The sequence below is a fragment of the Oncorhynchus keta genome, unplaced genomic scaffold (genome assembly GCF_023373465.1).
Source record: "Oncorhynchus keta strain PuntledgeMale-10-30-2019 unplaced genomic scaffold, Oket_V2 Un_contig_23839_pilon_pilon, whole genome shotgun sequence".
Classification (NCBI taxonomy): Eukaryota; Metazoa; Chordata; class Actinopteri; order Salmoniformes; family Salmonidae; genus Oncorhynchus; species Oncorhynchus keta.
The window spans coordinates 1-57,784 of NW_026283597.1; the positions used below are offsets into that span (position 1 = coordinate 1).

General features: G+C 47.7%; 1 protein-coding gene and 1 long non-coding RNA gene across 3 annotated transcripts; one reads left to right on the top strand and one right to left on the bottom strand.

Annotated features, from left to right (window-relative positions):
- Positions 1-4,637: 4,637 nt before the first annotated feature.
- On the bottom strand, positions 4,638-56,258 carry LOC127921842 (serine/threonine-protein kinase TBK1-like; the record flags this gene model as incomplete). The annotated part of the gene is made up of 13 exons (XM_052505429.1): positions 4,638-4,754; positions 8,723-8,824; positions 13,134-13,250; positions 24,701-24,819; positions 26,447-26,528; positions 34,588-34,689; positions 34,856-34,947; positions 37,276-37,334; positions 41,430-41,626; positions 51,404-51,583; positions 52,585-52,695; positions 54,864-55,024; positions 56,004-56,258. Coding segments are annotated over 13 exons (1,680 nt in total), but the record flags the coding sequence as incomplete, so codon positions are not given.
- Positions 15,714-20,215, top strand: LOC127921841 (uncharacterized). Of its 2 annotated transcripts, none has more exons than XR_008109728.1 (3): positions 15,714-16,075; positions 18,932-19,045; positions 20,129-20,215. It is a non-coding gene; the product is annotated as an uncharacterized LOC127921841 (long non-coding RNA). The 2 variants fall into 2 exon arrangements; XR_008109727.1 differs by lacking the exon at positions 20,129-20,215 and adding an exon at positions 19,559-19,855.
- Positions 56,259-57,784: the final 1,526 nt, after the last annotated feature.

Here is a 57,784-nt window from a genome sequence, read left to right on the forward strand (position 1 = left end):
ACTAAACGGTAGCTGTTGGTCCTGGTTTATAACTCTGAAACCATGTTAGCATGGTCAGAAATGCTGCTAAATGGTAGCTGTTGGTCCTGGTTTTATAACTCTGAAACCATGTTAGCATGGTCAGAAATGCTACTAAACGGTAGCTGTTGGTCCCAGATGTGTGGCATTTTACTAAACGGTAGCTGTTGGTCCTGTTTATAACAAGATCCATGTTAGCATGGTCAGTACTACTAAACGGTATGCTACTAATGCTACTAAGCAGTAGCTGTTGGTCCTAGTTTGATAACTCTGAAACCATGTTAGCATGGTCAGAAATGCTACTACGGTAAGTCCCGGTAGCTGTCAGAAATGGCTCGGTAGCTGTTGGTTTTATAACTCTGAAACCATGTTAGCATGGTCAGAAATGCTACTAAACGGTAGCTGGTCCCTGAATCCCATGTTTATGAAATGCTATAAGCAGTAGCTGTTGGTCTAGTTTGATAACTCTGAAACCATGGTCAGAAATGCTGCTAAACTGTAGCTGTTGGTCCTGGTTTATAACTCTGAAACCATGTTAGCATGGTCAGAAATGCTACTAAGCGGTAGCTGTTGGTCCTGGTTTATAACTCTGAATCCATGTTAGCATGGTCAGAAATGCTACTAAACGGTAGCTGTTGGTCCTGGTTTTATAACATGTTAGCATGGTGAGATTAGTCTGTTTATAACTCTGAGATTAGTCTACCATGTTCAGAAATGCTACTAAGCGGTAGCTGTTGGTCCTGGTTTTATAACTCTGAAACCATGTTAGCATGGTCAGAAATGCTGCTAAATGGTAGCTGTTGGTCCTGGTTTTATAACTCTGAAACCATGTTAGCATGGTCAGAAATGCTACTAAACGGTAGCTGTTGGTCCTGGTTTTATAACTCTGAAACCATGTTAGCATGGTCAGAAATGCTACTAAACGGTAGCTGTTGGTCCTGGTTTTATAACTCTGAAACCATGTTAGCATGGTCAGACATGCTACTAAACGGTAGCTGTTGGTCCTGGTTTTATAACTCTGAAACCATGTTAGCATGGTCAGAAATGCTACTAAACGGTAGCACATCAGTGGTTCTTAACAGACAGAAAGCCATTAATTAGAAATGTAATCAAAACTGCCCCTATTCAGTCCAAAGGGTGGAAGGCCTAACGGTCACATTATGGAGGCTGTAGTCTTGTTCTTATCCCACTCCTAGATATTGAGCTAGGTCAGGGTCTGGGTCTCTGTTATCCCACTCCTAGATATAGAGCTAGGTCAGGGTCTGGGTCTCTGTTATCCCACTCCTAGATATTGAGCTTGGTCAGGGTCTGATCCAACTCCTAGATATTGAGCTAGGTCAGGGTCTGGGTCTCTGTTATCCCACTCCTAGATATAGAGCTAGGTCAGGGTCTGGGTCTCTGTTATCCCACTCCTAGATATAGAGCTAGGTCAGGGTCTGGGTCTCTGTTATCCCACTCCTAGATATTGAGCTTGTCTCTGTCAGGGTCAGGGTCTCTGTTATCACTCCTAGATATTGAGCTAGGTCTGGGTCTCTGTTATCCCCACTCCTAGATATTGAGCTTGGTCAGGGTCTCTGTTATCCCACTCCCTAGATATTGAGCTAGGTCTGGGTCTCTGTTATCCCACTCCCTAGATATTGAGCTAGGTCAGGGTCTCTGTTATCCCACTCCTAGATATTGAGCTAGGTCAGGGTCTGGGTCTCTGTTATCCCACTCCTAGATATAGAGCTAGGTCAGGGTCTCTGTTATCCCACTCCTAGATATAGAGCTAGGTCAGGGTCTGGGTCTCTGTTATCCCACTCCTAGATATAGAGCTAGGTCAGGGTCTCTGTTATCCCACTCCTAGATATAGAGCTAGGTCTGGGTCTCTGTTATCCCACTCTAGATATTGAGCTAGGTCAGGGTCTGGGTCTTATCCCACTCCTAGATATAGAGCTAGGTCAGGGTCTCTGTTATCCCACTCCTAGATATTGAGCTAGGTCAGGGGTCTGAGTGTTATCCACTCCTAGATATAGAGCTAGGTCAGGGTCTCTGTTATCCCACTCCTAGATATTGAGCTAGGTCAGGGTCTGGGTCTGATCCCACTCCTAGATATTGAGCTAGGTCAGGGTCTCTGTTATCCCACTCCTAGATATAGAGCTAGGTCTGGGTCTCTGTTATCCACTCCTAGATATTGAGCTAGGTCAGGGTCTATGTTATCCCACTCCTAGATATTGAGCTAGGTCAGGGTCTGGGTCTGATCCCACTCCTAGATATTGAGCTAGGTCAGGGTCTGGGTCTGATCCCACTCCTAGATATTGAGCTAGGTCAGGGTCTGGGTCTGATCCCACTCCTAGATATTGAGCTAGGTCAGGGTCTGGGGTCTGATCCCACTCCTAGATATGAGCTAGGTCAGGGTCTGGGTCTAGATATCCCACTCCTAGATGTTGAGCTAGGTGGGGTCAGGGTCTGATCCACTCTAGATATTGAGCTAGGTCAGGGTCTGGGTCTCTGTTATCCCACTCCTAGATATTGAGCTAGGTCTGGGTCTCTGTTATCCCACTCCTAGATATTGAGCTAGGTCAGGGTCTCTGTTATCCCACTCCTAGATATTGAGCTAGGACTGGGTCTCTGTTATCCACTCCTAGATATTGAGCTAGGTCAGGGTCTCTGTTATCCCACTCCTAGATATTGAGCTAGGTCAGGGTCTCTGTTATCCCACTCCTAGATATTGAGCTAGGTCAGGGTCTGGGTCTCTGTTATCCCACTCCTAGATATTGAGCTAGGTCAGGGTCTGGGTCTGATCCAACTCCTAGATATTGAGCTAGGTCAGGGTCTCTGTTATCCCACTCCTAGATATAGAGCTAGGTCAGGGTCTGGGTCTGATCCCACTCCTAGATATTGAGCTAGGTCAGGGTCTCTGTTATCCCACTCCTAGATATAGAGCTAGGTCTGGGTCTCTGTTATCCCACTCCTAGATATTGAGCTAGGTCAGGGTCTCTGTTATCCCACTCCTAGATATTGAGCTAGGTCAGGGTCTGGGTCTGATCCCACTCCTAGATATTGAGCTAGGTCAGGGTCTGGGTCTGATCCCACTCCTAGATATTGAGCTAGGTCAGGGTCTGGGTCTGATCCTCCTAGATATTGAGCTAGGTCAGGGTCTGGGTCTGATCCCACTCTAGATAGTGAGCTAGGTCAGGGTCTGGGTCTGATCCCCACTCCTGAATTGAGCTAGGTCAGGGTCTGGGTCTGATCCCACTCCTAGATAGTGAGCTAGGTCAGGGTCGGGGTCTCTGTTATCCCCACTCCTAGATATAGAGCTAGGTCAGGGTCTCTGTTATCCCACTCTAGATATAGAGCTAGGTCAGGGTCTCTGTTATCCCACTCCTAGATATTGAGCTAGGTCAGGGTCTGATCCCACTCCTAGATATTGAGCTAGGTCAGGGTCTGGGTCTCTGTTATCCCACTCCTAGATATTGAGCTAGGTCAGGGTCTCTGTGATCCCACTCCTAGATATTGAGCTAGGTCAGGGTCTCTGTTATCCCACTCCTAGATATTGAGCTAGGTCAGGGTCTCTGTTATCCCACTCCTAGATATTGAGCTAGGTCAGGGTCTCTGTTATCCACTCCTAGATATTGAGCTAGGTCAGGGTCTCTGTTATCCCACTTAGACATGATGGTCAGGCTCTCTCTCTTATCCCCCTCATCCCCTCCTCTCTCTTCCCTCCCCTCATCTCTCTCTTCCCTCCCCCCTCATCCCCTCCTCTCTCTTCCCTCCCCTCATCCCCTCCTCTCTCTTCCCTCCCCTCATCCCCTCCTCTCTCTTCCCTCTCCCTCATCCCCTCCCTCTCTCTTCCCTCCCCCTCATCCCCTCCTCTCTCTTCCCTCCCCTTATCCCCTCCCTCTCTTCCCTCTCCCTCATCCCCTCCTCTCTCTTCCCTCTCCCTCATCCCCTCCTCTCTCTTCCCTCTCCCTCATCCCCTCCTCTCTCTTCCCTCCCTCATCCCTCCTCTCTCTTCCCTCCCCTCATCCCCTCCTCTCTCTTCCCTCCCCCTCATCCCCTCCTCTCTCTTCCCTCCCCCTCATCCCCTCTCTCTTCCCTCATCCCCTCCTCTCTCTTCCCTCTCCCTCCCATCCCCCTCCCTCTCTCTTCCCTCCCCCTCATCCCCTCCTCTCTCTTCCCTCTCCCCTCATCCCCCCTCCTCTCTCCCTTCCCTCTCCTCTTCATCCCCATCCCCTCCTCTCTCTTCCCTCCCCCTCATCCCCTCCTCTCTCTTCCCTCCCCCTCCTCCCCTCCTCTCTCTTCCCTCCCCCTCATCCCCTCCTCTCTCTTCCCTCTCCCTCATCCCCTCCTCTCTCTTCCCTCTCCCTCATCCCCTCCTCTCTCTTCCCTCCCCTCATCCCTCCTCTCTCTTCCCTCCCCTCATCCCTCCCCTCCTCTCCCTCATCCCCTCCTCTCTCTTCCCTCTCCCTCACCCCCTCCTCTCTCTTCCCTCTCTCTCATCCCCTCCTCTCTCTTCCCTCTCCCTCATCCCCTCCCTCTCTCTTCCTTCCCCCTCCACCATCCCTCAACTTAGTGGAGGAAACCTCCTGTTTACTTCAGTGTTTAGTGAGTGATTGTGTGTGTGTGTGTTTGTGTGTGTGTGTGTGTTTGTTCAGACCTTAATAACTCTCTCCATCACCATGGAAACTTCTTTCTCCACGCTGTTGAATTGGCTGGTTAGACCAATCAGCTGCTTCCTCACGTGATGCACCTTCCTGTACAGGAGATAAACACACTATTGATACACCGCGCGTACACACACACATACACACACACCTTCCATACATATATATACACACACACACACACACACACACACACACACACACACACACACACACACACACACACACACACACACACACACACACACACACACACACACACACACACACACACACACACACACAGGCAGGGAGTTAGATGTCAGACATACAGGGTTGCTTAGCAGCAGGGAGTTAGTTATCAGAACAGTCAGACATACACGGTTGCTTAGCAGCAGGGAGTTAGTTATCAGAACAGTCAGACATACAGGGTTGTAGCAGCAGGGAGTTAGTTATCAGAACAGTTAGACATACAGGGTTGCTTAGCAGCAGGGAGTTAGTTATCAGAACAGTCAGACATACAGGGTTGCTGAGCAGCAGGGTTAGTTATCAGAACAGTTAGACATACAGGGTTGAGCAGCAGGAGTTAGTCAGAACAGTCAGACATACAGGGTTGCTTAGCAGCAGGGAGTTAGTTATCAGAACAGTCAGACATACAGGGTTGCTTAGCAGCAGGGAGTTAGTTATCAGAACAGTTAGACATACAGGGTTGCTTAGCAGCAGGGAGGTAGTTATCAGAACAGTCAGACATACAGGGTTGCTTAGCAGCAGGGAGTTAGTTATCAGAACAGTCAGACATACAGGGTTGCTGAGCAGCAGGGAGTTAGTTATCAGAACAGTCAGACATACAGGGTTGCTTAGCAGCAGGGAGTTAGTTATCAGAACTCAGACATCAGGGTTGCTTAGCAGCAGTTAGTTATCAGAACAGTCAGACATACAGGGTTACCTTCCTTTACAAGACAGAGTTAGTCATCAGAACAGTCAGATACAGGGTTGCTTAGCAGCAGGAGGTAGTTATCAGAACAGTCAGACATCAGGGTTGCTGAGAAGCAGGGAGTTAGTTATCAGAACAGTCAGACATACAGGGTTGCTGATAGGGTGCTCTCCTTCATCTACAGAACACACTGACCTCATCTGATACCATCCTTCATCTACAGAACACACTGACCTCATCTGATATCATCCTTCATCTACAGAACACACTGACCTCATCTGATACCTTCCTTCATCTACAGAACACACTGACCTCATCTGATACCTTCCTTCATCTACAGAACACACTGACCTCATCTGATACCTTCCTTCATCTACAGAACACACTGACCTCATCTGATACCTTCCTTCATCTACAGAACACACTGACCTCATCTGATACCATCCTTCATCTACAGAACACACTGACCTCCTCTGATACCTTCCTTCATCTACAGAACACACTGACCTCATCTGATACCTTCCTTCATCTACAGAACACACTGACCTCATCTGATACCATCCTTCATCTACAGAACACACTGACCTCATCTGATACCATCCTTCATCTACAGAACACACTGACCTCATCTGATACCTTCCTTCATCTACAAAACACACTGACCTCATCTGATACCTTCCTTCATCTACAGAACACACTGACCTCATCTGATACCTTCCTTCATCTACTGACCTCATCTGATACCTTCCTTTACAAGACAGACAGACTGATCTCATCTGATACCTTCCTTTACAAGACAGACAGACTGATCTCATCTGATACCTTCCTTTACAAGACAGACTGACCTCATCTGATACCTTCCTTCATCTACAGAACACACTGACCTCATCTGATACCATCCTTCATCTACAGAACACACTGATCTCATCTGATACCTTCCTTTACAAGACAGACTGACCTCATCTGATATCATCCTTCATCTACAGAACACACTGATCTCATCTGATACCTTCCTTTACAAGACAGACTGACCTCATCTGATATCATCCTTCATCTACAGAACACACTGACCTCATCTGATACCTTCCTTCATCTACAGAACACACTGACCTCATCTGATACCATCCTTCATCTACAGAACACACTGACCTCATCTGATACCATCCTTCATCTACAGAACACACTGACCTCATCTGATACCTTCCTTCATCTACAGAACACACTGATCTCATCTGATACCTTCCTTCATCTACAGAACACACTGATCTAATCTGATACCTTCATCTACAGAACACACTGACCTCATCTGATACCTTCCTTCATCTACAGAACACACTGACCTCATCTGATACCATCCTTCATCTACAGAACACACTGACCTCATCTGATACCTTCCTTCATCTACAGAACACACTGACCTCATCTGATACCTTCCTTCATCTACAGAACACACTGACCTCATCTGATACCTTCCTTCATCTACAGAACACACTGACCTCATCTGATACCTTCCTTCATCTACAGAACACACTGACCTCATCTGATACCATCCTTCATCTACAGAACACACTGACCTCATCTGATACCTTCCTTTACAAGACAGACTGACCTCATCTGATACCTTCATCTACAGAACAGACTGACCTCATCTGATACCTTCCTTTACAAGACACACTGATCTCATCTGATACCTTCCTTCATCTACAGAACACACTGACCTCATCTGATACCTTCCTTCATCTACAGAACACACTGACCTCATCTGATACCATCCTTCATCTACAGAACACACTGACCTCATCTGATACCTTCCTTCATCTACAGAACACACTGACCTCATCTGATACCTTCCTTTACAAGACAGACTGACCTCATCTGATACCTTCCTTCATCTACAGAACACACTGACCTCATCTGATACCTTCCTTTACAAGACAGACTGATCTCATCTGATATCATCCTTCATCTACAGGACACACTGACCTCATCTGATACCTTCCCTTTACAAGACAGACTACAGAACACACTCTCATCTGATACCATCCTTCATCTACAGAACACACTGACCTCATCTGATACCTTCCTTCATCTACAGAACACACTGACCTCATCTGATACCTTCCTTCATCTACAGAACACACTGACCTCATCTGATATCATCCTTCATCTACAGAACACACTGACCTCATCTGATACCATCCTTCATCTACAGAACACACTGACCTCATCTGATACCATCCTTCATCTACAGAACACACTGACCTCATCTGATACCTTCCTTCATCTACAGAACACACTGACCTCATCTGATACCTTCCTTCATCTACAGAACACACTGACCTCATCTGATACCTTCCTTCATCTACAGAACACACTGACCTCATCTGATACCTTCCTTTACAAGACAGACTGACCTCATCTGATACCTTCCTTCATCTACAGAACACACTGACCTCATCTGATACCTTCCTTCATCTACAGAACACACTGACCTCATCTGATACCTTCCTTCATCTACAGAACACACTGACCTCATCTGATACCTTCCTTCATCTACAGAACACACTGACCTCATCTGATACCTTCCTTCATCTACAGAACACACTGACCTCATCTGATACCTTCATCTACAGAACACACTGACCTCATCTGATACCTTCCTTCATCTACAGAACACACTGACCTCATCTGATACCTTCCTTCATCTACAGAACACACTGACCTCATCTGATACCTTCCTTTACAAGACAGACTGATCTCATCTGATATCATCCTTCATCTACAGAACACACTGATCTCATCTGATACCTTCCTTCATCTACAGAACACACTGATCTCATCTGATACCTTCCTTCATCTACAGAACACACTGACCTCATCTGATATCATCCTTCATCTACAGAACACACTGACCTCATCTGATACCTTCCTTCATCTACAGAACACACTGACCTCATCTGATACCTTCCTTCATCTACAGAACACACTGACCTCATCTGATACCTTCCTTCATCTACAGAACACACTGATCTCATCTGATACCTTCCTTCATCTACAGAACACACTGACCTCATCTGATACCTTCCTTCACCTACAGAACACACTGACCTCATCTGATATCATCCTTCAATTACGGGACACTTACCTCATCCACTCCTCGCTCTTAGAGATGAAGAGGCGGTACTTCATGGCACACTCCTCTGTAAACAGAGACCTGGCCTTGGTGGCATGGAACACCAGCTTCTGTCTGTTAGAGGAGCATTATATTATTACTATACTGTAACCAGAGACCTGCCCTTGGTGGCATGGAACACCAGTCTGTTAGAGGAGCATTATATTATTACTATACTGTAACCAGAGACCTGCCCTTGGTGGCATGGAACACCAGTCTGTTAGAGGAGCATTATATTATTACTATACTGTAACCAGAGACCTGTCCTTGGTGGCTTGGAACACCAGCTTCTGTCTGTTAGAGGAGCATTATATTATTACTATACTGTAAACAGAGACCTGCCCTTGGTGGCCAGCTTCTGTTAGAGGAGCATTATATTATTACTATACTGTAACCAGAGACCTGGCCTTGGTGGCTTGGAACACCAGTCTGTTAGAGGAGCATTATATTATTACTATACTGTAACCAGAAGATACACACTGTCTGTGAAATTGGGGAATTGAGGATAGAGGAGGACTAATGTTGGGGTTGAGGAGCAGATCTGTCATCATGGATAGAGGAGGACTAATGTTGGGGTTGAGGAGCAGATCTGTCATCATGGATAGAGGAGGACTAATGTTGGGGTTGAGGAGCAGATCTGTCATCATGGATAGAGGAGGACTAATGTTGGGGTTGAGGAGCAGATCTGTCATCATGGCTAGAGGAGGACTAATGTTGGGGTTGAGGAGCAGATCTGTCATCATGGATAGAGGAGGACTAATGTTGGCGGTTGAGGAGCAGATCTGTCATCATGGATAGAGGAGGACTAATGTTGGGGTTGAGGAGCAGATCTGTCATCATGGATAGAGGAGGACTAATGTTGGGGTTGAGGAGCAGATCTGTCATCATGGATAGAGGAGGACTAATGTTGGGGTTGAGGAGCAGATCTGTCATCATGGATAGAGGAGGACTAATATTGGGGTTGAGGAGCAGATCTGTCATCATGGATAGAGGAGGACTAATGTTGGGGTTGAGGAGGAGATCTGTCATCATGGATAGAGGAGGACTAATGTTGGGGTTGAGGAGCAGATCTGTCATCATGGATAGAGGAGGACTAATGTTGGGGATGAGGAGCAGATCTGTCATCATGGATAGAGGAGGACTAATGTTGGGGATGAGGAGCAGATCTGTCATCATGGATAGAGGAGGACTAATGTTGGGGTTGAGGAGGAGATCTGTCATCATGGATAGAGGAGGACTAATGTTGGGGTTGAGGAGCAGATCTGTCATCATGGATAGAGGAGGACTAATGTTGGGGTTGAGGAGCAGATCTGTCATCATGGATAGAGGAGGACTAATGTTGGGGTTGAGGAGCAGATCTGTCATCATGGATAGAGGAGGACTAATGTTGGGGTTGAGGAGGAGATCTGTCATCATGGATAGAGGAGGACTAATGTTGGGGTTGAGGAGCAGATCTGTCATCATGGATAGAGGAGGACTAATGTTGGGGTTGAGGAGGAGATCTGTCATCATGGATAGAGGAGGACTAATGTTGGGGTTGAGGAGCAGATCTGTCATCATGGATAGAGGAGGACTAATGTTGGGGTTGAGGAGGAGATCTGTCATCATGGATAGAGGAGGACTAATGTTGGGGTTGAGGGAGGAGATCTGTCATCATGGATAGAGGAGGACTAATGTTGGGGTTGAGGAGGAGATCTGTCATCATGGATAGAGGAGGACTAATGTTGGGGTTGAGGAGCAGATCTGTCATCATGGATAGAGGAGGACTAATGTTGGGGTTGAGGAGCAGATCTGTCATCATGGATAGAGGAGGACTAATGTTGGGGTTGAGGAGCAGATCTGTCATCATGGATAGAGGAGGACTAATGTTGGGGTTGAGGAGCAGATCTGTCATCATGGATAGAGGAGGACTAATGTTGGGGTTGAGGAGCAGATCTGTCATCATGGATAGAGGAGGACTAATGTTGGGGTTGAGGAGCAGATCTGTCATCATGGATCATCAGGTCACCAGAATAAGTCCCTGGATATTTATTGAAATGAGCATCAACCTCATCACTGTGCATCTCCACCACCATTATTCCTATAGTATACCTGTCCTATAGTATACCTGTCCTACAGTATATCTGTCCTACAGTGTATCTGTCCTACAGTATATCTGTCCTACAGTATATCTGTCCTACAGTATATCTGTCCTACAGTATATCTGTCCTTCAGTATATCTGTCCTACAGTATATCTGTCCTTCAGTATATCTGTCCTACAGTATATCTGTCCTTCAGTATATCTGTCCTACAGTATATCTGTCCTACAGTATATCTGTCCTACAGTATATCTGTCCTACAGTGTATCTGTCCTACAGTGTATCTGTCCTACAGTATATCTGTCCTACAGTATATCTGTCCTACAGTGTATATGTAGCCTAATAAACTGCATGGTCGTGGGAAGACCACACGCCATTTAATCACGTGACTCCAAGTTGACTATCATTGCTATGCAGACGACACACAATTAATCTTCTCCTTTCCCCCTTCTGATGACCAGGTGGCGAATCGCATCTCTGCATGTCTGGCAGACATATCAGTGTGGATGACGGATCACCACCTCAAGCTGAACCTTGGCAAGACGGAGCTGCTCTTCCTCCCGGGGAAGGACTGCCCGTTCCATGATCTCGCCATCACGGTTGACAACTCCATTGTGTCCTCCTCCCAGAGCGCTAAGAACCTTGGCGTGATCCTGGACAACACCCTGACGTTCTCAACTAACATCAAGGCGGTGTCCCGTTCCTGTAGGTTCAGGCTCTACAACATCCGCAGAGTACGACCCTGCCTCACACAGGAAGCGGCGCAGGTCCTAATCCAGGCACTTGTCATCTCCCGTCTGGATTACTGCAACTCGCTGTTGGCTGGGCTCCCTGCCTGTGCCATTAAACCCTACAACTCATCCAGAACGCCGCAGCCCGTCTGGTGTTCAACCTTCCCAAGTTCTCTCACGTCACCCCGCTCCTCCGCTCTCTCCACTGGCTTCCAGTTGAAGCTCGCATCTGCTACAAGACCATGGTGCTTGCCTACGGAGCTGTGAGGGGAACGGCACCTCAGTACCTCCAGGCTCTGATCAGGCCCTACACCCAAACAAGGGCACTGCGTTCATCCACCTCTGGCCTGCTCGCCTCCCTACCACTGAGGAAGTACAGTTCCCGCTCAGCCCAGTCAAAACTGTTCGCTGCTCTGGCCCCCAATGGTGGAACAAACTCCCTCACGACGCCAGGACAGCGGAGTCAATCACCACCTTCCGGAGACACCTGAAACCCCACCTCTTTAAGGAATACCTAGGATAGGATAAGTAATCCTTCTCACCCCCCTTTAAGATTTAGATGCACTATTGTAAAGTGACTGTTCTACTGGATGTCATAAGGTGAATGCACCAATTTGTAAGTCGCTCTGCATAAGAGCGTCTGCTAAATGACTTAAATGTAAATGTAAATGTGATGGTTGTTATATCACTGTGCATCTCCACCACCCTGTCAGGACATGTCTCCATCAGGCCTGTCAGGACATGTCTCCATCAGGCCTGTCAGGACATGTCTCCATCAGGCCTGTCAGGACATGTCTCCATCAGGCCTGTCAGGACATGTCTCCATCAGGCCTGTCAGGACATGTCTCCATCAGGCCTGTCAGGACATGTCTCCATCAGGCCTGTCAGGACATGTCTCCATCAGGCCTGTCAGGACATGTCTCCATCAGGCCTGTCAGGACATGTCTCCATCAGGCCTGTAAGGACATGTCTCCATCAGGCCTGTAAGGACATGTCTCCATCAGGCCTGTCAGGACATGTCTCCATCAGGCCTGTCAGGACATGTCTCCATCAGGCCTGTCAGGACATGTCTCCATCAGGCCTGTCAGGACATGTCTCCACCAGGCCTGTCAGGACATGTCTCCATCAGGCCTGTCAGGACATGTCTCCATCAGGCCTGTCAGGACATGTCTCCATCAGGCCTGTCAGGACATGTCTCCATCAGGCCTGTCAGGACATGTCTCCATCAGGCCTGTCAGGACATGTCTCCATCAGGCCTGTCAGGACATGTCTCCATCAGGCCTGTCAGGACATGTCTCCATCAGGCCTGTCAGGACATGTCTCCATCAGGCCTGTCAGGACATGTCTCCATCAGGCCTGTCAGGACATGTCTCCATCAGGCCTGTCAGGACATGTCTCTATCAGGCCTGTCAGGACATGTCTCCATCAGGCCTGTCAGGACATGTCTCCATCAGGCCTGTCAGGACATGTCTCCATCAGGCCTGTCAGGACATGTCTCCATCAGGCCTGTCAGGACATGTCTCCATCAGGCCTGGATGTCAACCTGGTCAGTGGGACAGAAAAGACGGACCTACTTGTCAAATTTGTGTATTTGTTCCTCGTTGTACGGCAGACGTCTCTCAGCCTTGTCCTTCTTAAACTGGTGGTAGATGGCTGTAATGGAGTCCAGGAGAACCTTGATCCTCTCAACACTGAGACAGAGAGAGAAAACCATGTGAGTGTTAGACGGCTGAAAGGAGCTGTGGAACTCATGTGTGGCTTGAGGAGCAACATTAGTCCACAGATGTTGGATATTCCTCTCAGACTCTGTTTGTGTATAGAGATACAGGTATACTGTATCCTGGTAACATTTAGTATCTCTCTAGGTTACGGTGTGATCTCTGTAAGTACACTGTAACCTGGTAACCTGGTAACATTTAGTATCTCTCTAGGTTACGGTGTGATCTCTGAAGTACACCGTAACCTGGTAACATTTAGTATCTCTCTCGGTTACGGTGTGATCTCTGAAGTATACTGTAACCTGGTAACATTTAGTATCTCTCTAGGTTACGGTGTGATCTCTGAAGTACACTGTAACCTGGTAACATTTAGTATCTCTCTAGGTTACGGTGTGATCTCTGAAGTACACTGTAACCTGGTAACATTTAGTATCTCTAGGTTACGGTGTGATCTCTGAAGTATACTGTAACCTGGTAACATTTAGTATCTCTCTAGGTTACGGTGTGATCTCTGAAGTATACTGTAACCTGGTAACATTTAGTATCTCTCTAGGTTACGGTGTGATCTCTGAAGTATACTGTAACCTGGTAACATTTAGTATCTCTCTAGGTTACGGTGTGATCTCTGAAGTACACTGTAACCTGGTAACATTTAGTATCTCGGTGTGATCTCTAGGTTACATTAGTATCTCTAGGTTACGGTGTGATCTCTGAAGTACACTGTAACCTGGTAACATTTAGTATCTCTCTAGGTTACGGTGTGATCTCTGAAGTATACTGTAACCTGGTAACATTTAGTATCTCTCTAGGTTACGGTGTGATCTCTGAAGTATACAGTAACCTGGTAACATTTAGTATCTCTCTAGGTTACGGTGTGATCTCTGAAGTACACTGTAACCTGGTAACATTTAGTATCTCTAGGTTACGGTGTGATCTCTGAAGTATACTGTAACCTGGTAACATTTAGTATCTCTCTAGGTTACGGTGTGATCTCTGAAGTATACTGTAACCTGGTAACATTTAGTATCTCTAGGTTACGGTGTGATCTCTGAAGTATACTGTAACCTGGTAACATTTAGTATCTCTCTAGGTTACGGTGTGATCTCTGAAGTATACAGTAACCTGGTAACATTTAGTATCTCTCTCGGTTACGGTGTGATCTCTGAAGTACACTGTAACCTGGTAACATTTAGTATCTCTAGGTTACGGTGTGATCTCTGAAGTATACTGTAACCTGGTAACATTTAGTATCTCTCTAGGTTACGGTGTGATCTCTGAAGTATACTGTAACCTGGTAACATTTAGTATCTCTCTAGGTTACGGTGTGATCTCTGAAGTACACTGTAACCTGGTAACATTTAGTATCTCTCTAGGTTACGGTGTGATCTCTGAAGTATACTGTAACCTGGTAACATTTAGTATCTCTCTAGGTTACGGTGTGATCTCTGAAGTATACTGTAACCTGGTAACATTTAGTATCTCTCTAGGTTACGGTGTGATCTCAGAAGTATACTGTAACCTGGTAACATTTAGTATCTCTCTAGGTTACGGTGTGATCTCAGAAGTACACTGTAACCTGGTAACATTTAGTATCTCTCTAGGTTACGGTGTGATCTCTGAAGTACACTGTAACCTGGTAACATTTAGTATCTCTCTAGGTTACGGTCTGATCTCTGAAGTACACTGTAACCTGGTAACATTTAGTATCTCTCTAGGTTACGGTGTGATCTCTGAAGTATACTGTAACCTGGTAACATTTAGTATCTCTCTAGGTTACGGTGTGATCTCAGAAGTACACTGTAACCTGGTAACATTTAGTATCTCTCTAGGTTACGGTGTGATCTCTGAAGTACACCGTAACCTGGTAACATTTAGTATCTCTCTAGGTTACGGTGTGATCTCTGAAGTACACCGTAACCTGGTAACATTTAGTATCTCTCTAGGTTACGGTGTGATCTCTGAAGTACACTGTAACCTGGTAACATTTAGTATCTCTCTAGGTTACGGTGTGATCTCTGAAGTACACTGTAACCTGGTAACATTTAGTATCTCTCTAGGTTACGGTGTGATCTCTGAAGTACACTGTAACCTGGTAACATTTAGTATCTCTCTAGGTTACGGTGTGATCTCTGAAGTACACTGTAACCTGGTAACATTTAGTATCTCTCTAGGTTACGGTGTGATCTCTGAAGTACACTGTAACCTGGTAACATTTAGTATCTCTCTAGGTTACGGTCTGATCTCTGAAGTACACTGTAACCTGGTAACATTTAGTATCTCTCTAGGTTACGGTGTGATCTCTGAAGTATACTGTAACCTGGTAACATTTAGTATCTCTCTAGGTTACGGTGTGATCTCTGAAGTACACTGTAACCTGGTAACATTTAGTATCTCTCTAGGTTACGGTGTGATCTCTGAAGTACACTGTAACCTGGTAACATTTAGTATCTCTCTAGGTTACGGTGTGATCTCTGAAGTACACTGTAACCTGGTAACATTTAGTATCTCTCTAGGTTACGGTGTGATCTCTGAAGTATACTGTAACCTGGTAACATTTAGTATCTCTCTAGGTTACGGTGTGATCTCTGAAGTATACTGTAACCTGGTAACATTTAGTATCTCTCTAGGTTACGGTGTGATCTCTGAAGTACACTGTAACCTGGTAACATTTAGTATCTCTCTAGGTTACGGTGTGATCTCTGAAGTATACTGTAACCTGGTAACATTTAGTATCTCTCTAGGTTACGGTGTGATCTCTGAAGTATACTGTAACCTGGTAACATTTAGTATCTCTCTCGGTTACGGTGTGATCTCTGATGTACACTGTAACCTGGTAACATTTAGTATCTCTCTAGGTTACGGTGTGATCTCTGATGTACACTGTAACCTGGTAACATTTAGTATCTCTCTAGGTTACGGTGTGATCTCTGAAGTACACTGTAACCTGGTAACATTTAGTATCTCTCAAGTACACTGTAACCTGGTAACATTTAGTATCTCTCTAGGTTACGGTGTGATCTCTGAAGTACACTGTAACCTGGTAACATTTAGTATCTCTCTAGGTTACGGTGTGATCTCTGAAGTACACTGTAACCTGGTAACATTTAGTATCTCTCTAGGTTACGGTGTGATCTCTGAAGTACACCGTAACCTGGTAACATTTAGTATCTCTCTAGGTTACGGTGTGATCTCTGAAGTACCCTGTAACCTGGTAACATTTAGTATCTCTCTAGGTTACGGTGTGATCTCTGAAGTACACTGTAACCTGGTAACATTTAGTATCTCTCTAGGTTACGGTGTGATCTCTGAAGTATACTGTAACCTGGTAACATTTAGTATCTCTCTAGGTTACGGTGTGATCTCTGAAGTATACTGTAACCTGGTAACATTTAGTATCTCTCTAGGTTACGGTGTGATCTCTGAAGTACACTGTAACCTGGTAACATTTAGTATCTCTCTAGGTTACGGTGTGATCTCTGAAGTACACTGTAACCTGGTAACATTTAGTATCTCTCTAGGTTACGGTGTGATCTCTGAAGTACACTGTAACCTGGTAACATTTAGTATCTCTCAAGTACACTGTAACCTGGTAACATTTAGTATCTCTCTAGGTTACGGTGTGATCTCTGAAGTACACTGTAACCTGGTAACATTTAGTATCTCTAGGTTACGGTGTGATCTCTGAAGTATACTGTAACCTGGTAACATTTAGTATCTCTAGGTTACGGTGTGATCTCTGAAGTATACTGTAACCTGGTAACATTTAGTATCTCTAGGTTACGGTGTGATCTCTGAAGTATACTGTAACCTGGTAACATTTAGTATCTCTCTAGGTTACGGTGTGATCTCTGAAGTATACAGTAACCTGGTAACATTTAGTATCTCTCTAGGTTACGGTGTGATCTCTGAAGTACACTGTAACCTGGTAACATTAGTATCTCTCTAGGTTACGGTGTGATCTCTGAAGTATACTGTAACCTGGTAACATTTAGTATCTCTCTAGGTTACGGTGTGATCTCTGAAGTACACTGTAACCTGGTAACATTTAGTATCTCTCTAGGTTACGGTGTGATCTCTGAAGTACACTGTAACCTGGTAACATTTAGTATCTCTCTAGGTTACGGTGTGATCTCTGAAGTATACTGTAACCTGGTAACATTTAGTATCTCTCTAGGTTACGGTGTGATCTCTGAAGTACACTGTAACCTGGTAACATTTAGTATCTCTCTAGGTTACGGTGTGATCTCTGAAGTACACTGTAACCTGGTAACATTTAGTATCTCTAGGTTACGGTGTGATCTCTGAAGTACACTGTAACCTGGTAACATTTAGTATCTCTCTAGGTTACGGTCTGATCTCTGAAGTACACTGTAACCTGGTAACATTTAGTATCTCTCTAGGTTACGGTGTGATCTCTGAAGTATACTGTAACCTGGTAACATTTAGTATCTCTCTAGGTTACGGTGTGATCTCAGAAGTACACTGTAACCTGGTAACATTTAGTATCTCTCTAGGTTACGGTGTGATCTCTGAAGTACACTGTAACCTGGTAACATTTAGTATCTCTCTAGGTTACGGTCTGATCTCTGAAGTACACTGTAACCTGGTAACATTTAGTATCTCTCTAGGTTACGGTGTGATCTCTGAAGTATACTGTAACCTGGTAACATTTAGTATCTCTCTAGGTTACGGTGTGATCTCAGAAGTACACTGTAACCTGGTAACATTTAGTATCTCTCTAGGTTACGGTGTGATCTCTGAAGTACACCGTAACCTGGTAACATTTAGTATCTCTCTAGGTTACGGTGTGATCTCTGAAGTACACTGTAACCTGGTAACATTTAGTATCTCTCTAGGTTACGGTGTGATCTCTGAAGTACACTGTAACCTGGTAACATTTAGTATCTCTCTAGGTTACGGTGTGATCTCTGAAGTACACTGTAACCTGGTAACATTTAGTATCTCTCTAGGTTACGGTGTGATCTCTGAAGTATACTGTAACCTGGTAACATTTAGTATCTCTCTAGGTTACGGTGTGATCTCTGAAGTACACTGTAACCTGGTAACATTTAGTATCTCTCTAGGTTACGGTCTGATCTCTGAAGTACACTGTAACCTGGTAACATTTAGTATCTCTCTAGGTTACGGTGTGATCTCTGAAGTATACTGTAACCTGGTAACATTTAGTATCTCTCTAGGTTACGGTGTGATCTCTGAAGTACACTGTAACCTGGTAACATTTAGTATCTCTCTAGGTTACGGTGTGATCTCTGAAGTACACTGTAACCTGGTAACATTTAGTATCTCTCTAGGTTACGGTGTGATCTCTGAAGTACACTGTAACCTGGTAACATTTAGTATCTCTCTAGGTTACGGTGTGATCTCTGAAGTATACTGTAACCTGGTAACATTTAGTATCTCTCTAGGTTACGGTGTGATCTCTGAAGTATACTGTAACCTGGTAACATTTAGTATCTCTCTAGGTTACGGTGTGATCTCTGAAGTACACTGTAACCTGGTAACATTTAGTATCTCTCTAGGTCACGGTGTGATCTCTGAAGTATACTGTAACCTGGTAACATTTAGTATCTCTCTAGGTTACGGTGTGATCTCTGAAGTACACTGTAACCTGGTAACATTTAGTATCTCTCTAGGTTACGGTGTGATCTCTGAAGTATACTGTAACCTGGTAACATTTAGTATCTCTCTAGGTTACGGTGTGATCTCTGAAGTATACTGTAACCTGGTAACATTTAGTATCTCTCTCGGTTACGGTGTGATCTCTGATGTACACTGTAACCTGGTAACATTTAGTATCTCTCTAGGTTACGGTGTGATCTCTGATGTACACTGTAACCTGGTAACATTTAGTATCTCTCTAGGTTACGGTGTGATCTCTGAAGTACACTGTAACCTGGTAACATTTAGTATCTCTCTAGGTTACGGTGTGATCTCTGAAGTATACTGTAACCTGGTAACATTTAGTATCTCTCTAGGTTACGGTGTGATCTCAGAAGTACACTGTAACCTGGTAACATTTAGTATCTCTCTAGGTTACGGTGTGATCTCTGAAGTACACTGTAACCTGGTAACATTTAGTATCTCTCTAGGTTACGGTGTGATCTCTGAAGTACACCGTAACCTGGTAACATTTAGTATCTCTCTAGGTTACGGTGTGATCTCTGAAGTACCCTGTAACCTGGTAACATTTAGTATCTCTCTAGGTTACGGTGTGATCTCTGAAGTACACTGTAACCTGGTAACATTTAGTATCTCTCTAGGTTACGGTGTGATCTCTGAAGTATACTGTAACCTGGTAACATTTAGTATCTCTCTAGGTTACGGTGTGATCTCTGAAGTATACTGTAACCTGGTAACATTTAGTATCTCTCTAGGTTACGGTGTGATCTCTGAAGTACACTGTAACCTGGTAACATTTAGTATCTCTCTAGGTTACGGTGTGATCTCTGAAGTATACTGTAACCTGGTAACATTTAGTATCTCTCTAGGTTACGGTGTGATCTCTGAAGTACACTGTAACCTGGTAACATTTAGTATCTCTCTAGGTTACGGTGTGATCTCTGAAGTACACTGTAACCTGGTAACATTTAGTATCTCTCTAGGTTACGGTGTGATCTCTGAAGTACACTGTAACCTGGTAACATTTAGTATCTCTCTAGGTTACGGTGTGATCTCTGAAGTACACTGTAACCTGGTAACATTTAGTATCTCTCTAGGTTACGGTGTGATCTCTGAAGTATACTGTAACCTGGTAACATTTAGTATCTCTCTAGGTTACGGTGTGATCTCTGAAGTACACCGTAACCTGGTAACATTTAGTATCTCTCTAGGTTACGGTGTGATCTCTGAAGTATACTGTAACCTGGTAACATTTAGTATCTCTCTAGGTTACGGTGTGATCTCTGAAGTATACTGTAACCTGGTAACATTTAGTATCTCTCTAGGATACGAAAACATGTGTTACCCTTTGGGGCAGCGTTATCAGAAAAGCACAGCATTGATTTGCACTGCCACGCAAGACGATACATGTCGGTTTCACCACAGGATTTGAGCTCCACGGATAAATGATTGGGACTGTATTAGTGATTTAAATAGTTGGACGGCTCACAACTTCCTCCAGCTAAATGAAGAGGAGACCGACGTACTTATTGTTGGAGCCGAAGCACAGAGAATCTGGCTGTACATTTTAATTCACGGCCAATAAATCATTTTACATTCTGAACTCAATTTAAAAAAGCAGGCATTAGGAAGGTGAACAAAATAGCTTTTCACCACCTGAGGAACATTGCTAATGTGAGGCTGTTTTTCTCTCAGGCTGATACAGAGAGACTCATCCGTGCTTTGACTACAAACAGGCTTGACGACTGTGATGCTCTCCTGTCTGGTTACCCAAGGAAGACAACAGGCTTGATGACTGTGATTCCCTCCTGTCTGGTTACCCAAGGAAGACAACAGGCTTGACGACTGTGATGCTCTCCTGTCTGGTTACCCAAGGAAGACAACAGGCTTGACGACTGTGATGCCCTCCTGTCTGGTTACCCAAGGAAGACAACAGGCTTGATGACTGTGATGCTCTCCTGTCTGGTTAACCCAAGGAAGACAACAGGCTTGACGACTGTGATGCTCTCCTGTCTGGTTACCCAAGGAAGACAACAGGCTTGACGACTGTGATGCTCTCCTGTCTGGTCAACCCAAGGAAGACAACAGGCTTGACAACTGTGATGCCCTCCTGTCTGGTTACCCAAGGAAGACAACAGGCTTGACGACTGTGATGCTCTCCTGTCTGGTCTACCCAAGGAAGACATCAGGCTTGACGACTGTGATGCCCTCCTGTCTGGTTACCCAAGGAAGACAACAGGCTTGACGACTGTGATGCCCTCCTGTCTGGTTACCCAAGGAAGACAACAGGCTTGACGACTGTGATGCCCTCCTGTCTGGTTACCCAAGGAAGACAACAGGCTTGACAACTGTGATGCCCTCCTGTCTGGTTACCCAAGGAAGACAACAGGCTTGACGACTGTGATGCCCTCCTGTCTGGTTACCCAAGGAAGACAACAGGCTTGACGACTGTGATGCCCTCCTGTCTGGTCTACCCAAGGAAGACAACAGGCTTGACGACTGTGATGCTCTCCTGTCTGGTCTACCCAAGGAAGACAACAGGCTTGACGACTGTGATGCTCTCCTGTCTGGTCTACCCAAGGAAGACAACAGGCTTGACGACTGTGATGCCCTCCTGTCTGGTTACCCAAGGAAGACAACAGGCTTGATGACTGTGATGCTCTCCTGTCTGGTTACCCAAGGAAGACAACAGGCTTGACGACTGTGATGCTCTCCTGTCTGGTTACCCAAGGAAGACAACAGGCTTGACGACTGTGATGCTCTCCTGTCTGGTCAACCCAAGGAAGACAACAGGCTTGATGACTGTGATGCTCTCCTGTCTGGTTACCCAAGGAAGACAACAGGCTTGACGACTGTGATGCTCTCCTGTCTGGTTACCCAAGGAAGACAACAGGCTTGACTACTGTGATGCTCTCCTGTCTGGTCAACCCAAGGAAGACAACAGGCTTGACGACTGTGATGCTCTCCTGTCTGGTTACCCAAGGAAGACAACAGGCTTGACTACTGTGATGCTCTCCTGTCTGGTCAACCCAAGGAAGACAACAGGCTTGATGACTGTGATGCTCTCCTGTCTGGTTACCCAAGGAAGACAACAGGCTTGACGACTGTGATGCTCTCCTGTCTGGTTACCCAAGGAAGACAACAGGCTTTACGACTGTGATGCTCTCCTGTCTGGTCAACCCAAGGAAGACAACAGGCTTGACGACTGTGATGCTCTCCTGTCTGGTTACCCAAGGAAGACAACAGGCTTGATGACTGTGATGCTCTCCTGTCTGGTTACCCAAGGAAGACAACAGGCTTGACGACTGTGATGCTCTCCTGTCTGGTTACCCAAGGAAGACAACAGGCTTGACGACTGTGATGCTCTCCTGTCTGGTCAACCCAAGGAAGACATCAGGCTTTACGACTGTGATGCCCTCCTGTCTGGTTACCCAAGGAAGACAACAGGCTTGATGACTGTGATGCTCTCCTGTCTGGTCTACCCAAGGAAGACAACAGGCTTGACGACTGTGATGCTCTCCTGTCTGGTTACCCAAGGAAGACAACAGGCTTTACGACTGTGATGCTCTCCTGTCTGGTCAACCCAAGGAAGACAACAGGCTTGACGACTGTGATGCTCTCCTGTCTGGTTACCCAAGGAAGACAACAGGCTTGATGACTGTGATGCTCTCCTGTCTGGTTACCCAAGGAAGACAACAGGCTTGACGACTGTGATGCTCTCCTGTCTGGTTACCCAAGGAAGACAACAGGCTTGACGACTGTGATGCTCTCCTGTCTGGTTACCCAAGGAAGACAACAGGCTTTACGACTGTGATGCTCTCCTGTCTGGTTACCCAAGGAAGACAACAGGCTTGACGACTGTGATGCTCTCCTGTCTGGTCTACCCAAGGAAGACAACAGGCTTGACGACTGTGATGCCCTCCTGTCTGGTTACCCAAGGAAGACAACAGGCTTGACGACTGTGATGCTCTCCTGTCTGGTTACCCAAGGAAGACAACAGGCTTAACGACTGTGATGCTCTCCTGTCTGGTCTACCCAAGGAAGACAACAGGCTTGACGACTGTGATGCCCTCCTGTCTGGTTACCCAAGGAAGACAACAGGCTTGACGACTGTGATGCTCTCCTGTCTGGTTACCCAAGGAAGACAACAGGCTTAACGACTGTGATGCTCTCCTGTCTGGTTACCCAAGGAAGACAACAGGCTTAACGACTGTGATGCTCTCCTGTCTGGTCTACCCAAGGAAGACAACAGGCTTGACGACTGTGATGCCCTCCTGTCTGGTTACCCAAGGAAGACAACAGGCTTGACGACTGTGATGCTCTCCTGTCTGGTTACCCAAGGAAGACAACAGGCTTAACGACTGTGATGCTCTCCTGTCTGGTTACCCAAGGAAGACCACAGGCTTGACGACTGTGATGCTCTCCTGTCTGGTCTACCCAGATTGATTTGATGATCGATTTCGTGCGTTTCTGTCAGTGTAAAACTATCAAGCTCAACAACTAAAGCTTTTGCCGCTTTCGCCTCCGGCCACTAGCACGCAACTAGCACGCCACTAGCACCACCACTAGCACGCCACTAGCACGTCACTAGCACGCCACTAGCACCACCACTAGCATGCCACTAGCACCCCACTAGCACGCCACTAGCACGCCACTAGCACCACCACTAGCACGCCACTAGCACCACCACTAGCACGCCACTAGCACGCCACTAGCACGCCACTAGCACGCCACTAGCACACCACTAGCACGCCACTAGCACGTCACTAGCACGCCACTAGCACGCCACTAGCACGCCACTAGCACGCCACTAGCACGCCACTAGCACGTCACTAGCACGCCACTAGCACGTCACTAGCACGTCACTAGCACGCCACTAGCACGCCACTAGCACGCCACTAGCACGCCACTAGCACGCCACTAGCACGCCACTAGCACGCCACTAGCACGCCACTAGCACGCCACTAGCACGCCACTAGCACGCCACTAGCACGTCACTAGCACCACCACTAGCACGCTACTAGCACGCCACTAGCACCGCCACTAGCACCGCCACTAGCACGCAACTAGCACCGCCACTAGCACGCCACTAGCACGTCACTAGCACCACCACTAGCACCGCCACTAGCACGCCACTAGCACCGCCACTAGCACATCACTAGCACCACCACTAGCACGCCACTAGCACGCCACTAGCACGTCACTAGCACCACCACTTGCACGCCACTAGCACGCCACTAGCACCACCACTAGCACCCCCCTAACACCGCCACTAGCACCACCACTAGCACCACCACTAGCACGCCACTAGCCCCACCACTAGCACGCCACTAGCACGCCACTAGCACCGCCACTAGCACCGCCACTAGCACGCACCTAGCACTGCCACTAGCACCGCCACTAGCACCGCCACTAGCACCGCCACTAGCACGTCACTAGCACGTCACTAGCACGCTACGAGCACGCCACTAGCACGCCACTAGCACGCCACGCCACTAGCACGCACTAGCACGCTACTAGCACGCCACCAGCACGCCACCAGCACGCTACTAGCACGTCACTAGCACGTCACGAGCATGCCACTAGCACGCGCTAGCGTCGCGTGAATGTTCCCGGAAATAGATTGTAGCTAACTCGCGGCGATCCCAGTGACGTCCCAGAATAAGGCGACAATATTAAAATTACCAAAAGAGTTCGGTCGGCTTTGTGTTTTCATTTTGCCATGTTTTTTTATTTTTAGGATACTTGTATCGTCACAGCCCTAAAACACACTCGTTACTTACTTCCTGTCTTCAGGGTGTGTTCCAGCTTGAGTCCAGCTGTCCGTCAGAACACCACCTGACAGGAACTTACTCTTGATGTCCTGAACCGTCTGCTCCATGGGGACTAAGGAGTTAGAGATCTGCACAGAGAGACAACAAATCAATCACCGCCCTGGGGAGGCTGAGAGACAACCAATCAACAGCAGCCCTGGGGGAGGCTGAGAGACAACCAATCAACAGCAGCCCTGGGGAGGCTGAGAGACAACCAATCAACAGCAGCCCTGGGGAGGCTGAGAGACAACCAATCAACAGCAGCCCTGGGGAGGCTGAGAGACAACCAATCAACAGCAGCCCTGGGGAGGCTGAGAGACAACCAATCAACAGCAGCTCCAGAGATGGGAGGCTGAGAGACAACCAATCAACAGCAGCTCCAGAGATGGGAGGCTGACTGAGAAGATAATAGCCAGAGGCGGGGCCAGAGGGAACAGAGGCTGAGTGATATGTTAAGGGGCGGGGCCAGAGAGAACAGAGGCTGAGTGATAGGTTAGTAGCCAGGGGCGGGGCCAGAGAGAACAGAGGCTGAGTGATATGTTAAGGGGCGGGGCCAGAGAGAACAGAGGCTGAGTGATATGTTAAGGGGCGGGGCCAGAGAGAACAGAGGCTGAGTGATAGGTTAGTAGCCAGGGGCGGGGCCAGAGAGAACAGAGGCTGAGTGATATGTTAAGGGAAGGGCCAGAGAGAACAGAGGCTGAGTGATAGGTTAAGGGGCGGGGCCAGAGGGAACAGAGGCTGAGTGATATGTTAAGGGGCGGGGCCAGAGGGAACAGAGGCTGAGTGATAGGTTAGTAGTCAGGGGAGGGGCCAGAGAGAACAGAGGCTGAGTGATAGATTAGTAGCCAGGGGAGGGGCCAGAGAGAACAGAGGCTGAGTGATATGTTAAGGGGCGGGGCCAGAGAGAACAGAGGCTGAGTGATAGGTTAGTAGTCAGGGGAGGGGCCAGAGGGAACAGAGGCTGAGTGATAGATTAAGGGGCGGGGCCAGAGGGAACAGAGGCTGAGTGATAGGTTAGTAGCCAGGGGCGGGGCCAGAGGGAACAGAGGCTGAGTGATAGGTTAGTAGCCAGGGGAGGGGCCAGAGAGAACAGAGGCTGAGTGATATGTTAAGGGGCGGGGCCAGAGAGAACAGAGGCTGAGTGATAGGTTAGTAGCCAGGGGCGGGGCCAGAGAGAACAGAGGCTGAGTGATAGGTTAAGGGGCGGGGCCAGAGAGAACAGAGGCTGAGTGATAGTTTAGTAGCCATGGGAGGGGCCAGAGAGAACAGAGGCTTGAGTGATAGGTTAGTAGCCAGGGGAGGGGCCAGAGGGAACAGAGGCTGAGTGATAGGTTAGTAGCCAGGGGAGGGGCCAGAGAGAACAGAGGCTTGAGTGATAGGTTAGTAGCCAGGGGAGGGGCCAGAGGGAACAGAGGCTGAGTGATAGATTAAGGGGCGGGGCCAGAGGGAACAGAGGCTGAGTGATAGATTAAGGGGCGGGGCCAGAGGGAACAGAGGATGAGTGATAGGTTAAGGGGCGGGGCCAGAGGGAACAGAGGCTGAGTGATAGGTTAGTAGCCAGGGGCGGGGCCAGAGGGAACAGAGGCTGAGTGATAGGTTAAGGGGCGGGGCCAGAGGGAACAGAGGCTGAGTGATAGGTTAAGGGGCGGGGCCAGAGGGAACAGAGGCTGAGTGATAGGTTAAGGGGCGGGGCCAGAGGGAACAGAAGGTACTTACAAGGACTATTTTCTTCCTCATGTCTGAGATCTCATCGTATTCTGATGACGACAACATATTGGCCTGCAGTAACACCTCATACCTGGGAGAGGAGACAACATATTGGCCTGCATTAACACCTCGTACCTGGGAGAGGAGACAACATATTGGCCTGCATTAACACCTCGTACCTGGGAGAGGAGACAACAACATATTGGCCTGCATTAACACCTCATACCTGGGAGAGGAGACAACAACATATTGGCCTGCAGTAACACCTCATACCTGGGAGAGGAGACAACAACATATTGGCCTGCATTAACACCTCGTACCTGGAAGAGGAGACAACATATTGGCCTGCATTAACACCTCGTACCTGGGAGAGGAGACAACATATTGGCCTGTATTAACACCTCGTACCTGGGAGAGGAGACGACAACATATTGGCCTGCATTAACACCTCGTACCTGGGAGAGGAGACGACAACATATTGGCCTGCATTAACACCTCGTACCTGGGAGAGGAGACAACATATTGGCCTGCATTAACACCTCGTACCTGGGAGAGGGGACAACAACATATTGGCCTGCATTAACACCTTGTACCTGGGAGAGGAGACATCATATTGGCCTGCATTAACACCTCGTACCTGGGAGAGGAGACAACAACATATTGGCCTGCAGTAACACCTCGTACCTGGGAGAGGAGACAACATATTGGCCTGCATTAACACCTCGTACCTGGGAGAGGACACAACAACATATTGGCCTGCATTAACACCTCGTACCTGGGAGAGGAGACAACAACATATTGGCCTGCATTAACACCTCGTACCTGGGAGAGGAGACAACATATTGGCCTGCATTAACACCTCGTACCTGGGAGAGGAGACAACAACATATTGGCCTGCAGTAACACCTCGTACCTGGGAGAGGAGACAACAACATATTGGCCTGCAGTAACACCTCATACCTGGGAGAGGAGACAACAACATATTGGCCTGCATTAACACCTCGTACCTGGGAGAGGAGACAACATATTGGCCTGTATTAACACCTCGTACCTGGGAGAGGAGACAACATATTGGCCTGCATTAACACCTCGTACCTGGGAGAGGAGACAACAACATATTGGCCTGCATTAACACTTCGTACCTGGGAGAGGAGACAACATATTGGCCTGCATTAACACCTCGTACCTGGGAGAGGAGACAACATATTGGCCTGCATTAACACCTCATACCTGGGAGAGGAGACAACAACATATTGGCCTGCATTAACACCTCGTACCTGGGAGAGGGGACAACATATTGGCCTGCATTAACACCTCGTACCTGGGAGAGGAGACAACAACATATTGGCCTGCATTAACACCTCGTACCTGGGAGAGGAGATGACAACATATTGGCCTGTATTAACACCTCGTACCTGGGAGAGGAGACAACATATTGGCCTGCATTAACACCTCATACCTGGGAGAGGAGACAACAACATATTGGCCTGCATTAACACCTCATACCTGGGAGAGGAGACAACAACATATTGGCCTGCAGTAACACCTCGTACCTGGGAGAGGAGACAACATATTGGCCTGCATTAACACCTCGTACCTGGGAGAGGAGACAACATATTGGCCTGCATTAACACCTCGTACCTGGGAGAGGAGACAACATATTGGCCTGTATTAACACCTCGTACCTGGGAGAGGAGACAACATATTGGCCTGTATTAACACCTCGTACCTGGGAGAGGAGACAACAACATATTGGCCTGCATTAACACCTCGTACCTGGGAGAGGAGACAACATATTGGCCTGTATTAACACCTCGTACCTGGGAAAGGAGACAACATATTGGCCTGCATTAACACCTCGTACCTGGGAGAGGAGACAACATATTGGCCTGTATTAACACCTCGTACCTGGGAGAGGAGACGACAACATATTGGCCTGCATTAACACCTCGTACCTGGGAGAGGAGACGACAACATATTGGCCTGCATTAACACCTCGTACCTGGGAGAGGAGACAACATATTGGCCTGCATTAACACCTCGTACCTGGGAGAGGGGACAACAACATATTGGCCTGCATTAACACCTTGTACCTGGGAGAGGAGACATCATATTGGCCTGCATTAACACCTCGTACCTGGGAGAGGAGACAACAACATATTGGCCTGCAGTAACACCTCGTACCTGGGAGAGGAGACAACATATTGGCCTGCATTAACACCTCGTACCTGGGAGAGGACACAACAACATATTGGCCTGCATTAACACCTCGTACCTGGGAGAGGAGACAACAACATATTGGCCTGCATTAACACCTCGTACCTGGGAGAGGAGACAACATATTGGCCTGCATTAACACCTCGTACCTGGGAGAGGAGACAACAACATATTGGCCTGCAGTAACACCTCGTACCTGGGAGAGGAGACAACAACATATTGGCCTGCAGTAACACCTCATACCTGGGAGAGGAGACAACAACATATTGGCCTGCATTAACACCTCGTACCTGGGAGAGGAGACAACATATTGGCCTGTATTAACACCTCGTACCTGGGAGAGGAGACAACATATTGGCCTGCATTAACACCTCGTACCTGGGAGAGGAGACAACAACATATTGGCCTGCATTAACACTTCGTACCTGGGAGAGGAGACAACATATTGGCCTGCATTAACACCTCGTACCTGGGAGAGGGGACAACATATTGGCCTGCATTAACACCTCGTACCTGGGAGAGGAGACAACAACATATTGGCCTGCATTAACACCTCGTACCTGGGAGAGGAGATGACAACATATTGGCCTGTATTAACACCTCGTACCTGGGAGAGGAGACAACATATTGGCCTGCATTAACACCTCGTACCTGGGAGAGGAGACAACAACATATTGGCCTGCATTAACACCTCATACCTGGGAGAGGAGACAACAACATATTGGCCTGCAGTAACACCTCATACCTGGGAGAGGAGACAACATATTGGCCTGCATTAACACCTCGTACCTGGGAGAGGAGACAACATATTGGCCTGCATTAACACCTCGTACCTGGGAGAGGAGACAACATATTGGCCTGCATTAACACCTCGTACCTGGGAGAGGAGACAACATATTGGCCTGCAGTAACACCTCGTACCTGGGAGAGGAGACAACATATTGGCCTGCATTAACACCTCGTACCTGGGAGAGGAGACAACATATTGGCCTGTATTAACACCTCGTACCTGGGAGAGGAGACAACATATTGGCCTGTATTAACACCTCGTACCTGGGAGAGGAGACAACAACATATTGGCCTGCATTAACACCTCGTACCTGGGAGAGGAGACAACATATTGGCCTGCAGTAACACCTCGTACCTGGGAGAGGAGACAACATATTGGCCTGCATTAACACCTCGTACCTGGGAGAGGAGACAACAACATAATGGCCTGCATTAACACCTCGTACCTGGGAGAGGAGACAACAACATATTGGCCTGCATTAACACCTCGTACCTGGGAGAGGAGACAACATATTGGCCTGCATTAACACCTCGTACCTGGGAGAGGAGACAACAACATATTGGCCTGCATTAACACCTCGTACCTGGGAGAGGAGACTACATATTGGCCTGCATTAACACCTCGTACCTGGGAGAGGAGACGACAACATATTGGGCTGCAGTAACACCTCGTACCTGGGAGAGGAGACAACAACATATTGGCCTGCAGTAACACCTCGTACCTGGGAGAGGAGACAACAACATATTGGCCTGCAGTAACACCTCGTACCTGGGAGAGGAGACGACAACATATTGGCCTGCATTAACACCTCGTACCTGGGAGAGGAGACGACATATTGGCCTGCATTAACACCTCGTACCTGGTAGAGGAGACAACGACATATTGGCCTGCATTAACACCTCGTACCTGGGAGAGGAGTCAACATATTGACCTGCATTAACACCTCGTACCTGGGAGAGGAGACAACATATTGACCTGCATTAACACCTCGTACCTGGGAGAGGAGTCAACATATTGACCTGCATTAACACCTCGTACCTGGGAGAGGAGACAACATATTGGCCTGCATTAACACCTCGTACCTGGGAGAGGAGACTACAACATATTGGCCTGCAGTAACACCTCGTACCTGGGAGAGGAGACAACATATTGGCCTGCATTAACACCTCGTACCTGGGAGAGGAGACAACATATTGGCCTGCATTAACACCTCGTACCTGGGAGAGGAGACAACAACATATTGGCCTGCAGTAACACCTCGTACCTGGGAGAGGAGTCAACATATTGACCTGCATTAACACCTCGTACCTGAGAGAGGAGACAACATATTGGCCTGCATTAACACCTCGTACCTGGGAGAGGAGACAACATATTGGCCTGCATTAACACCTCGTACCTGGGAGAGGAGACAACATATTGGCCTGCATTAACACCTCGTACCTGGGAGAGGAGACAACATATTGGCCTGCATTAACACCTCGTACCTGGGAGAGGAGACAACATATTGGCCTGTATTAACACCTCGTACCTGGGAGAGGAGACAACAACATATTGGCCTGCATTAACACCTCGTACCTGGGAGAGGAGATGACAACATATTGGCCTGCATTAACACCTCGTACCTGGGAGAGGAGACAACATATTGGCCTGCATTAACACCTCGTACCTGGGAGAGGAGACAACAACATATTGGCCTGCATTAACACCTCGTACCTGGGAGAGGAGACAACAACATATTGGCCTGCATTAACACCTCGTACCTGGGAGAGGAGATGACAACATATTGGCCTGCATTAACACCTCGTACCTGGGAGAGGAGACAACAACATATTGGCCTGCATTAACACCTCGTACCTGGGAGAGGAGATGACAACATATTGGCCTGCATTAACACCTCGTACCTGGGAGAGGAGACAACATATTGGCCTGCATTAACACCTCGTACCTGGGAGAGGAGACAACAACATATTGGCCTGCATTAACACCTCGTACCTGGGAGAGGAGATGACAACATATTGGCCTGCATTAACACCTCGTACCTGGGAGAGGAGACAACATATTGGCCTGCATTAACACCTCGTACCTGGGAGAGGAGACAACAACATATTGGCCTGCATTAACACCTCGTACCTGGGAGAGGAGACTACATATTGGCCTGCATTAACACCTCGTACCTGGGAGAGGAGACGACAACATATTGGGCTGCAGTAACACCTCGTACCTGGGAGAGGAGACAACAACATATTGGCCTGCAGTAACACCTCGTACCTGGGAGAGGAGACGACAACATATTGGCCTGCATTAACACCTCGTACCTGGGAGAGGAGACGACATATTGGCCTGCATTAACACCTCGTACCTGGTAGAGGAGACAACGACATATTGGCCTGCATTAACACCTCGTACCTGGGAGAGGAGTCAACATATTGACCTGCATTAACACCTCGTACCTGGGAGAGGAGACAACATATTGGCCTGCATTAACACCTCGTACCTGGGAGAGGAGACTACAACATATTGGCCTGCAGTAACACCTCGTACCTGGGAGAGGAGACAACATATTGGCCTGCATTAACACCTCGTACCTGGGAGAGGAGACAACATATTGGCCTGCATTAACACCTCGTACCTGGGAGAGGAGACAACAACATATTGGCCTGCAGTAACACCTCGTACCTGGGAGAGGAGTCAACATATTGACCTGCATTAACACCTCGTACCTGGGAGAGGAGACAACATATTGGCCTGCATTAACACCTCGTACCTGGGAGAGGAGACAACAACATATTGGCCTGCATTAACACCTCGTACCTGGGAGAGGAGACAACATATTGGCCTGCATTAACACCTCGTACCTGGGAGAGGAGACAACATATTGGCCTGCATTAACACCTCGTACCTGGGAGAGGAGACAACATATTGGCCTGCATTAACACCTCGTACCTGGGAGAGGAGACAACATATTGGCCTGCATTAACACCTCGTACCTGGGAGAGGAGACAACAACATATTGGCCTGCATTAACACCTCGTACCTGGGAGAGGAGATGACAACATATTGGCCTGCATTAACACCTCGTACCTGGGAGAGGAGACAACAACATATTGGCCTGCATTAACACCTCGTACCTGGGAGAGGAGACAACATATTGGCCTGCATTAACACCTCGTACCTGGGAGAGGAGACAACATATTGGCCTGCATTAACACCTCGTACCTGGGAGAGGAGACAACAACATATTGGCCTGCATTAACACCTCGTACCTGGGAGAGGAGACTACATATTGGCCTGCATTAACACCTCGTACCTGGGAGAGGAGACGACAACATATTGGGCTGCAGTAACACCTCGTACCTGGGAGAGGAGACAACAACATATTGGCCTGCAGTAACACCTCGTACCTGAGAGAGGAGACAACAACATATTGGCCTGCAGTAACACCTCGTACCTGGGAGAGGAGACGACAACATATTGGCCTGCATTAACACCTCGTACCTGGGAGAGGAGACGACATATTGGCCTGCATTAACACCTCGTACCTGGGAGAGGAGACAACGACATATTGGCCTGTATTAACACCTCGTACCTGGGAGAGGAGACAACATATTGGCCTGCATTAACACCTCGTACCTGGGAGAGGAGACAACATATTGGCCTGCATTAACACCTCGTACCTGGGAGAGGAGACAACAACATATTGGCCTGCAGTAACACCTCGTACCTGGGAGAGGAGACAACAACATATTGGCCTGCATTAACACCTCGTACCTGGGAGAGGAGACAACATATTGGCCTGTATTAACACCTCGTACCTGGGAGAGGAGACAACATATTGGCCTGCATTAACACCTCGTACCTGGGAGAGGAGACAACAACATATTGGCCTGCATTAACACCTCGTACCTGGGAGAGGAGACAACATATTGGCCTGCATTAACACCTCGTACCTGGGAGAGGGGACAACATATTGGCCTGCATTAACACCTCGTACCTGGGAGAGGAGACAACAACATATTGGCCTGCATTAACACCTCGTACCTGGGAGAGGAGACAACAACATATTGGCCTGCATTAACACCTCGTACCTGGGAGAGGAGACAACATATTGGCCTGCATTAACACCTCGTACCTGGGAGAGGGGACAACATATTGGCCTGCATTAACACCTCGTACCTGGGAGAGGAGACAACAACATATTGGCCTGCATTAACACCTCGTACCTGGGAGAGGAGACAACAACATATTGGCCTGCATTAACACCTCGTACCTGGGAGAGGAGACAACAACATATTGGCCTGCATTAACACCTCGTACCTGGGAGAGGAGACAACAACATATTGGCCTGCATTAACACCTCGTACCTGGGAGAGGAGACGACAACATATTGGCCTGTATTAACACCTCGTACCTGGGAGAGGAGACGACAACATATTGGCCTGTATTAACACCTCGTACCTGGGAGAGGAGACAACATATTGGCCTGCCTTAACACCTCGTACCTGAGAGAGGAGACAACATATTGGCCTGCAGTAACACCTCGTACCTGGGAGAGGAGACAACATATTGGCCTGCATTAACACCTCGTACCTGAGAGAGGAGACAACATATTGGCCTGCAGTAACACCTCGTACCTGGGAGAGGAGACAACATATTGGCCTGCAGTAACACCTCGTACCTGGGAGAGGAGACAACATATTGGCCTGCCTTAACACCTCGTACCTGGGAGAGGAGACTACAACATATTGGCCTGCAGTAACACATCGTACCTGGGAGAGGAGACGACAACATATTGGCCTGTATTAACACCTCGTACCTGGGAGAGGAGACAACGACATATTGGCCTGCCTTAACACCTCGTACCTGGGAGAGGAGACGACATATTGGCCTGTATTAACACCTCGTACCTGGGAGAGGAGACAACATATTGGCCTGCATTAACACCTCGTACCTGGGAGAGGAGACAACATATTGGCCTGCATTAACACCTCGTACCTGGGAGAGGAGACAACAACATATTGGCCTGCCTTAACACCTCGTACCTGGGAGAGGAGACAACAACAACGACAACAACACCTCCTGCTGGTTCTATCCTCTGAGGAGCTGGAGGGGAAAAGTGTCTCAACAAATCAAAGTGTGTACTCACAGCTGCTCTGTCCTCTCCAGGATCCGAGCGCAGTAGTGACAGACGTGGATGACCTCTGACTTCTTATGTACCATCTCGCTGTAGTCCTCCTTCATCAACTCACTGAGACAGACAGACAGACAGACAGACAGACAGACAGACAGACAGACAGACAGACAGAGTACCAGTTGAGGGGTATACCAGGTGAACAGTGTACCAGTTGAGGGGTATACCAGGTGAATGTGCTGGTTGTCTGGTGCATTGTAAGGTTTGAGTTAACAGGACTTACATCAGTCCCCTGACTCCCTTCCTGACCAGCTCCTGACAAACCAACAGGGAGTCTGAGGTCTTCCACAGGTGGCCCACGTCTCCTGCAAACGTCTGGACAACGGAGGAAGACATTTTAGGATATTAGTTAGAGGCACCACACACTCCATCCTCCCCCTACGGACACACAGCTTCTATTTTGGGGGGGGGGCATAGGTTAGCAGTGTGGTTAAGGTTAGGATTCAGCTAGTGACCATGCTGCAGAGCTGCCTCCAGAACATGAGTCATCTCAATAAATGGCAACTTGCCCATGTTGAGCTACATGTTGTTTTGTGGCTTTACTCAGGGTGAGAGTCTGACGGACATCTAGCGGATCTCGGTTACCTTGGCATAACCTATACACTGCCTTCTCCTGTCTCAGCCTCCAGTATTTATGCTGCAGTAGTTTATGTGTCGGGGGCTAGGGTCAGTTTGTTATATCTGGAGTACTTCTCCTGTCCTATTCGGTGTCCTGTGTGAATCTAAGTGTGCGTTCTCTAATTCTCTCCTTCTCTCTTTCTTTCCTCTCTCGGAGGACCTGAGCCCTAGGACCATGCCCCAGGACTACCTGACATGATGACTCCTTGCTGTCCCCAGTCCACCTGGCCATGCTGCTGCTCCAGTTTCAACTGGCCTGGGCCCTAGGACCATGTCCCAGGACTACCTGACATGAGGACTCCTTGCTGTCCCCAGTCCACCTGGCCATGCTCCTGCTCCAGTTTCAACTGTTCTGCCTTACTATTATTCAACCATGCTGGTCATTTATGAACATTTGAACATCTTGGCCACGTTCTGTTATAATCTCCACCCGGCACAGCCAGAAGAGGACTGGCCACCCCACATATGCTCTCTCTAATTCTCTCTTTCTTTCTCTCTCTCGGAGGACCTGAGCCCTAGGACCGTGCCCCAGGACTACCTGACATGATGGCTCCTTGCTGTCCCCAGTCCACCTGACTGTGCTGCTGCTCCAGTTTCAACTGTTCTGCCTTATTATTATTCGACCATGCTGGTCATTTATGAACATTTGAACATCTTGGTCATGTTCTGTTATAATCTCTACCCGGCACAGCCAGAAGAGGACTGGCCACCCCACATAGCCCGGTTCCTCTCTAGGTTTCTTCCTAGGTTTTGGCCTTTCTAGGGAGTTTTTCCTAGCCACCGTGCTTTTACACCTGCATTGTTTGCTGTTTGGGGTTTTAGGCTGGGTTTCTGTACAGCACTTTGAGATATCAGCTGATGTACGAACGGCTATATAAATAAATTTGATTTGATTTGATTTCACAAAGTATTCAGACCCCTTGAATGTTCCCACATTTTGTTACATTACAGCCTTATTCTATAATGGCTTCAAATGTTTTTTACACACAATACCCTATAATGACATCACAATACCCCATAATGACATCACAATACCCCATAATGACATCACAATGCCCCATAATGACATCACAATACCCCATAATGACATCACAATGCCCCATAATGACATCACAATACCCCATAATGACATCACAATACCCCATAAAGACATCACAATACCCCATAAAGACATCACAATACCCCATAAAGACATCACAATACCCCATAAAGACAACTCAGAAACAGTTTCTGTTAAAATAAAATAAAACGGAAATATCACATTTACATAAGTGTTCAGACCCTTTACTCAGTACTTTGTTGAAGCACCTCTCAGATTACAGCCTTAAGTCTTCGTATGACGCTACAAGCTTGGCACACCTGTATTTGGGGAGTTTCTCCCATTCTTCTCTGCAGATCCTCTCAAGCTCTGTCAGGTTGGATGGGGAGCGTCGCTGCACAGCTATTTTCAGGTCTCTCCAGAGATGTTCGATCGGTTTCAAGTCCGAGCTCTGGCCGGGCCACTCAAGGACATTCAGAGACTTGTCCCGAAGCCACTCCTGGGTTGTCTTGGTTGTGTGCTTAGGGTCGTTGTCCTGTTGGAAGGTGAACCATCACCATTCAAATTGTAGAAACATCTCAAGGATGATCAATGGAAACAGGATGCACCTGAGCTCAATTTCGAGACTCATAGCAAAGGGTCTGAATACTTTTGTTAATAAGGTATTGTTTTTTATTTTATTTTTATACATTTTCAAAAATTTCTAAAAACCAGTTTTCGCTTTGTCATTATGGGGTATTGTGATGTCATTATGGGGTATTGTGATGTCATTATGGAGTATTGTGATGTCATTATGGGGTATTGTGATGTCATTATGGGGTATTGTGTGTAGATTGACGAGGATTTTTATTTATTTAATCATTTTAGAATAAGTAACTGACGTAACAAAATGTGGAAAAGGGGAAGAAGGGGTCTGAATACTTTCTGAATGCCCTGCAGCATGAACATTTAGTTACCTTGGCATAGCTGGCATAATATTTAGTTACCTTGGCATAGCTGGCATCCAGGTCCAGATCGTAGCGAGGCTGGACTTTAGGAGGACTCGCTGTGGAGATCAATAGAGACTGAGGTTAACAGACAGACAGACAGACAGATAGATAGAGACTGAGGTCTGTTAACCTCAGTTTCCGTCTGCCCGTTAACCTCAGTCTCCGTCTGCCCGTTAACCTCAGTCTCCGTCTGCCCGTTAACCTCAGTCTCCGTCTGCCCGTTAACCTCAGTCTCCGTCTGTCCGTTAACCTCAGTCTCCGTCTGTCCGTTAACCTCAGTCTCCGTCTGTCCGTTAACCTCAGTCTCCGTCTGCCCGTTAACCTCAGTCTCCGTCTGCCCGTTAACCTCAGTCTCCGTCTGCCCGTTAACCTCAGTCTCCGTCTGCCCGTTAACCTCAGTCTCCGTCTGTCGTTAACCTCAGTCTCCGTCTGCCGTTAACCTCAGTCTCCGTCTGCCCGTTAACCTCAGTCTCCGTCTGCCGTTAACCTCAGTCTCTGTCTGCCGTTAACCTCAGTCTCAGTCTGCCGTTAACCTCAGTCTGTCGTTAACCTCAGTCTGTTGTTAACCTCAGTCTGTCGGTAATCCTCAGTCTGTCGGTAATCTCAGTCTGTCGTTAACCTCAGTCTGTCGTTAACCTCAGTCGTCTGCCGTTAACCTAGGTCTCCGTCTGCCGTTAACCTCAGTCTCCGTCTGCCGTTAACCTCAGTCTCTGTCTCGTTAACCTCAGTCTCCGTCTGCCCGTTAACCTCAGTCTCCGTCTGTCGTTAACCTCAGTCTCCGTCTGCCGTTAACCTCAGTCTCCGTCTGCCCGTTAACCTCAGTCTCCGTCTGCCGTTAACCTCAGTCTCTGTCTGCCGTTAACCTCAGTCTCAGTCTGCCGTTAACCTCAGTCTAACCTCAGTCTGCCGTTAACCTCAGTCTGTCGGTAATCCTCAGTCTGTCGGTAATCCTCAGTCTCAGTCGTTAACCTCAGTCTGTCGTTAACCTCAGTCTTAACCTCTGTCCGTTAACCTAGGTCTCCGTCTGCCGTTAACCTCAGTCTCCGTCTGCCGTTAACCTCAGTCTCTGTCTGCCGTTAACCTCAGTCTCCGTCTGCCCGTTAACCTCAGTCTCCGTCTGTCGTTAACCTCAGTCTCCGTCTGCCGTTAACCTCAGTCTCCGTCTGCCCGTTAACCTCAGTCTCCGTCTGCCGTTAACCTCAGTCTCTGTCTGCCGTTAACCTCAGTCTCAGTCTGCCGTTAACCTCAGTCTGTCGTTAACCTCAGTCTGCCGTTAACCTCAGTCTGTCGGTAATCCTCAGTCTGTCGGTAATCTCAGTCTGTCGTTAACCTCAGTCTGTCGTTAACCTCAGTCTGTCGTTAACCTCAGTCTGTCGTTAACCTCAGTCTGTCGTTAACCTCAGTCTGCCGTTAACCTCAGTCTGTCGTTAACCTCAGTCTGTCGTTAACCTCAGTCTGTCTGTAATCCTCAGTCTGTCGTTAACCTCAGTCTGTCGTTAACCTCACTCTGCCGTTAACCTCAGTCTGTCGTTAACCTCAGTCTGTCGTTAACCTCAGTCTGTCTGTAATCCTCAGTCTGTCGTTAACCTCAGTCTGTCGTTAACCTCAGTCTGTCGTTAACCTCAGTCTGTCGTTAACTTCAGTCTGTCGTTAACCTCAGTCTGTCTGTAATCCTCAGTCTGTCGTTAACCTCAGTCTGTCGTTAACCTCAGTCTGTCGTTAACCTCAGTCTGTCGTTAACCTCAGTCTGTCGTTAACCTCAGATTTTAGAAGGAAATCAGTCAATGGAAATAAATTCATCAGACCCTAATCTGTGGATTTCACAAAATACAGATATGACTGGGAATACAGATATGCATCCGTTGGTCACAGATACCTTACAAAAAAGCAGGGGCATGGATCAGAAAACCAGTCAGTATCTGGTGTGGATCAGAAACCCAGTCAGTATCTGGTGTGATCAGAAACCCAGTCAGTATCTGGTGTGGATCAGAAACCCAGTCAGTATCTGGTGTGGATCAGAAACCCAGTCAGTATCTGGTGTGGATCAGAAACCCAGTCAGTATCTGGTGTGGATCAGAAAACCAGTCAGTATCTGGTGTGGATCAGAAACCCAGTCAGTATCTGGTGTGGATCAGAAACCCAGTCAGTATCTGGTGTGGATCAGAAACCCAGTCAGTATCTGGTGTGGATCAGAAACCCAGTCAGTATCTGGTGTGGATCAGAAACCCAGTCAGTATCTGGTGTGGATCAGAAACCCAGTCAGTATCTGGTGTGGATCAGAAACCCAGTCAGTATCTGGTGTGGATCAGAAACCCAGTCAGTATCTGGTGTGGATCAGAAACCCAGTCAGTATCTGGTGTGGATCAGAAACCCAGTCAGTATCTGGTGTGGATCAGAAACCCAGTCAGTATCTGGTGTGATCAGAAAACCAGTCAGTATCTGGTGTGGATCAGAAACCCAGTCAGTATCTGGTGTGATCAGAAACCCAGTCAGTATCTGGTGTGATCAGAAACCCAGTCAGTATCTGGTGTGGATCAGAAACCCAGTCAGTATCTGGTGTGATCAGAAACCCAGTCAGTATCTGGTGTGGATCAGAAACCCAGTCAGTATCTGGTGTGATCAGAGAACCAGTCAGTATCTGGTGTGGATCAGAAAACCAGTCAGTATCTGGTGTGGATCAGAAACCCAGTCAGTATCTGGTGTGATCAGAAACCCAGTCAGTATCTGGTGTGGATCAGAAACCCAGTCAGTATCTGGTGTGGATCAGAAACCCAGTCAGTATCTGGTGTGATCAGAAAACCAGTCAGTATCTGGTGTGATCAGAAAACCAGTCAGTATCTGGTGTGATCAGAAAACCAGTCAGTATCTGGTGTGATCAGAAACCCAGTCAGTATCTGGTGTGATCAGAGAACCAGTCAGTATCTGGTGATCACCATTTGCCTCATGCAGCGAGACACGTCTCCTTCCCATAGAGTTGATCAGGCTGCTGATTGTGTCCTGTTGGAATGTTGTTCCACTCCTCTTCATTTGCTGTGCGAAGTTCCTGGATATTGGCAGGAACTGGAACACACTGTCGTACACGTCGATCCAGAGCATCCCAAACATGCTCAATGCGGTGACGTGTTTAATGAGTATGCAGGCCATGGAAGAACTGGGACATTTTCAGCTTCCTGGAATTGTGTACAGATCCTTGAGACGTGCATTATCATGCTGAAACATGAGGTGATGGCGTCACGGTATCTCTGTACATTCAAATTGCCATCAATAAAAATTAATTGCGTTGGTTGTTCATAGCTTATGCCTGCCCATTACCATAACCCCATCATGGGGCACTCTGTTCACAGCGCCGTCTGCCCCGGTAGTTTAAACCGGGATTCGTCCGTGAAGAGCTTTAACCCCATCATGGGGCACTCTGTTCACAACGCCGTCTGCCCCGGTAGTTTAAACCGGGATTCGTCCGTGAAGAGCTTTAACCCCATCATGGGGCACTCTGTTCACAGCGCCGTCTGCCCCGGTAGTTTAAACCGGGATTCGTCCGTGAAGAGCTTTAACCCCATCATGGGCCACTCTGTTCACAACGCCGTCTGCCCCGGTAGTTTAAACCGGGATTCGTCCGTGAAGAGCTTTAACCCCATCATGGGGCACTCTGTTCACAGCGCCGTCTGCCCCGGTAGTTTAAACCGGGATTCGTCCGTGAAGAGCTTTAACCCCATCATGGGGCACTCTGTTCACAACGCCGTCTGCCCGGTAGTTTAAACCGGGATTCGTCCGTGAAGAGCTTTAACCCCATCATGGGGCACTCTGTTCACAACGCCGTCTGCCCCGGTAGTTTAAACCGGGATTCGTCCGTGAAGAGCTTCTCCAGTGTGTCAGTGGACATCGAAGGGAAGCGTTTTCCCAACGAAGTCGATTACGACCCGAACTGCAGTCAGGTCAATTATCTTGTCAAAGGAGAAATGCTACGTAACGGGGATGTAAACAAATTCGTGCCCAAAACGTGAGAGAAATCATCTTTCTGTGCGTACGGAACATTTCCCGGGATCTTTAATTTCAGCTGATGAAAACATGGCACCAACTCTTCACATGTTGTCTGTATTTGTGTTCAGTGTGAATCCCATTTCCACATCGACGCTAATAATAAAGACTCTTACGGTCCTCGAAGATGAGCCCCACTGTAGCTACGGACTCTCTGCTGAGCAGCATGATGGGATTGTCTCTGGAGGTCCGCGGGAAGGTCTGGGCTTGGCGGTTGGGCTCAAGCTGTAGGCGTCGCCCCTCGTACAGGAGCTCCTGGTTGTGGACCGGTATACTGCACCGACGAGACAACAGCTCCTGGAAGAGAGTCGCCCTGGGGAGAGAGGTCAGAGGTTAAGGGTCAGCCTCTATCTCTCGGAGCAGTTTACAGAGACAAGTAATCATTCTGTGTGTATGGTCAGTGTTTTTGTTCCTATTTTACACATGAATGAGAGATCCTCGGAGAGGGGGTTCACAACCTGAGTCTGTCATTATCAACGGTGACCCTAAAGTTTGGCACACCTGTATTTGGGGAGTTTCTCCCATTCTTCTCTGCAGATCCTCTCAAGCTCTGTCAGGTTGGATGGGGAGTGTCGCTGCACAGCTATTTTCAGGTCTCTCCAGAGATGTTCGATCGGGTTCAAGTCCGGGCTCTGGCTGGGCCACTCATTCAGAAAATTGTCCTGAAGCCACTCCTGCGTTGTCTTGGATGTGTAATTAGGGTGGTTGTACTGTTGGACGGTGAACCTTCGCCCCAGTCTGAGGACGCCAGTCCCTGCCGCTGAAAAACATCCCCACAGCATGCTGCTGCCACCACCATGCTTCACTGTAGGGATGCTGCCACCACCATGCTTCACTGTAGGGATGGTGCCCCCACCACCATGCTTCACTGTAGGGATGATGCTGCCACCACCATGCTTCACTGTAGGGATGGTGCCGCCACCACCATGCTTCACTGTAGGTATGGTGCCGCCACCACCATGCTTCACTGTAGGGATGGTGCCGCCACCACCATGCTTCACTGTAGGGATGGTGCCGCCACCACAATGCTTCACCGTAGGGTCCAGACGTGACGTTCGGCATTCAGGCCAAGAGTACAAACTTGGTTTACAAACTTGGTTTCATCACACCAGAGAATATTGTTTCTCCTGGTCTGAGAGTCTTTTGGCAAACTCCATGCGGGCTGTCATGTGCATTTTATTGAGGAGTGGCTTCCGTCTCGCCACTCTACCATAAAGACCTGATTGGTGGAGTGCTGCAGAGACGGTTGTCTTTCTGGAATGTGCTAAAATAACTAAAAACACATTTTTGCTTTGTCATTACGGGGTATTGTGATGTCATTACGGGGTATTGTGATGTCATTACGGGGTATTGTGATGTCATTACGGGGTATTGTGTGTAGATTGATGAGGTGAAAAAATTATTTTATACATTTTAGAATAAGGCTGTAACGTATTGTACTGGAGGATGTAGATGTAGTGGAGACTTACGTATTGTACTGGTGGATGTAGATGTAGTATGGAGATGTAGTAGAGACTCACGTATTGTACTGGTGGATGTAGATGTAGTGGAGACTCACGTATTGTACTGGTGGATGTAGATGTAGTGGAGACTCACGTATTGTACTGGTGGAGAGACTCACGTATTGTACTGGTGGAGAGACTCACGTATTGTACTGGTGGAGAGACTCACGTATTGTACTGGAGGAGAGACTCACGTATTGTACTGGTGGAGAGACTCACGTATTGTACTGGTGGAGAGACTCACGTATTGTACTGGAGGAGAGACTCACGTATTGTACTGGTGGAGAGACTCACGTATTGTACTGGAGGATGTAGATGTAGTGGAGACTCACGTATTGTACTGGTGGAGAGACTCACGTATTGTACTGGTGGAGAGACTCACGTATTGTACTGGAGGATGTAGATGTAGTGGAGACTCACGTATTGTACTGGTGGAGAGACTCACGTATTGTACTGGTGGAGAGACTCACGTATTGTACTGGTGGATGTAGATGTAGTGGAGACTCACGTATTGTACTGGTGGAGAGACTCACGTATTGTACTGGTGGAGAGACTCACGTATTGTACTGGTGGATGTAGATGTAGTGGAGACTCACGTATTGTACTGGTGGATGTAGATGTAGTGGAGACTCACGTATTGTACTGGTGGAGAGACTCACGTATTGTACTGGTGGAGAGACTCACGTATTGTACTGGTGGAGAGACTCACGTATTGTACTGGTGGATGTAGATGTAGTGGAGACTCACGTATTGTACTGGTGGAGAGACTCACGTATTGTACTGGTGGAGAGACTCACGTATTGTACTGGTGGAGAGACTCACGTATTGTACTGGTGGAGAGACTCACGTATTGTACTGGTGGAGAGACTCACGTATTGTACTGGTGGAGAGACTCACGTATTGTACTGGTGGAGAGACTCACGTATTGTACTGGTGGAGAGACTCACGTATTGTACTGGTGGATGTAGATGTAGTGGAGACTCACGTATTGTACTGGTGGAGAGACTCACGTATTGTACTGGTGGAGAGACTCACGTATTGTACTGGTGGAGAGACTCACGTATTGTACTGGTGGAGAGACTCACGTATTGTACTGGTGGAGAGACTCACGTATTGTACTGGTGGAGAGACTCACGTATTGTACTGGTGGAGAGACTCACATATTGTACTGGTGGAGAGACTCACGTATTGTACTGGTGGAGAGACTCACGTATTGTACTGGTGGAGAGACTCACGTATTGTACTGGTGGAGAGACTCACGTATTGTACTGGTGGATGTAGATGTAGTGGAGACTCACGTATTGTACTGGTGGAGAGACTCACGTATTGTACTGGTGGAGAGACTCACGTATTGTACTGGTGGATGTAGATGTAGTAGAGACTCACGTATTGTACTGGTGGAGAGACTCACGTATTGTACTGGTGGAGAGACTCACGTATTGTACTGGAGGATGTAGATGTAGTGGAGACTCACATATTGTACTGGTGGAGAGACTCACGTATTGTACTGGAGGATGTAGATGTAGTGGAGACTCACATATTGTACTGGTGGAGAGACTCACGTATTGTACTGGTGGAGAGACTCACGTATTGTACTGGTGGATGTAGATGTAGTGGAGACTCACGTATTGTACTGGTGGAGAGACTCACGTATTGTACTGGTGGATGTAGATGTAGTGGAGACTCACGTATTGTACTGGTGGAGAGACTCACATATTGTACTGGTGGAGAGACTCACGTATTGTACTGGTGGAGAGACTCACGTATTGTACTGGTGGAGAGACTCACGTATTGTACTGGTGGAGAGACTCACGTATTGTACTGGTGGAGAGACTCACGTATTGTACTGGTGGAGAGACTCACGTATTGTACTGGTGGATGTAGATGTAGTGGAGACTCACGTATTGTACTGGTGGAGAGACTCACGTATTGTACTGGTGGAGAGACTCACGTATTGTACTGGTGGATGTAGATGTAGTGGAGACTCACATATTGTACTGGTGGAGAGACTCACGTATTGTACTGGTGGAGAGACTCACGTATTGTACTGGTGGAGAGACTCACGTATTGTACTGGTGGAGAGACTCACGTATTGTACTGGTGGATGTAGATGTAGTGGAGACTCACGTATTGTACTGGTGGATGTAGATGTAGTGGAGACTCACGTATTGTACTGGTGGATGTAGATGTAGTGGAGACTCACATATTGTACTGGTGGAGAGACTCACGTATTGTACTGGTGGAGAGACTCACGTATTGTACTGGTGGAGAGACTCACGTATTGTACTGGTGGAGAGACTCACGTATTGTACTGGTGGAGAGACTCACGTATTGTACTGGTGGAGAGACTCACGTATTGTACTGGTGGATGTAGATGTAGTGGAGACTCACGTATTGTACTGGTGGAGAGACTCACGTATTGTACTGGTGGAGAGACTCACGTATTGTACTGGTGGAGAGACTCACGTATTGTACTGGTGGATGTAGATGTAGTGGAGACTCACGTATTGTACTGGTGGAGAGACTCACGTATTGTACTGGTGGAGAGACTCACGTATTGTACTGGTGGAGAGACTCACGTATTGTACTGGTGGAGAGACTCACGTATTGTACTGGTGGATGAAGATGTGGTGGAGACTCTCATATTGTACTGGTGGATGTAGATGTAGTGGAGACTCACATATTGTACTGGTGGAGAGACTCACGTATTGTACTGGTGGAGAGACTCACGTATTGTACTGGTGGAGAGACTCACGTATTGTACTGGTGGATGAATATGTAGTGGAGACTCACATATTGTACTGGTGGAGAGACTCACGTATTGTACTGGTGGAGAGACTCACGTATTGTACTGGTGGATGAAGATGTAGTGGAGACTCACGTATTGTACTGGTGGATGTAGATGTAGTGGAGACTCACGTATTGTACTGGTGGATGTAGATGTAGTGGAGACTCACGTATTGTACTGGTGGATGTAGATGTAGTGGAGACTCACGTATTGTACTGGTGGATGTAGATGTAGTGGAGACTCACGTATTGTACTGGTGGAGAGACTCACGTATTGTACTGGTGGAGAGACTCACGTATTGTACTGGTGGAGAGACTCACGTATTGTACTGGTGGAGAGACTCACGTATTGTACTGGTGGATGAATATGTAGTGGAGACTCACGTATTGTACTGGTGGATGAATATGTAGTGGAGACTCACGTATTGTACTGGTGGATGAATATGTAGTGGAGACTCACGTATTGTACTGGTGGAGAGACTCACGTATTGTACTGGTGGATGAATATGTAGTGGAGACTCACGTATTGTACTGGTGGATGAATATGTAGTGGAGACTCACGTATTGTACTGGTGGAGAGACTCACGTATTGTACTGGTGGAGAGACTCACGTATTGTACTGGTGGATGAATATGTAGTGGAGACTCACGTATTGTACTGGTGGATGAAGATGTAGTGGAGACTCACATATTGTACTGGTGGAGAGACTCACGTATTGTACTGGAGGATGTAGATGTAGTGGAGACTCACGTATTGTACTGGTGGAGAGACTCACGTATTGTACTGGTGGATAGAATCACGTATTGTACTGGTGGAGAGACTCACGTATTGTACTGGTGGAGAGACTCACGTATTGTACTGGTGGAGAGACTCACGTATTGTACTGGAGGATGTAGATGTGGTGGAGAGACTCACGTATTGTACTGGTGGAGAGACTCACGTATTGTACTGGTGGATGAAGATGTAGTGGAGACTCACGTATTGTACTGGTGGAGAGACTCACGTATTGTACTGGTGGAGAGAATCACGTATTGTACTGGTGGAGAGACTCGCGTATTGTACTGGTGGATGTAGTAGTGGAGACTCACATATTGTACTGGTGGAGAGACTCACGTATTGTACTGGTGGAGAGACTCACGTATTGTACTGGTGGAGAGACTCACGTATTGTACTGGTGGAGAGACTCACGTATTGTACTGGTGGAGAGACTCACGTATTGTACTGGTGGAGAGACTCACGTATTGTACTGGTGGAGAGACTCACGTATTGTACTGGTGGATGTAGATGTAGTGGAGACTCACGTATTGTACTGGTGGAGAGACTCACGTATTGTACTGGTGGAGAGACTCACGTATTGTACTGGTGGATGTAGATGTAGTGGAGACTCACGTATTGTACTGGTGGAGAGACTCACGTATTGTACTGGTGGATGTAGATGTAGTGGAGACTCACGTATTGTACTGGTGGAGAGACTCACGTATTGTACTGGTGGAGAGACTCACGTATTGTACTGGTGGAGAGACTCACGTATTGTACTGGTGGATGTAGATGTAGTGGAGACTCACGTATTGTACTGGTGGATGTAGATGTAGTGGAGACTCACGTATTGTACTGGTGGATGTAGATGTAGTGGAGACTCACGTATTGTACTGGTGGATGTAGATGTAGTGGAGACTCACGTATTGTACTGGTGGATGTAGATGTAGTGGAGACTCACGTATTGTACTGGTGGAGAGACTCACGTATTGTACTGGTGGAGAGACTCACGTATTGTACTGGTGGAGAGACTCACGTATTGTACTGGAGGATGTAGATGTAGTGGAGACTCACGTATTGTACTGGTGGAGAGACTCACGTATTGTACTGGTGGATGTAGTAGTGGAGACTCACATATTGTACTGGTGGATGTAGATGTAGTGGAGACTCACATATTGTACTGGTGGAGAGACTCACGTATTGTACTGGTGGAGAGACTCACGTATTGTACTGGTGGAGAGACTCACGTATTGTACTGGAGGATGTAGATGTAGTGGAGACTCACATATTGTACTGGTGGAGAGACTCACGTATTGTACTGGAGGAGAGACTCACGTATTGTACTGGTGGATGTAGTAGTGGAGACTCACGTATTGTACTGGAGGATGTAGATGTAGTGGAGACTCACGTATTGTACTGGTGGAGAGACTCACGTATTGTACTGGTGGAGAGACTCACGTATTGTACTGGTGGAGAGACTCACGTATTGTACTGGTGGAGAGACTCACGTATTGTACTGGTGGATGTAGATGTAGTGGAGACTCACGTATTGTACTGGTGGAGAGACTCACGTATTGTACTGGTGGAGAGACTCACGTATTGTACTGGTGGAGAGACTCACGTATTGTACTGGTGGAGAGACTCACGTATTGTACTGGTGGAGAGACTCACGTATTGTACTGGAGGATGAAGATGTAGTGGAGACTCACGTATTGTACTGGTGGAGAGACTCACGTATTGTACTGGTGGAGAGACTCACGTATTGTACTGGAGGATGTAGATGTAGTGGAGACTCACATATTGTACTGGTGGAGAGACTCACGTATTGTACTGGTGGATGTAGTAGTGGAGACTCACATATTGTACTGGTGGAGAGACTCACGTATTGTACTGGTGGATGTAGATGTAGTGGAGACTCACGTATTGTACTGGTGGAGAGACTCACATATTGTACTGGTGGAGAGACTCACGTATTGTACTGGTGGAGAGACTCACGTATTGTACTGGTGGAGAGACTCACGTATTGTACTGGTGGAGAGACTCACGTATTGTACTGGTGGATGTAGTAGTGGAGACTCACATATTGTACTGGTGGAGAGACTCACGTATTGTACTGGTGGAGAGACTCACGTATTGTACTGGTGGATGTAGATGTAGTGGAGACTCACGTATTGTACTGGTGGAGAGACTCACGTATTGTACTGGTGGAGAGACTCACGTATTGTACTGGTGGATGTAGATGTAGTGGAGACTCACATATTGTACTGGTGGATGTAGATGTAGTGGAGACTCACGTATTGTACTGGTGGAGAGACTCACATATTGTACTGGTGGAGAGACTCACGTATTGTACTGGTGGAGAGACTCACGTATTGTACTGGTGGAGAGACTCACGTATTGTACTGGTGGAGAGACTCACGTATTGTACTGGTGGAGAGACTCACGTATTGTACTGGTGGAGAGACTCACGTATTGTACTGGTGGAGAGACTCACGTATTGTACTGGTGGATGTAGTAGTGGAGACTCACGTATTGTACTGGTGGATGTAGATGTAGTGGAGACTCACGTATTGTACTGGTGGATGTAGATGTAGTGGAGACTCACATATTGTACTGGTGGAGAGACTCACGTATTGTACTGGTGAAGAGACTCACGTATTGTACTGGTGGAGAGACTCACGTATTGTACTGGTGGATGTAGATGTAGTGGAGACTCACGTATTGTACTGGTGGAGAGACTCACGTATTGTACTGGTGGATGTAGATGTAGTGGAGACTCACATATTGTACTGGTGGAGAGACTCACGTATTGTACTGGTGGAGAGACTCACGTATTGTACTGGAGGATGTAGATGTAGTGGAGACTCACGTATTGTACTGGTGGAGAGACTCACGTATTGTACTGGTGGATGTAGATGTAGTGGAGACTCACGTATTGTACTGGTGGAGAGACTCACGTATTGTACTGGTGGAGAGACTCACGTATTGTACTGGAGGATGTAGATGTAGTGGAGACTCACGTATTGTACTGGTGGATGTAGATGTAGTGGAGACTCACATATTGTACTGGTGGAGAGACTCACGTATTGTACTGGTGGAGAGACTCACGTATTGTACTGGTGGATGTAGATGTAGTGGAGACTCACATATTGTACTGGTGGATGTAGATGTAGTGGAGACTCACGTATTGTACTGGTGGATGTAGATGTAGTGGAGACTCACGTATTGTACTGGTGGAGAGACTCACGTATTGTACTGGTGGAGAGACTCACGTATTGTACTGGTGGAGAGACTCACGTATTGTACTGGAGGATGTAGATGTAGTGGAGACTCACGTATTGTACTGGTGGAGAGACTCAAATATTGTACTGGTGGAGAGACTCACGTATTGTACTGGTGGATGTAGATGTAGTGGAGACTCAAGTATTGTACTGGTGGAGAGACTCACGTATTGTACTGGTGGAGAGACTCACGTATTGTACTGGTGGATGTAGATGTAGTGGAGACTCAAGTATTGTACTGGTGGAGAGACTCACGTATTGTACTGGTGGATGTAGATGTAGTGGAGACTCAAGTATTGTACTGGTGGAGAGACTCACGTATTGTACTGGTGGAGAGACTCACGTATTGTACTGGTGGATGTAGATGTAGTGGAGACTCAAGTATTGTACTGGTGGAGAGACTCACGTATTGTACTGGTGGAGAGACTCACGTATTGTACTGGTGGAGAGACTCACGTATTGTACTGGTGGAGAGACTCACGTATTGTACTGGTGGATGAAGATGTAGTGGAGACTCAAGTATTGTACTGGTGGAGAGACTCACGTATTGTACTGGTGGAGAGACTCACGTATTGTACTGGTGGATGTAGATGTAGTGGAGACTCAAGTATTGTACTGGTGGAGAGACTCACGTATTGTACTGGTGGAGAGACTCACGTATTGTACTGGTGGATGTAGATGTAGTGGAGACTCACGTATTGTACTGGTGGAGAGACTCACGTATTGTACTGGTGGAGAGACTCACGTATTGTACTGGTGGATGTAGATGTAGTGGAGACTCACGTATTGTACTGGTGGATGTAGATGTAGTGGAGACTCACATATTGTACTGGTGGAGAGACTCACGTATTGTACTGGTGGAGAGACTCACGTATTGTACTGGTGGAGAGACTCACGTATTGTACTGGTGGATGTAGATGTAGTGGAGACTCACATATTGTACTGGTGGATGTAGATGTAGTGGAGACTCACGTATTGTACTGGTGGAGAGACTCACGTATTGTACTGGTGGAGAGACTCACGTATTGTACTGGTGGAGAGACTCACGTATTGTACTGGTGGATGTAGATGTAGTGGAGACTCACGTATTGTACTGGTGGAGAGACTCACGTATTGTACTGGTGGATGTAGATGTAGTGGAGACTCAAGTATTGTACTGGTGGAGAGACTCACGTATTGTACTGGTGGAGAGACTCACGTATTGTACTGGTGGATGTAGATGTAGTGGAGACTCAAGTATTGTACTGGTGGAGAGACTCACGTATTGTACTGGTGGAGAGACTCACGTATTGTACTGGTGGAGAGACTCACGTATTGTACTGGTGGATGAAGATGTAGTGGAGACTCAAGTATTGTACTGGTGGAGAGACTCACGTATTGTACTGGTGGAGAGACTCACGTATTGTACTGGTGGATGTAGATGTAGTGGAGACTCAAGTATTGTACTGGTGGAGAGACTCACGTATTGTACTGGTGGAGAGACTCACGTATTGTACTGGTGGATGAAGATGTAGTGGAGACTCAAGTATTGTACTGGTGGAGAGACTCACGTATTGTACTGGTGGAGAGACTCACGTATTGTACTGGTGGAGAGACTCACGTATTGTACTGGTGGATGAAGATGTAGTGGAGACTCAAGTATTGTACTGGTGGATGTAGATGTAGTGGAGACTCACGTATTGTACTGGAGGATGTAGATGTAGTGGAGACTCAAGTATTGTACTGGTGGAGAGACTCACGTATTGTACTGGTGGAGAGACTCACGTATTGTACTGGTGGATGTAGATGTAGTGGAGAGTAGCCTGCTGTAGACTGAAGACCAACACCACGGTACGATGCAGGATATCACTGGTCTCAGCAAAGAACTGGTCAAAGCCCCAACACTTCTCCTGGTCAGCCTCCAAGATGTTGGCGAGGACTGGGGTTAGCAAGCTCTGGAGGCCCCTGGAGGAGAGAGAGAGATCAGAGGTTAGAGGTCAGCCTCCAAGATGTTGGCTAGGACTGGGGTCAGCAAGCTCTGGAAGCCCCTGGAGGAGCGAGAGAGACGTCAGAGGTTAGAGGGTCAGCAAGCTCTGGAGGCCCCTGAAGGAGAGAGAGAGAGGTCAGCCTCCAAGATGTTGGCTAGGACTGGGATCAGCAAGCTCTGGAGGCCCCTGGAGGAGAGAGAGAAAGGTCAGAGGTTAAAGGTCAGCCTCCAAGATGTTGGCTAGGACTGGGGTCAGCAAGCTCTGGAGGCCCCTGGAGGAGAGAGAGAGATCAGAGGTTAGAGGTCAGCCTCCAAGATGTTGGCTAGGACTGCGGTCAGCAAGCTCTGGAGGCCCCTGGAGGAGAGAAAGAAAGGTCAGAGGTTAAAGGTCAGCCTCCAAGATGTTGGCTAGGACTGGGGTCAGCAAGCTCTGGAGGCCCCTGGAGGAGAGAGAGAGCTCAGAGGTTATAGGTCAGCCTCCAAGATGTTGGCTAGGACTGGGGTCAGCAAGCTCTGGAGGCCCCTGGAGGAGAGAGAGAGAGAGATCTGAGGTTAGAGGTCAGCCTCCAAGATGTTGGCTAGGACTGGGGTCAGCAAGCTCTGGAGGCCCCTGGAGGAGAGAGAGAGATCAGAGGTCAGCCTCCAAGATGTTGGCTAGGACTGGGGTCAGCAAGCTCTGGAGGCCCCTGGAGAGAGAGAGAGAGATCTGAGGTTAGAGGTCAGGCTCCAAGATGTTGGCTAGGACTGGGGTCAGCAAGCTCTGTAGGCCCCTGGAGAAGAGAGAGGTCAGAGGGTAGAGGTCAGGTAATTTACTAGTTTTAATGGACCAGAGGACCTACTTGGAGGAGCTGCAGTAGACAGGGATAGTGGTCAGGGGGTAGAGGTCAGGGAGTGGAGGTCAGGGAGTGGAGGTCAGGGGGTAGAGGTCAGGGAGTGGAAGTCAGGGGGTTAGAGGTCAGGGGTAGACGAGAGTACGTACTTGGACAGGTTGCAGGAGACAGGCATCTCTGTGCTCCACTCAATCTTCCCGTTCTCAAACTTCTGCTGCCCAGAGACGGTTCCTGACGGCTTCTCTGTGATGATTTTATACCTGATGGGAGACAGGACAACAACGTCACTATACAAAACCTTCTCTCACCGAGACAAACATCTAATCTCTGATTGGTGGTGTACTGCAGAGATGCTTGTCCTTCTGGAAGGTTCTCCAATTGCCACAGAGAAACTCTGGAGCTCTGTCAGAGTGACCATTGGGTTCTCAGTCACCTCCCTGACCAAGGCCCTTCTCCCGATTGGTCAGTTTGGCCGGGTGGCAAGCTCTAGGAAGAGTCTTGGTGGTTCCAAACTTCTACCATTTAAGAATGATGGAGGCCACTGTGTTCTTGGGGACCTTCAATGATGCAGAAATGTTTTGGTACCCTTCCCCAGATCTGTGCCTCGACACAATCCTGTCTCGGAGCTCTATGGACAATCCCTTCAAACCTCATGGCTTGGTTTTTGCTCTGACATGCACTGTCAACTGAGGGACCTTATATATATATAGACAGGTGTGTGCCTTTCCACATCATGCCCAGTCAATTGATTTTACCACAGGGGGACTCCAATCAAGTTATAGAAACATCTCAAGGATGATCAATGGAAACAGGATTTAACTGAGCTCAATTTCGAGTATCACAGCAAAGGGTATGAATACTTAGTTCTTACACCACCCTAGGTCAACAGGATGTAGTTCTTAGACCACCCTAGGTCACCAGGATATAGTTCTTAGACCTCTAGACCACCAGGTTATAGTTCTTAGACCTCTAGACCACCAGGTTATAGTTCTTAGACCTCTAGACCACCAGGTTATAGTTCTTAGACCTCTAGACCACCAGGTTATAGTTCTTAGACCTCTAGACCACCAGGTTATAGTTCTTAGACCTCTAGACCACCAGGTTATAGTTCTTAGACCTCTAGACCACCAGGAGGCAGTTCTTAGACCTCTAGACCACCAGGTTATAGTTCTTAGACCTCTAGACCACCAGGTTATAGTTCTTAGACCTCTAGACCACCAGGTTATAGTTCTTAGACCTCTAGACCACCAGGTTATAGTTCTTAGACCTCTAGACCACCAGGTTATAGTTCTTAGACCTCTAGACCACCAGGTTATAGTTCTTAGACCTCTAGACCACCAGGTTATAGTTCTTAGACCTCTAGACCACCAGGTTATAGTTCTTAGACCACCAGGTTATAGTTCTTAGACCTCTAGACCACCAGGTTATAGTTCTTAGACCTCTAGACCACCAGGTTATAGTTCTTAGACCTCTAGACCACCAGGTTATAGTTCTTAGACCTCTAGACCACCAGGTTATAGTTCTTAGACCTCTAGACCACCAGGTTATAGTTCTTAGACCTCTAGACCACCAGGTTATAGTTCTTAGACCACTAGACCACCAGGTTATAGTTCTTAGACCTCTAGACCTCTAGACCACCAGGTTATAGTTCTTAGACCTCTAGACCTCTAGACCACCAGGTTATAGTTCTTAGACCTCTAGACCACCAGGTTATAGTTCTTAGACCTCTAGACCACCAGGTTATACTTCTTAGACCTCGAGACCACCAGGTTATAGTTCTTAGACCTCTAGACCACCAGGATATAGTTCTTAGACCTCTAGACCACCAGGAGGCAGTTCTTAGACCTCTAGACCACCAGGTTATAGTTCTTAGACCTCTAGACCACCAGGTTATGGTTCTTAGACCTCTAGACCACCAGGTTATAGTTCTTAGACCTCTAGACCACCAGGTTATAGTTCTTAGACCTCTAGACCACCAGGTTATAGTTCTTAGACCACCAGGTTATAGCTCTTAGACCTCTAGACCACCAGGGTATAGTTCTTAGACCTCTAGACCACCAGGCTATAGTTCTTAGACCTCTAGACCACCAGGTTATAGTTCTTAGACCTCTAGACCACCAGGTTATAGTTCTTAGACCTCTAGACCACCAGGTTATAGTTCTTAGACCACTAGACCACCAGGTTATAGTTCTTAGACCTCTAGACCACCAGGTTATAGTTCTTAGACCTCTAGACCACCAGGTTATAGTTCTTAGACCACTAGACCACCAGGTTATAGTTCTTAAGACCTCTAAACCACCAGGTTATAGTTCTTAGACCTCTAGACCACCAGGTTATAGTTCTTAGACCTCTAGACCACCAGGTTATAGGTCTTAGACCACTAGGTTATAGTTCTTAGACCTCTAGACCACCAGGAGGCAGTTCTTACATGACTTCCTTGTTCCTGCGTGGTCCTTCGAAGGGTCTGAAGGGGAGGGACCCGGTGGCAGCGTGGAAGAAGGTGACTCCGATGCTCCACAGGTCAACCGTCGCACCATACTTCTTCTGGTGCTCTTTCCTCAGCACTGCACGCTCATACATGTCAGGGTGCTGTTGGAGACACACAGAGAAACACAGAGAGAGAGATACACAGAGAGACACAGAGAGAGACACAGAGAAAGACACAGAGAGAGACACACACAGAGAAGCACACAGAGAAACACAGAGAGAAACACACACACAGAGACACACAGAGAGACACAGAGAGAGACACAGAGAAAGACACAGAGACACAGAGAGAGACACACACAGAGAAACACACAGAGAAACACAGAGAGAAACACAGAAACACACAGAGAGAGACACAGAGAGAGACACAGAGAGAGACACACAGAGAAACACAGAGAGAAACACAGAGACACACAGAGAGAGAAACACAGAGAGAGACACACACAGAGAAACACAGACACACAGAGAGAGACACAGAGAGAGACACACACATAGAGACAGACAGAGACACAGAGAGAGACACAGAGAGAGACACACACACAGAGACACACAGAGAGACACACACACACAGAGAGACACAGAGAGAGACACACACACAGAGAGACACACACACAGAGACACACAGAGACACACACAGAGACACACAGAGAAACACACAGAGACACACAGAGACACACAGAGAGACACAGAGAGAGACACAGAGAGAGACACACAGAGAGACACACACATAGATACAGACAGAGACACAGAGAGAGACACAGAGAGAGACACACACACAGAGACACACAGAGAGACACAAAGAGACACACAGAGACACACACAGAGACACACAGAGACACACACAGAGACACACAGAGAGACACACACACACAGAGAGACACAGAGAGAGACACACACACAGAGAGACACACACACAGAGAGACACACACAGAGAGACACACACAGAGAGACACACACAGAGAGACACACACGTCATGTTGAGCTGAAGTCAATAGCAGATGATTCCTTTAGATGAGTAAAGTGTCCCATTGTAGGTGAGAGGTCCAAACGGCAGGTAGAGGTCGGAGGTCAGGAGACTCACCAGGTATTCCTCAGTGCCGTAAAGAGAGACAAACTGCTCATCGTCATCTAGTTCTCTGGCTGCTCCGAAATCTGTCAGCTTATAGACGGACCTCCCGTCCTCGCCGATGACGCGCATGATGTTGCCTGGTTTGATGTCACGGTGCACGATGCCGTACTCTCTGAGGTGGTTCATACCGGCTACTGTTAATATACAGGACAGGGTTATTACAGTCACATTACCACAGAGCAGCGTTACCACCTCAACCCACAGAGCAGCGTTACCACCTCAACCCACAGAGCAGCGTTAGTCATTACCACCTCAACCCACAGAGCAGCGTTAGTCATTACCACCTCAACCCACAGAGCAGTGTTAGTCATTACCACCTCAACCCACAGAGCAGCGTTAGTCATTACCACCTCAACCCACAGAGCAGCGTTAGTCATTACCACCTCAACCCACAGAGCAGCGTTAGTCATTACCACCTCAACCCACAGAGCAGCGTTAGTCATTACCACCTCAACCCACAGAGCAGCGTTAGTCATTACCACCTCAACCCACAGAGCAGCGTGACCACCTCAACCCACAGAGCAGCGTTAGTCATTACCACCTCAACCCACAGAGCAGTGTTAGACAAAACCACCTCAACCCACAGAGCAGCGTTAGTCATTACCACCTCAACCCACAGAGCAGCGTTAGTCATTACCACCTCAACCCACAGAGCAGCGTTAGTCATTACCACCTCAACCCACAGAGCAGCATTAGTCATTACCACCTCAACCCACAGAGCAGCGTTACAGTCATTACCACCTCAACCCACAGAGCAGCATTAGTCATTACCACCTCAACACACAGAGCAGTGTTACAGTCATTACCACCTCAACCCACAGAGCAGCATTAGTCATTACCACCTCAACCCACAGAGCAGCGTTAGTCATTACCACCTCAACCCACAGAGCAGCGTTAGTCATTACCACCTCAACCCACAGAGCAGCGTTACCACCTCAACCCACAGAGCAGCGTTAGTCATTACCACCTCAACCCACAGAGCAGCGTGACCACCTCAACCCACAGAGCAGCGTTAGTCATTACCACCTCAACACACAGAGCAGTGTTAGTCATTACCACCTCAACCCACAGAGCAGCGTTAGTCATTACCACCTCAACCCACAGAGCAGCGTTACAGTCATTACCACCTCAACCCACAGAGCAGCATTAGTCATTACCACCTCAACCCACAGAGCAGCATTAGTCATTACCACCTCAACCCACAGAGCAGCGTTACAGTCATTACCACCTCAACCCACAGAGCAGCATTAGTCATTACCACCTCAACACACAGAGCAGTGTTAGTCATTACCACCTCAACCCACAGAGCAGCGTTACAGTCATTACCACCTCAACCCACAGAGCAGCATTAGTCATTACCACCTCAACCCACAGAGCAGTGTTAGTCATTACCACCTCAACCCACAGAGCAGCATTAGTCATTACCACCTCAACACACAGAGCAGTGTTACAGTCATTACCACCTCAACCCACAGAGCAGCATTAGTCATTACCACCTCAACACACAGAGCAGTGTTACAGTCATTACCACCTCAACCCACAGAGCAGCATTAGTCATTACCACCTCAACACACAGAGCAGCGTTAGTCATTACCACCTCAACCCACAGAGCAGCGTTAGTCATTACCACCTCAACCCACAGAGCAGCATTAGTCATTACCTCAACACCTCACCACCTCAACCCACAGAGCAGCGTTACAGTCATTACCACCTCAACCCACAGAGCAGCGTTA